At 43.4% G+C, this 72,089-nt stretch overlaps 1 protein-coding gene across 1 annotated transcript; it reads right to left on the reverse strand.

Moving 5' to 3' along the window:
- Nucleotides 1-26,244: 26,244 nt before the first annotated feature.
- On the reverse strand, nt 26,245-53,629 carry LOC145408686 (organic cation transporter protein-like). Its single transcript, XM_080279362.1, has 13 exons — nt 53,620-53,629; nt 52,957-53,271; nt 50,413-50,551; nt 44,863-44,974; nt 35,078-35,181; nt 34,683-34,837; nt 32,342-32,510; nt 30,534-30,681; nt 30,295-30,392; nt 29,557-29,816; nt 28,843-29,027; nt 26,463-26,611; nt 26,245-26,335 (listed from the first exon to the last, which is right to left on the reverse strand). Exons 1-13 carry the CDS (start codon nt 53,627-53,629, stop codon nt 26,245-26,247), a joined length of 1,935 nt encoding a protein of 644 aa, XP_080135488.1.
- Nucleotides 53,630-72,089: the final 18,460 nt, after the last annotated feature.

The raw sequence follows: 72,089 nt of genomic DNA on the forward strand, positions 1-72,089 counted from the left end.
CGGTTAATTGTGTTTACGTAAGTATCGAGTTACTTTTGTTGGCTGGCTGATTTAGTTTGTGTCCAAAGAGAGGCGAGAAATGGTATTTTTTCACTCTAACCATGTAAATGTCCTTTGTGTGTACATGTTGAACTGCAATGGCCTAGTTAGAGCTGGCCATCGTCGCCTACCGGTTTGTATGATTCGTATTTATCCATCAATATTATACTAGTCAGATCTTGAAATGCTACAGTTTTTTCTTAATTGGCTATGGATACTTAAAAATGAAAAAAAGCAAGCTATAAACCTGAGATGGCCCGGACTGTATAATCTCCTCCAGACTTTACACTTACTTGTATTTACAAAGTGGTACCGAGTAGTTCGTGAATGCCTGGTAATGGGACGATGCCTACGAGACGCTATGCCTGGACCACACAACCTCCCTCTCTCTGGCACAAGCCCCTCCACCGCAACCCACTGCATCCAGAGTTAAGTTGGTTTGTTGTGGTCTTATGTAATCTGCTATAGATTACCAGTTACCTTATTTGCAGTGGCTTTATGTTCATCATATTTACTTGTTTTAGTGATTTCTGCATTAGTTTTATGTTCATCTTATTTACTAATTCTAGTGTTTTTCAGTGGCTTTATATTAAGCTCATTCACTTATTTAATGTTTTTTGCGGTGCCTTTCTATTTGTCTCATCATTCGATGTTTTTCATGGCTTTTGAAATGGCTTATGTCCTTTACTCTCTGCAGTGGCATTACATTCACCTTATTCATTGATTTTGATGGCTTTTGCAGTGGCTTTATACCCCACTCGTTCATTCAGTGGTTTCTAAGGCTGTCTGTGTTGTTGCCTTACATAGTCTGGCAGAAATTCCTCATAGTTACTGCTCTATTGGTGCTCTACTTGCATACTCAAAATTTAGGATTCATAAAAAATACTCGCTTTATTAGAGGAGTTAGTGGTAGGTGGTGGCGACTATCATCCACTCACTTGATGTAGCGCTGCCTACTTCTTCCTTAGCCTTACCATTCTTTTTCTGTGCCTGCCCTCCTCTCTTCCTATTTCTCCCATCTTTACTGTCACTACTTAATGCTTTTCTTTCCGTTACACGTGGCTTTACATTGAGTGACAAGCCAAATGGTTTCCTGTAAGCCAAGAAACCATTTACAACGCTGCGTGGTAACCATATAACCAAACCATACGTGCTCCCTACGTGTCAAGTGGGTTGGTGGAGGGTTAGTGTCCTTCCCTGTAAAACAAATAACTCAGAGTCAAATGGCCACCCCGTACGGGATTATGGCGTCTGTCAATAGATAGATAGATAGATAGATAGATTAGAGAAGTGATATCAATGTTTACGACATACAGTATTCAGAAACCTGATTAGCCCATTGTATACATGCAGTCATGTTTTATCTTTCGTCAGATAGCTTAGTGACACCTGGCTGATGTTGATATGCTGTCTCATCTCTTGTATGAAACAGATAAGGACGCTGGTTTCTAGGAGATGCTATATCATGTGTGTGTGTGTGTGTGTGTGTGTGTGTGTGTGTGTGTGTGTGTGTGTGTGTGTGTGTGTGTGTGTGTGTGTGTGTGTGTGTGTGTGTGTGTGTGTGTGTGTGTGTGTGTGTGTGTGTGTGTGTGTGTGTGTGTGTGTGTGTAAAAATATCTGACTTGGCAGTCATGACACATTGGAAAGAAAAACGAGATTATTCATTCTGTTTAATACGTCAGTGCCAATGATTTTCTAAACAATATAACAGGCTTCTGCAGTACTTATAAGGATTCATTTACAGAGTAATCGCCATTTGTCAGCTGTGAGATCAGTGCCACCTGCGGTGCCAACCAAGCAAGCCTGTAGGTCATTCACCTTAACAAGGAGGAGGTTTTCGTCTCTTTGCAGCCTTTTCCTCGTGGCTCTGTGGCAGAATAAATCAGTCCTTTCCATAGCACTTCTTCGTGTATAGCTTCATATTTTTGTCCTCATGTCCTGTTACAGCACAGCATTCAAGATAGAAAGGCTATAGTTTCACGCCTAGTCATAGTGAACAGAGTATAGACACAGTGGTGGATGGAATGGGGTGTTGGAGAGGGGTCTAATGAGTTCACACATCTTTTTGTCATTTTTTTAGATCGTCAGAAGGAAAATCTTTGGCTTTTGCTAATACAGAGACGCTACAGGTATATAACGCAATTAATTAAACAAATGGGTTAACTTAAGATTTAAAAAAGAAATGTCGTCACTCTAGGGGCACAGTTTAGCTCTTTTGCTTATTACCTACAGATTTTTCTTACTAATTTTTAAACGTAAGATGAGAGTTGTGGATTTGTCATATATTGAAATCTACTCTGTTCTAAAATAAATGGATCTTTATACAATATTTTTTATGAACATTAACTGTATATACTCATCTTTAGAACGAAAATATTTAACGTTGTTTATCTCCACAACTTTAGACGATAATATGTGACACAATTATCCACACAGCTTCAAACTGAGGATACTTAACATTAATTATCCACACAGCTTTAAGCCCGTGTCCAAATATTCAAGTTCATCTTCGAGAACGGCCCTGGTCACCACGATATTACCCTCGAGGTATGATCTTGGTGAAATGCCACGATCATACCTCAACCGGTACCTAAACGGCCATTTCACGACATAGTCACATTAGTTCTAAGACACACAAAGACATTGCTACGACATCCCACGACACCCTAAGGAAGCGTCACGTTATCCTGATAACACACTACGACCAGCCCTCATTTAAAAAACAACTCTCATTTTGACTCCATGTCACAACATGACATCGCCACGACACGCTACGACAAGCTACAACACGTTACAGAAACGCTAAGTTACCGCTAAGTCACCGCTATGATTATCGGGACATATGACCATACACGACGATGGCCGGGATCTTCAGTGCGAGGCTTTATATATGAGGGTGAAGTATAGGCAGGTGTCAGTTGCCAAGTGCTAGTGTTGCGTGAGGATGTATCTCATGGCTTTAGCAGACGTGATGGATTACTGTCTGACTCCTGAAGAGGAATCCTTGTTCATGCAGAGCTTCCTGGAAGACCAGCAGTTGCTATTGAACCTCGCCATTTATGTGCAACAACAAAGAAAAAAAAGAAGGCAGAGAAGATGAGGGCCTGCTGGACAGCATCATGGCTACTGAGGTGACCAAGTTTCGGGCAGTACGAGAATCTTCTGATAGAGCTGGGTGCCGAGGATGTGAAGGTCTTCGGGATCCGATCTCCAAGTTATTCCTACGACACATCAAATCACACCTATGACAAGCTAGGACAACTTACGACAAGCTAAAACATGCTAAGACACGCTAAGTCACAGCTAAGACAAATGACGTTACTGTCACGACATGTCACGTTCTCCTCCTCGTCGGCTCCCATGCCGACAATTGAACATTCCAAAAATTGTCATAGTGCACCAAGAACAGGGAAGAATGACTAAGTTCTCCACGTCAGCACCACGTCATCGTTAAGATGTGCCACGTTACTCATGACATGCTGCGACACACGAAGACATGAAAATCGTGGCTTGTCGTGGGAAACTTCCTGACAGTGGGACATAGGCCTTAGAGTGAGATTGTTAAACATTAATTATTCATACAGCTTTAGAGTGAGAATATTGAACATTAATTATCCACACAGCTTCAGACTAAAAATATTTAACATTTATTATCTACACAGCTTTAGACTGAAAATATTTAATGCTAATTTGTTACAAAACTTTAGACAGAGATGATTGAACTTTTACAATTTTGCCTTTTAAACCCTTCATCATTGGGAGGTCTGAAGGGTAACAGGTGAGTACTAATTAACAAATAAGGTATCAGGCAACTATAATTCTTTCACTATAACTTGACCCAAAATTCCCTTCTCCTGTAGTTTATTTAACGTAGTTCAGTGTCAGAAAAAAAAAAAAAAAAAAAAAGAAAGGGAAAGACAATGCCACACCCTTACATCATATCCATGGCTCATTCTTATGACTGGGATCACATTCCAGTGTTCATTTATTTTTTACAACTCAGCATTCCAGTATTTTTTTTCTTTCTCTTTCCTTTTTTTTCACTTTCCTTTCTTTTTATTATCAAGAACATGAGAGTTTTTCCAATATACTTGAGCATTCACCATTAAAATAAAAGTCAGAGGACAGTACACAATATAACATGAAAAACAACCGGTATAAAATGCTGGTTATTATGCCAAAATTTTCAACAATTTTCCTTTACAAATCAAGTTGTTATAAATTATTGTAGGTGGCGCTGGTCTCACATTCAGGGTCATAAGTGGAATAGGAATGTTCGTAGCACCTCTTCCTAAGCGATTTAATTTGCGTCCTACATCTTAATATTCTCTGGTCAATATGTCTATCTATTTGGAGCAGCAATATATAAGAGGAAATTGAGGTGTAAAGGGATAAAATAAATCACAAAGAATGAGGTATTATGCAGTCTACAAAATCATTTAATACGACTATTAGGCTGTTTTGTTTTATTCTAACTTGGTCTGAATTTTCATCCTTTTGCAGCATATTTCATGAAGCTTAGTGGCAAAACAAAACAAAAGAAAGAAAAAAGAAAAACTAAGGCTCTACATCCTTTACACAGCACTTCCTTGTGACCAGCATCATAATTTAGTGTTAATCCATGGCTGTAGCTCACATCCAAGGTGGAGAGATGACAATTTTAGGCCAAGTTAGAGTAAATAAAGAACAGAAAAAATAAAGCCCCCCAAAACACACACACACACACACACACACACACACACACACACCGCTCGCTGGTGCAGTGGTAACGTTCTCGCTTGCCAACTGGTGGACGGGAGTTCGCGCCTCGCTCAGGTTGCGAAAAGTTTCACTGACGAAATGGGTGGTTACTGTCCCCCTTGAGCAAGGGGACGGGTGTGTGCGTGTGTGAAGGTCACAGCCTTGCCCTTAGATCGGACTATATGAGCTCTCAGCTCCCTTCCGGGAGGGTAAAAGCTGACGATCACGACCATCAAGTGATCCTGACCGACCTGGTGAATTACACACACACACACACACACACGCACACTGGGTAAATACAGTATGTCAGTAAGTACAACGAGTGTAATAACGAACTTGTATAGTACAAGATATAATGTACTATGAGAGGTGCAAATATAGGACATATACCGATATATACAAACAACAGGCTGGTTCATATACAACTATCCCTTTCCAATCTGCAGGGTGTTTTCTTGTGTGTTGGGGGGACGGCTCAGCTTTATCAGTGTCTACCCTACGTCCTCTATTCTTCACCTGCCTCTCGTTGGACCCCCAGTCCCTATCAATGTCTACTCTGTGTCCTCTAGTCTTCATCTGCCCCTGCTGTACACCCAATCCCTATTAATGTTTACTCTGTGTCCTCTAGTCTTCACCTGGCCCCCACTGTACACCCAATCCCTATCAATGTCTACTCTGTGTCCCTCCAGTCTTCACCTGCCCCGACTGGACACCTGATCCCCATCAATGTCTACCCTGCCTCGTCTTCACCTGCCCTCACTGTACACCTAATCCCTATCAATTTCTACTCTGTGTCATCTAGTCTTCACCTGCCCCAACTGTACACCAAATCCTTATCAGTATCTACCCTGCATCTTCTATTCTTCACCTCCCACTCACCGTGCACTCAGTCTCTTTCAATGTCCACTCTGTGTCATCTAGTCTTCATATCGAACTTCTATCTATCTATCTATTGCCAGACGCCTCAATCCCGTTTGGGGTGGCCACAAACAAATCGCCTCCAAGTCGCCCTGTCCCCCGCCATTTCACTACCCTGCTCCCAACTCACACCCCCCTCTCTCATATACCTCTCCACCCCATCCCTCCATCTCATCCTCGGTCTCCCCCTCCCTCTTCCACCCTCCACCTCGCTCACATACACTCTCTTCGTCAGTCTTTCACCCTCCATCCTCTCCACATGGCCAAACCACCTCAGTGTGTTCCTCACAACGCTTCCTATCACATCCACATCAACACCACAACGCTCCTTTATATCCTCATTCGTCGTAGCTGGCGTTAACAGTGAGTTGATTTGTAGGAGATAATGTTAGATGTACTTGTTGTCAATGAGAGGAGAAAGATAAAGCTGAGTACTGGAGTTTGATTGTAGTTTATTGCTTCAAAGGGAATATCTCAGAATTAATACAGAGTATGTCTCACAAGAGCATACTAAGGTGAGAGCATTTTATACTTGCTAAATTTGCGCACCTGCCCTTTTCCCTACCGTGCCTCTCTCTAGGCCCCCTTCTCACTCTCTCTCCTAACTCCTTCTGCCTGCTATCTTCTTCTCTCCTGTATAGGAGAGGTTGTCATTTGTAAGGCATGGTTGAGTGGAACTCTCTCGGTCCTGGGGACCTTATGATCAGGCATCACGAGGTGCTGTATATGGCATTCCTGAGACAGAGAATGTGTGAACACCATTTCCTTCAGCCCTAGGCATGTCTTTGACTTAACCTCTAGGTTACATCTGTATGCTACCAGCTATTACATATTGTACTATGATATTTTAGAGTCCTGACATCGCTTGGTCATGCCCTGCTGGCGAACCTACAACAGCATGTAGCTACTAATTACATTCTAATCTATTAATACATGGTATTCATAATAATGTTGTAGTTACATAATATTGATAACAGTATTGTAGAGACATAATATTGTAGAAATATAATAACTGTAGTAATGTATTGTATGTATAATGGAGTAAAGACATGGTAGTAAAACTGAACACGGAATATTGTATAACATATTGTAGTAATTTATTGGCACAAATGTGTATGTACAAACATATGCATATATTTATGCAATGGTTATATTACTTGGTCATTACATCGTATGAATATATACGTTACTAGCTGTTCTCTAGTAAAATTGAACATAGAATATTGTATAACATATTGTAGTGACATAGTAGCACAGACGTGTATGTTTAACAGACATACGCATATACTTATGCGGTGGTAAAATTTCTAGGTCATTACCATACATGTGGTATTATGCCTATAGTAGTTCCTAATATTACCTTAACCAGTACCATCTTAAGCATTTTTGCAAGTTTATACCCACCCAATCCCGGACCAAAAACGGAAAAAAAAATTTATTGCATAAAACAATCCAAAAGGACATAAATCAAGGAAAAGCCAAAAAAAAAGTACTCCTTATAGGAGAAATGAGACCAAGATGGCCGTCCGTCATGTTTTTAGCCCAGTTTCCCAAGCCGTGAGCAATGTTTTCCCACCCAGTTGGGCAGGATGAAAGAGAATGGGGAAGGTGAGAGGGGGATACCCCTTTCTCAGGTTCCTCCACTGGCTCATATTCCTCCCCAGAATAGTTATCCAGGTCTTTCTCTTCTAAATGAAGGGACAGAAGGGTCCATGTGACAATTTCAACAGCCTCCTCCAGCCCAATGAGGCGGAAAAATGACGTGATTTTCGCGACATCCTGACGCTCTGACGGACAGTGACACACTGATGTTACCCACCCATGCAGAACCAAACTCAGTACCACAACTGCTTGGACACAGTGTTGCCAATACATTAAGCTACTCCTTAGCAAAAATAAGCTAGATTAAAGCAGTTTGAGACGTGCTACAGTGCTCGAATTTTGCTGTCGGCACCATGATGTCGCTGGGATTAATCGAGACGTTTTGTATTGTCGGCACCATGCTGACGGCGGGATTGTACGGGTTAATTTGTATGATGATTAAGTGTAATACATAATTCTGGTAACACAGAATTGTAGGAACATTGTAGTTACATTGTATGAAAGTAATTGCTAGTGAAATACCCACACCAAAGGGAGACCACATGGAAGCGTGGAAAGGGCCCAAGCATGACAGGCATACGTTCCACGCCACCATGCGTCTCTCTTCCCCTCAACGGAGCCTGTGGGAGGTACGCCACCCCCCTGCACTACTTTCTACCCAGACCAGCACTCACCAGGATCAGAGTGGGACTCATGTAACCACAGTCCCAACTAGGACCAAAGCGACCATCCTCATTGGGGAAAGGACGTCCACTGTACTCCTTTCGCCTACTGCCCCCTGTAGGACTGCGACAATGTCCACCATGCTTGTCAGGGAGGGAACGTCCACCATACTTCCCTTACCTACAGTCCCAAGCAGGACCTCGACAACGCCCACTGTGCTCATTGGGGAGGGAACATCCAACGTACTTCCCTCACCTGCAGCCCCCACTGGGAGCAGGACAGCAGCAATGCCTTCCGTGCTTGCTGGGAAGAGGAAGGCCACTGTACTTCTCTCACCTGTAGTGCCAGGGCAAAGCAGAACCACAGTGGCGCCCAACATGCCCATCAGGGAGGGAACGTCCACTGTACTTCCTTCATCTGCAACCCCTGCTCGGAGTAGGATCTCGGCGACGCCTACCGTGCTTGCCAGGGAGAGGATGGCCACCACACTCCTCTCACCTGCAGTCCCAGGGTCTAGTGGAACCCCAGTGGCACTCACCATACTCTCTGGGGAAGGAACATCCACCAACGTCCACCGTACTTCCCTCATCTGCTACCCCTGTGACACCCATTGAGGGCAACTCCCCTTCCTTGCCTCACTCCTCCTGAGGCCAAGTGGGACACCCCTCTCACTTTTACCACACCCCAAGGGGCAGAGATAGCTCCCTAGTGGAGTCGCAGCTGGAGAGGGTCTGAAGCAACCCCATAGTGGGCCTGGGGATACACTTACTGCAGACAGCACCCCTACGACACCCGTCGCTGCTGAACTCCCAGAGGAAGCGATGTCACAGGCAGCCCCTGACGCCTCTCAACAAAGGCGAGGCCGCAGCCCCCAGTCACCGAGGGACGCCCCCAGGACTCCTGGCTGAGACCTTCACAGATCAGCCGGCAAGCTGTCCTCCACCAAGGGTAGGCGCAAGGCAGTGAGCCTCCTCGCCCTGTTCGGCCCTAGTCCCGAGGGTCGACACACTCACCGAGGCCCCTTCAGTGAAAGGCCTCCCTCTACACAGCCCCTACAGCCCACAACGGACGATCTGGCAGTGGTCCCGCACCCCTTCAGAAAACTCACATCTGATGGGACCCCTCCCACACCTGGGCGACACCTACAGCAACCCTGGCACCTGTAGTCACAACTCTTGTCCTTGTCCATCGAATCTGCCCCATTGTATTGTGCCCAGTGCTGTATGTTTGTATGGTAATATATGTTTAAGATTGATTGGCCTGTGTTTTTGAGCCCCGTTCCTCTTGTTGCATGCTCTAGACCCGGTCTTGAGAAGAATCCCAGATCAGTTCCTCGTACTCAGGGAGCAAGAGGTTGAGCTCTGAGTACGTAGCATAACACTGGTGGTTAGCGGTGGTTCTAGATTCGATCAGAAGAGAGTAACTAGGAACGAAAGGGAAAATCTAACAAAATGGTGGCCAAATCACATGTGCAATTGCAAAAATTCGATCCTGAACAGTGTGACATGACCACGTACATGTGCATGATTAAACCACAATTGGACATCAGATTCGAGCACGACAGGGAGCAGATAGCAATAACTCTACCCCACCTTGGAAAAGCAGTCTCAAGCATCGCCATGAAGATCATCCCTGAGCTGAAATGGGCACAGGTCACACAAATTGTGACTCAAGCAGTCACGCCATCACTAGGAAAAGTTGTTGCTTTATCCCAGCTGGACACCCTCACCTACAATGGCAACCTGGACAACACGCACAACCACGCCAGGCAACTCATGGCTGCCTCTTACCCGGAGGCCAACGCAGCCACCCGGGAACAACACATCTTCAACACCCTGTTGAGGATCCTCTCCAGCGTCATAAGAGAACATTTTACAATCTATGACCAAATGGGAGACCTCGACTGGGAGGTCCAGCTTGTCAGGTGCCTTCTTGCCGCTTACACCACCCCATAACACATCTGCGCAGTAAACAGAGTCCCGACTCACAAGGCACCACACCCCAAACCACGGACACCACCCACCCACACAGTTCCTTCAACACCACCCACTATGCCCAGGGTACTCCCCACCAAGAGGTGCCCCGCCCCTAAGGAGAATACCAACCTCATCTTCATAAACCTGTGGGAATTCTCTGCCTGTAGTCACTGGTGCCCTATTCATGACATACATGAACAGCTGAAAGCTTCCTGGTGCAGACCAACTACCACGGGGCACTGCAAGGTCTCCTTCATAGAAGCTGAGTGCACCAAGGACAGAGCACCATCCACCAACTACGCTGATCCTGGGGAAGTAGAGCTCTATGAAGTAGACACCCCACAACAGCTGGATTTTTAGGACCACCCCCGCACCTCCCCACAGTGGTGGGGGAGACGTCACAAAAATATCTTGTCTACGACAAGATGAGACTGAACGGGGTGAAAGCAAGGCTACTGGTCGACATGGAAGTGGCCAGATCCTGCCTCTGCCATCATTTCTACTCTCACCATGCCTCAGCTTTCAGCCAGCTTCTCCCCTCTTCAGCTCACCTCGTAGATGTGGGGGATGGCCCCCTCCCTATCCTTAGGGAAACCTGGGCCTCGCATGCTGATACTCAACAGAAAGTATCAGCCCACCACTAATTCATCATCTTTGGCTCAACCTGCTGTGCTTGTGATGACTACCTAGGGCTGGACCTCCTGCAGAAGTTACACACCAACATCGACTGTCACAAGCAATGCCTCCACTTCCAGAAGTCTTCAGATCCCCCCCCTCCCAGCCACACTGCACACACACACCCACACCTTCTCTCTCTGTCCACTCTCCCCCCGCCATGTCCTCTACAGTACATTACCCCCTGTTGTCCCTACCCTTCCCGCTCTTCCACACACCACTTTTCCCGCAACCATCGCCTCCTCCTTTACTATCCCCCCACAGCACGAGGCCTGACTCCACCTGAAGAGGCCCAGTGAACCTCCAACCTCCTCTCTCCGAACTTGCCTTCTGGAACCATCTCCTCCTGTCTTCTATCTCCCACCTTCCTTCCCCCCCATCTTGAGGCAGTATGCATCACCAACATCACCACCCCTCTCACCTCCCCAGAGGATTAGTGGTCTGTGACATAGAAGAAGCTGACCTGTGCACACCCTCTTCTCCTTCCCTGCCACCCTTCCCCCATACCAGAACACCTCTTACCACACCAGGCTGCCAGCCTCTGATACCTCCTGGACTTCCAAGACTTCTTGTCAGGACCAACGGACAGGCAAGCAAGATCCACACCACAGGGCCGTCTATTCGCCAACCATCTCAAAGGAAAAACCCTAAACAATGGGGTGAGGAAGACCGGCAGGTCCAGGAAATGCTCGATGCCAGCATTATATCCCCATCCACCAGCTCTTGGTCCTCTCCAGTCATCCTAGTTAAAAAGACAGATGGCACCATGCGCTTCTGTGTGGATTACTGACAACTGAATGACGTGACCATAAAGGATGCCACCCCCCTACCCAGAATAGATGACTCCCTCAACTCTGTATGGATGCTCCTGGTTTTCCACCTTGGATTTCCAATCACGATATTGGCAAGTCCCTGCACACCTGAAGGACAGGGAAAAAACAGCTTTCTCGACCAGCATTGGGAAATATTATGAATTCAGTGTCCTCCCCTTTGCACTCTGCAATGCCCCCACTACATTTTCCCAGCTAATGGAGTCAGCTCTCAGTGGCCTCACCTGGGAAATCTACCTGGCATACCTTGATGATGTCATCATCTTCAGCCAGACATAGGCCGACCACCTCCAGTGCCTTAAACAAGTCTTCATCTGAATCCAACAGGCAGGGCTTATCCCCTTTGTGCGTGGATAAGGTAATAAGTTTTGTGGGACATGACACACCAACTTTTCTCCCCTCCCCCCCTGCCCATCGCACACTTCAAAAATGTGTATACTCAGCTTATTTTCACCACCCAAATATATTTATTTTGCCACAAAATCCACATATTCCTATTTGTCGATGTTTGTTCTACACAATAAGCATAAAATAACACAAATAAACAAATTATACTTACATTAGGGCCATGTGAATAAGCATTCAAGAGCATACATTTCACTTCCCAACATCATAAGTCGAATGTTTACTATTCTATCTCTACATTTTATATATCATTGGAAAGAGAATTTTATTAGCTTTCGAATGTCAGAGGTCCTATTTTCAAACGAGGTATGGTGTTCGAGTAATAAGCAAAAAAATAAAACCCATTTCTGACAGACAACATATTTTTTCATTTGGGGAGCTCTAGTGAAAAACTTTTCCCACCACTGTTATGCTTTTGTTTTTATCATCCTATGCAGAATTTAACTGGCTTTCTTTTGAGCCCAAAACAGTGATTCTAGGCATCATAGTTTTTGAAAAAAATATGAAAAACTATGGTGTACCCATGCCGTGTTGTGACTGTAGAGCAGTTTCCTGCCTTCCTTTAACCTGCCCCGTGCCAATGCCGTTTTAAAACGGTCTGACATAATTGCACGCTCAGTGCCAGTGCCGTTTTAAAACGGTCTTGATTTCAAAAAATCATTGTGACTGCAATTTTCAAACTTGGCGCGCAAAAATTGGTGTGCTTGTAGGGCAACCCTTCCTTTATCTGCCCTCAGGTGGCCTGACCCATACACCCACGCACTTCCACCACACGCTTGCTCTGCCTCAATCTGCTTGTGTCAGTCATACAGTGCAGTGATGTCTCACCGCGGTCTTTCTGATGAGGAGATTCAGGACCTCCTGAGGGTTCCCTACACTGGGAAAAGTGATCTGGATGATGACGACACGCAGGATAAGGACTGCATCCTCCAGGAGGAGGAAAGTATTAGGAATGACGAAATTCCCTCACCTAGGAAATCCAGGTATGTGGGCTACACTAGGGCAACACGTGGTAGGAGGCCACCTGCACGTTGTTGCCTTTCACATCACAACGATGAGGAGGAAAGCGAGGAGGAAGATAGTCCTGCAGTTGAGGGTTGGGGAGGCAAAGAATTTCACCACATGGGGAGGAAAGTGTGAGGAGGAAGTGTGGAAGATTTGGGAAAGTTCCATTGTTGGGGGAGTGACTCATCTCGCCCATGCTCTCCCTTGCCTCCCTGTGACCCAGCTCAGCCCAGCACCTCAGGACAAAGTCTTCCCGCCTTCCCTACACCCAGTACCTCATGTGAAACTCTCCCCCCATTCCCTACACTTCCCCATGCTTCCTCACAGCCCGAGGAACACATAGGCGATGATGATGATGATGAGGAGGAAACGACATGGGAGTGGGAGGATGGTAGCGACTTTGTCCCCCACATTCACCTGTTCACCCACGAAAATGAGGCTGAGTGTAGTGTCCCTGAACTTCATACCTCCAGTAGGCTTGACTTTTTCCAGAACTACTTTCCTGTGGAGTTTGTTTTGAAGACTGTGGCCCTGACCAACGCCTTTGCTGCATTTGAATATGGGGGAATAACACAGACACGACACACCCGATTGTTTGAAACTGACGTGACCCTGGGTGAAATGTATGTGTTCCTAGCACTTGTGCTTTTGATGGGAATATTGAAAAAAAATCAGCTTCCCTCGTATTGGACTGTGGATCCAGTAGTGGTGACACCATTTTTTTGTAAAGTGATGGGAAGGAATCGTTTTCAGTACATCCTGAGCCATCTTAATTTTTTTGACACCCTTGACCCTGCTAATGCAAACAACACAGACAGGATGAGGAGGATACGTTTGTGTTTTTATCACCTTCGAGAGAAATTCTGTACCTCCTTCTCTCCATACCGAGACCTCATCATAGAAGAGAGTCTAGTGCTATGGAGTGGTAATATTGCTTTTCGTCAGTATATCCCCAGCAAAAGACCAAGGTTCGGCTTCAAAATCTTCGTGATGTGCGACTGTAAGACTGGGTATGTGCAGGACAAAGTCCTGTACACAGGTGTTCAGACAGACATCACAGAAGAAAGAAGTTTGGGACTCTCAGGGGCTGTGGTAAAAACGATGATTGGGGAATACCTTCATCGTGGGCACGTCTTATACCTCAATAATTAGTACACAAGCCCCTTTCTCGCCAGGTACCTTCACCTGCACGAAACTGGTCTGTGCGGCACTGTAAAGAAGAATCGTCAGCACATGGTGAAGGTGGGGAGGAAGCTTCAGAAAAATGAGGTTGTTTTTTACAAAGCACATAATATCCTTGCAACAGCATGGCACCACAACCGTGAAGTATTCCTCCTCTCGTCTGTTCATCGGCCCCTTGTACACCACATAGACAGTATAGATTACAGGGCAGAAGGGCAGTGCCACATCTGGAAACCAGATCCTGTCTTGGTGTACAACATGAATATGCGACAGGTGGATCAATCACACGCCATGATTTCTAGCGTTGACTGGGTCAGGCCCACGATGAAGTGGTATAAAAAATTATTCATCCATCTCCTCAACATCACCTTCCTCAATGCTCACTATCTCCATGCACAGACCACTGGCATCAACGAGACATTCGAGGGCTATAATCGCAAGCTGGTGCGGGAGATAGTGCAAGAATATGGTGAAGATAGAAGTGCCGCTCGCCACAGCCACACCGCCGCCACACCTCTCCGCCTCACCTCTAGACACTTCCCCAAAATCGTCCCTCCAAGTGCAACACGTCAGAATCCCCAGCGGAGGTGTCATGTGTGTGCAAACAGCACTGTAAGGCCACATACTCAGAGGAAGGACTCAAGGTATATGTGTGCAGTGTGATGTAGGACTGTGCGTATACCCATGCTTCGAGGAGTACCACACTCTCGCTAACTATTGAGAAACAATAGTGTGGTAATGATTAGAGAAAAAAAGATGCTCAAAAAGTGTTGTAAATACGAAAAAAGATGCTCAGGAAGTGTTATTATAAGTACTGCATACAGTGATGACATGTAAATATTTTCTCGTAAGTGTAAGGACTGAACGTGGTGGAGTAAAGTTTTACCTATGTTCTCGTAAGTGTTAGACGATATATTCACAGTGAGAGGATCAAAAATACTCTGGTAATGTCTGTGTATACTGAATGCATATTGTTAATAATTTACTGTAAGTGAAAGGGCTGTACATTGTGAAGTCAAGTTATGCATATTTTCTCGTAACTGTAAGACAATGCATTTCCAGTGATACGTATAGTGTTGCATGAGTAAGTGATTTTTTTCCCCAAAAAAACACGATTTTTTAATGAAATAAGATTTTTTTTTTTTTTGTGGGTGAGAAGTGGACAGAATAGTGTTAAGACCATTCCTATACCTTCCCTGAGTCACATTGGCAAGAATACCTGAGTTTACCTTGCATAGAAAACAGGTTTTCTCTCCCCCCCGCAGGAGATTCCCCACCCGCTCACACCTGCGGGCGGCCTGAGAGACTACAAAAAACGCACTTCAAGCCTCCAGTGAGTTTTTTATGGTCATGTTCGTTTTTTTCACATCAAAATCTATCATTTTAGCCAAAAAATAAAAATAAAAAATTGGCCAGCACAGGGGTGACACTTAGGGCTGGGAGTGACCGGCACGCGGCGGGTTAAGCTACTGCACGTAATTCACCAATTCTTTGTACACTAGATATGCACACTATATTCACATGATTCATTGATGCTATTATTATAGCTGGATACTCACATTTGGTGCAGGGTACACGCAGTGTAGTTGATTAGAAACAGTAGCACAATCTTTGTTGGGTTAATGGCTAATAATGGCCAGGATTGCTTCACAAACACCATTTTCCTATTGCAAACATCAAATCTAATCACAACAGTGCCCAAACACTATACACAAGCACAACTTGTATAGTGAAATATGTTGCACAGCTGGGATGGGGGTAAGAGTAGAAATTTAAAGGGACAGAAATGCGCAGTACCTTCTCCACTCATAGCTCATTTGGTACTGAATAACCTGTCTGCTCTCTTCCTGGTATCGGGATCTACAGTTGCCAACTCATTACTTTTGATGAGGAGCAGGGAAGCTATGATGCCTCCAAAAATGATGCTGATCGGCCAAAAACTTCTCCTCTGACGAAAGTTTTTATGCTTTAATGACACCAAAAGCATCAACAAGTATAGTCGCAGCCACACCCATATGACGACAAATGCGGCATTGTGTGCAGAGGGGTTAAGCTCAGGCTGTCAAAATGTGTCCTGGCTGAACGGTCCATCTCCTTCCTAGGACACGTCATTTCCAAGGAAGGCATGGCACCCGACCCTGACAAACTGCATGCTATCGCAGACTTCCCCCTACCACGAGATGTCCACGAAGTCCACACCTTTATCGGGCTTGCATCCTACTACTGGCGCTTTGTAAAAAGGGTTCGCCAACATCACGAAACCCCTCCACAACATGACAAAAGAGGGCAAACCTTTCACCTGGACAGACAACCGCATTGCAGCTTTGCACACCCTCAAGACCAAGCTCATCACCACCCCGATCGTCACATTCCCCGACTACACCCTGCCCTTCAGCCTGTACACTGACATATCCCTAGTGGCAGTCAGTGCCATCATTGACCAGGTCCAAGAGGGACGAGAACACATCATTGCCTGCACTAGTTGTACCCTCAATCAGGCAGAGAAAAACTACACTGCCACGAAATGAGAATGCCTAGGCATCATCTGGGCCTTTGACCACTTCTGAACCTATCTGTTGGGCACCGATGTCACTATAATAACAGACCACAAGTCCTTGCAATGGTTACGCCAGTCCCAGACCCACAACGCCCAGTTAATCAAGTGGAGAGAAACTCTTGCCAGCCCGGCAAATTACATACAAATGCCCATCCCGGCTGCCCATCAACACCATCAGTGCCTTCACCAGCCTCCTACAACAATGGCAAAACAAAGATTGCTTTGACTGGATACCACCCCAAGTATTCTCTAAGCTCCAATGACACAGCAACCACCTGTTCACCCATATCGGGCATATAGTGCTTGACCCAGACACCACCCTTGACATGGTGATCCACTTACACTCGAACAACAGCACACATCTTGGGACCAAGAAACTACCGCAGGTATTTAACAACATGTATTGGACAATTGGCCCCTCAAACTTGGCCAAACAAGTCATTCAGGCCTGCTGGGCTTGTGCACTAGGCAAGGATGTCACACAGATGCCTGGCCCTTCTGTGGACATAGTCGGACCCCTACTACCTAAAGCAGGCTACAAATACGTCATAACCTTCGTAGACACATATTTGAAAATCCTGATTTCCTGCCCAGCCAAAGAACACCAAGCCGTTGCCGCGTCCGCCACATTTTCCCCTACTTCGGCATCCCCCAAGCCCCTCACTCAGACAACACTCCAGAATTTACCAGCAAGATATGGAAGGAGCTCGCCACCATCTTTGAGTACAAACTTTCTCACTCCTCCCCATACTGGCCACAGGAGAATGGGATATGCAAGAGAAATCACCGCACCCTTTTCAACCAGGTGCAAGCCAGAATAGAAGAAACACAAAACAGGGACAGGCCAGCCCACTTAAAAATTGTGCAGTGGGGAATGAAAACTTGTCCCTGAGGAGACGACGTTACCCCTTACGAATGAGTTTTCAGAGAAACCTCACTTCTTGTACTGCTCTGACACCACCTACAGCCCCGCTTCACGTCCCCTACGTCCAACCACTTTCACCACCTCAGGAGGTGGCTGCATCACCTACAAAACCACCAGGACTTTCAACTTGACATTGCCCCCGCCAGTCCCTACAAACTGGGCAACTCAGTTGTGGTGGCCCAGTTACCAGTCCCTAACAAACTATTACCCTAATAGGACCATATACAGTTATCAATGTTCCCAATGCCTACCAAGTAACCAACCACTACCACAACATCTCGTGTACCTACTGCAATCGCCACGTGCATCTCTTCCATCCCCCACCCTCCACCTCTCAAACACGCTGCACTCACTACCCCACCCAGCACGTCGCACCACCACCCACCTCCCCGACCATGTAACTAACTCGTACACCTGCTACCTTACATCGTCACACTCATCACCCTCACTCCCCCCTCCACAATGATGTATCCCCATTTATCCTCCACCAGCTCCACACCCTCCCCACAGACCCCCCCATGCACCCCCGGTGACCTCACCTCCCACCTGAACAACCACCGCTGCACCACCACCATCAGACACAAAGGCCTTGACATCCAACCAGGGAACCCCCCCACCCACCCCTGGCCACCTCACCATGTGACCCATGCTCCACGCTGTCTACACCTACCCTGACCCCCGCCACCCCTAGGACCAGCCACCTCACACTCACAAGCTCCTCACCCTCACCCACCCCTCATTTCACACCTACGTCCTACACCAGACCCCACACAAGCGCCCCATCCTCGCCCACCACAACACCGCTGCCACCTAACACAAAAACTCCACCACCTAAATCAAGAACCCCCCACCTCCACCTGGCCGTCTCACCATGTGTTCCAGGCTCCTCGCCACCTACTCCCATGCTCACCACCACCACTACCAAAGCCAGCCATCTCTCTTGCCCACCAGCAATATACGCACCCACACCCTCATCCCCACCCCCACCACCTCCAACACCACCCAAACCATCCACCTCCAGCCCCTCCACACCAAACACCTCCCACATAATCCTCAAACTACATAAGGCAGGATGGAAAATTCTAGTGGCCAAGCCCACCAGGGCAATTAAGGCATGTCCCCCACAACCTCATAAAACCCAGGTCTCCTCACCCATCTCCAGCGTGCAGCCGAGTCACTGGCCAGTCACTGCCCTCAGTGCCTCCAGAAATGAAGATCAAATGTGTGCTCTGGGCCTCTGCCCAGGGGAACAAACATCACCTCCAAGGGACATCACAACTCTACGTCTTCTGCAAAGAACTACACAGACCTCCACTCTCGAGATAATATACCAACCCCACCAGGAGCCAAACCTACCCATGCATCACTGGACCTCACTCCAACACTTCATGCCAACCCACAAGACTACTACCTCTGACACCTATCACCTTCAACCACAGGGACGTGACTTTTCCAGCTGTGATGGTGATGAAATACCCACACCAAGGGGAGACCACAGGAAGGTGCGGAAAGGGCTGGAGCAAGACGGGAGTACATCTCCTGCCACCATGCGCCCCTCTTTCCCTCAATGGAGCCCGTGGGAGGCATGCAACTCCATTGCGCTACTCTCTATGCAGACCAGCACTTGCCAGGATCGGGGTGGGACTAGTGTAGTCACAGTACAAAGTAGGGCTGCGACAACGCCCACCGTGCTCGTTGGGCAGAGGATGTCCACCGTACTCGTTTTGGCTACTGCCCCCTCTAGGACTGTGAAGATGTCCACTGTGCTTGTTGGGGAGGGAACGTCAACCATACTTCCCTCACCTGCAGGCCCCACTGGGAGCAGGACCGTGGCTGGGGAAGGAATGTCCACCATACTTCCCTCGTCTGCTACCTCTGTGACACCCACCGAGGGCAACACCTCTTTCTCGCCTCACTCCTCCAGAGGCCGAGTGGGATGCCCCTCTCGTTCTCCCCACACCCAAAGGGGCAGAGATAGCTCCCTAGTGGAGTCGCAGCTGGAGAGGGTCTGGAGTGGCCCCATTATAAGCCTGGGGATTTGCTCACTGCAACCACTACCCCTATGACACCTGTCGCTGCTGGACTCCCAGAGGAAGTGACGCCACAGGCAACCCCTGACGGCCTCTCAACAAAGGCGAGGCCAAAGCCCCCAGCCACCGAGAGATGACCCTAGGACTCCTGGCTGATACTTTCACAGACCAGCCAGCAAGCCATCCTCCACCAAGGGTAGGTGCAAGGCAGTGAGCCTACTTGCCCTAGTCCCAAGGGCTGACACACTCACTGAGGCCCCTCCAGGGAAAGGCCTCCCTCTACGCCACCCTGCAGCCCTTACCGGACAATCTGGCCTATGACAATAGTCCTGCACCCCTTCAGAGAGCGCACACCTGAACCCACACCTAGACAACACCTACAGCTACCCTGGCACCTGTAGTCATAACTCTTGTCCTTGTCCATCATAGTATGTATAATCTGCTCCGCTGTATTGTGCCCAGTACTGTATGTTTGTATGGTAATATACGTGTAAGATTAATTGGCCCATGTTTTTGAACCCTGTTCCTCTGGTTGCATGCCCTAGACCCGGTCTAGTAAAGAGCCCCAGATCAGTTACTCGTACTCAGGGAGCAAGAGGTTGAGCTCTGAGTATGTAGCGTAATAGTTACATAATTGTATTGTTACATAATTGTACTTTTACTTGAAGTAATATTGTAAATTTTACATAACTGTATTTTTAATTGAAGTAATATTGTAATTGTTATGATACATAATTGCAGTAATATTGCAGTTAATTGTAGTAACTGTAGTAATATCGTAGGTTTTGTAGTATTTGCAATAGTAACTGCAGTAATACTGTAGGTAACTGTAGTAACTTCAGTAATATTGTACAGTTACATTGTATGTTACATTGTAAGTTGCAGAATAATTCTGAGCACATGCATAGGATTTCCCAATAGTAACACAATAGCAAGATACAGCAGTGAACAGTACTATGAATCAGTCATATATAACACTTGCTGCAGTAATATTACACAGTATGAATTATAAGTCCCCCCTCATCATTTCCCTAAAAGGAAAAAAAATAAATAATAATAATTAGTCAATCCAGTCATGCTGTGTCGATGATAGTGATGATGCGCATTACAACTGGCTCTTGGAGAACAATAACTTTGCTCGTTGTCTCATTTATAGGAGTTTATGTTGTATTGTGGCATTTGTAGCAACAGTTGCACCTATATATCTTTGTTTGTTATGCGATCGTAATTTATTTTTTTATGTATTGATTTCCTCTAGTTTGTTTTCATCGTCTGTGTTAGTTTTTTTCTGTGGTGTCCAAGATTGCATAATTGCTACATAATCCTTGGGACCCTTTTTAAGGCTTTGTTATGTTGCACAGTTATTATTGGAAATGATATTATATTACCCCATATTTTTTTATTTTACTTGAAAATAAATTTACAATATATACAACATTAACTATATACACTCACTTGGCATTCGTTTCTACCTACGGTGGACAATGTATGTGTCAGCACTGTGTGGAAATCTTTGTCCTCACGGTTGTGTGAAAGAGGTTGTTCATTCTTCCTAATGTCATTCGTGCTGGCCACTTTCTCTCTCTCTCTCTCTCTCTCTCTCTCTCTCTCACTGATTTTCCTTGTAATTCATATGTCTGGTCCTACTAGATAGCTTTAATTAATAACTGTTTATTACAGTTTTTAAATTGCTCAGTGGATTAATGTGATAGTATATTTTATATATCATTCTGCAGATGGATTGTTGCTTAGTTCTGTGCATGAAACACATATTTTATATATATGCCAAATGTTTAAATGGTAACAATCGTTAGGAATTAATGAATGCTATAGTAAATGAATGAATATAATAATTGTTATTTTTGGTCCAAGTACTTAGCGATTGACAATGTAGGTAACTGAAGTAGGTATACGTACGTAAGTTGTAACTATAAAGCACGTTTTCTATGTTTGTGCAGAATGTTTTGTCTATCACTGTGTCTATAATTGTGTATTGTATAAATGAAGTAACGATTCAACTCACTGATTCTTACTGTGGTGGGAACGGTGTGAATGGCGGTGAGTGTTGTCAGAGACTGGTTGATTGACGTGTTGTGGTTTTCTCGGCAAATGCTAGCTCAGCACAAAGTTGACTTCTCGCTGTGGTAAATTTGGTGAGTAAATGAGTAACGATGAGTAATGTTGAGTGAGTAACGATGAGTGAGACGAGTGGTGAGTGAGGGCTTTTGTAATTGCTGCGTCGTCTGCTCCGTCATCCCTACATCAGCATGGTGGCAGTGGTGATGGAGGGTGGTTGGGTAGAAGGGTGGGGTCATGTAGGGGTTGATGTGGTTGCGAGTCAGCGCTCTCAAAGCTCCGTATGTGATTACTTGATCGTAGATTTCTATGTGATTTCTTGTACAACGTTTAATTGTAGTTTCTTGCTGTAAGGTGTTAACTCGAAGATAATGTTGGTTATTGTCTCACCTGCTTACTCCATAGCAGTCATAGATACTTGAAGTTCGTTTATTCGCTGATTGTAGGCTGACATAGAATTGTGAAAATTGGTTGTAACAATATATTGTCAAATCACTGCCAGTGTAAAGTTGTGAGGCGCCAAATAGCTCGAACTTGTAGTATTTTTTGTTTTCTATCATGATAATGTAGAGTCAACTGTAGACTAGTAGACTCGTAAACGTGGTTCATGCCACCACTGCCACAAAAAAAATAAATAAATAAAAATTATATATATATATATATATAGACATATATATATATATATATATATATATATATATATATATATATATATATATATATATATATATATATATATATATATATATATATATATATATATATATATATATATATATATATATATATATATATATATATTGATCTTGTAGTTAATTATATTCTAGTCGTAGACAAGCTGCAGTTAACAGTGAGTTGATTTGTAGGAGATACTGTCAGTTGTGCTTGTTGTCGGTGGCAGGAGAAAGATAAAGATGAGTGTTTGGGTTTGACTGTAGTTTATTTCTTCAAAGGGAATATCTCAAAGGGAATATTGAGAATGTCTCACAAGAGCATATTGAGGTGTGAGCATTATATGTTTGCCAACTTTGCGTGCCTGCCCTTTTTCCCACCGTGCCTCTCTCTAGACCCCCCTTCTCTCTCTCTCTCTCTCTCTCTCTCTCTCTCTCTCTCTCTCTCTCTAACTCCTTCTGCTTGCTAACTTCTTCTTTCCCATATAGGAGAGATTGTGTCACTTCCAAGGTACGGTTCGGTGGAACTCTCTCGATCCTGGGGACTTTCCAATCAGGCATCAAGGGGTGCTGTATATGGCATTCCTGAGAGAGAATGTGCAAACGTCATTTCCTTCAGCCCTAGCCATGATTTTCACTTAACCTGTAGATTACATGTGTACGCTACCAGCTATTATGTATTGTATTATGATATTTTAGACTTCTGACATCCACCTGCCCCACTGTACAGTCTCAGTCCCTATCAGTGTCTACTCTGTTTCGTCTAGTCTTCACCTGCCCCCATTGTACACCCAGTCTCTATCAGTGTCAACTCCCTGCATCATCTATTTTTCACTTGCCCTCACTGACCCACACCAGCAGACTGAGCCATCCCCGCAACACGCCAGTTACTCTCAGGCGAGTGTCTAGTGGATCGCCATTTACGGACCTCCCCATATATCACAACGCTTTCACTGATATGCATAAAATGACGCTTCAAAATATATATAACTTAGTAGGATGGAAGTTGTGGAAGCACTGAAGTAAGTCAAAATGGGGAAAGCCCCAGAAATTGATGGAGTGTGTGGTGAAATGCTGAAGCATGGGGAAGAGATAGTAGTAGAATGGATGTGGAAGATGTGCAGATTGGCCTGGGAGGAAGGTAGAGTCCCAGAGGATTGGAAGTCATGTATAATTATTCCCTTGTACAAAAGGGACGGGGGAAAAAGAAGTGCGTGGTAATCATAGGGGTATTTGTCTTCTTAGTGTAATAGGAAAAGTTTACGGCAGGATACTTGTTGACAAAGTTAGGGAAATAACAGAGGAATTAGTTGGAGAAGAAAAGGGAGGCTTTAGGAAGGGAAGAGGTTGTGTAGAGCAGATATTCATTCTTAGATCTTTAGAGAACAAGTGTCTACAGAAGGAGAAAAAGTGTCTACAGAAGGAAAAGAAGTTGTTTGAGGCCTTCATGGATTTGGAGAAAGCATATGACAGGGTGGATAGACAAGGATTGTGGAAAGTATTACGAATATATGGAGTAGATGGGAAGTTGCTGAAAGCTGCGAAGAGTATGTATGAGCGTGCTAAGGCTGCAGTGCGTGTGGACAGTGAACTGAGTGAGTTTTTCCATTTGACGGTTGGGTTGAAACAAGGATGTGTCACGTCCCCAAGGTTGTTCAATCTGTATATGGAGGGGATTATAAAAGAGATACAAGGTAGGGCAGTGGATGCTGGAGTGGCCCTAATGAGAGAGAGCAGTGTTTGGAAACTCCTTGTGCTGTTGTTTGCAGATGATACTGTGTTGTTAAGTGAAGACGAAGGGGAGCTGCAAGGCTTGGTGAATGAGTTTGGCAGTGTGTGTAAGAAACTGAATTTAAAGGTGAATGTAGGGAAGAGTAAAGTTAATGTCTTTGAGAGAGGTGAAGTCAGTGAATGTTCAGTGAGGTTGGATGATGAGGAAATGGAAAATGTGGGTATGTTTAAGTACTTGGGTGGTGAGATGAGTAAGGATGGAAGTTTTGAGGGTGAAGTGCTTGAAAGGGTACAACAAGGAAGAAAGGTTGCTGGTTCCTTGAAGGTAGTGATAAGAAACAGGGAAGTGAACGTGGAAGGTGAAAAAATTATTACATGACAGTTTTGTGATATAAACTCTGACGTATGGAAGTGAAGCTTGACGTTGTGAGAGTGAGAGCAGTGGAAATGAGATATTTGAGAGGATCCTGTGGAGTCACATGGAGAGACAGACTGACAAATGAGGATGTGAGGGAGCGCTGTGGTGTGGATGTGGACGTGATAGGGAGCATTAGGAGAAACACACTGAGGTGGTTTGGCCATGTGGAGAGGATGGAGTGAGAGAGACTGACGAGGAGAGTGTATATGAATGAGGTGGAGTGGGAGAGAGGGAGAGGAAGGTCAAGAATGAGATGGAGGGATGGGGTGGAGAGGTATATGGGAGAGGGTGGTGTGAATTGGGAGTAGGGCAGTGAAATCGTGGGGGACAGGGTGACGTGGATGCGATTTGTTTGTGGCCACCCCGTATGAGGGATTAAGGCATCTGGCAATAGATAGATAAATAGATAGTACATAGTTTGGCTTGAAGGAGGTGAAGGACACTAGGTATGTAATAATTATTCTCAACTCATTTCCATTGACCACTTGTTTTTAATAATAGTAATAATAATAATCATTCAATTCATTGCCAAAATGATTAATGATAATAATATAATATAGTAATAATAATAATATAAATGCTCAGCAACATTACTTAACCCCTTCAGTCCAGTGATGTATATATAATTTTCAAGCTTCCGGCCTGCCTTCAGACGAATTTCATCAGCTTAACCCCTATGCGCCAGTCCACATCACATTATGTGTTGGTAGGGCCTACGGTCCACGTCATATGACGTTTTAATATTTTGCGGGCATGTTTGAACTTCGTGGCGCACCACATGGACTCAGAGTATTGTTCCAGCATGGCTGGTGCGCGGGGTCATGCTGGCTGGCCGGGGGAGGGGGCGGGGGGTGTGGGAGGGCAGCTGAGCAGGGAAGAGGGCTGTGGTGGAGGTTGGTGGGAGGCCGGCGTAGGTAGAGTGTGGCCTTGGATCCAGCGGATACTGGTTCGGGGTAGGGGTCGTGAGGTGTAGGGTGGGGTGGGGTATAAAGGAGGGCTACTAGGGGGCCATGAGGGGTGTGGACGAGAGTGTACGGGTGCTTGAACACTTGTACTGACCATAGCCAGCCTTTAGGGAGTATCACATTGTCAAAAAGTACTAAAAACAGTGAAATAATGTGTAAATAGTGTGTAAATAACTGTGAATACCTAAATATACATAAGTTTGTTAAAAAATAAATATAATGGAGGACATAAAATAAACCGATCTTTATTAGTTACTTTCTTGTGTTTTTTTGCTATTATAGTTGTAATATTGTGTTCATACTGCACTGTGAATTAGAGGGAGAAACAAAGACACACTCAACACTTATCCTGGCTTGAGATGTCACCCTCCTCCCTCCACCAAACACCGCCATCACACCACCGCGACCTTGAACACGCTCAGCCCAGCCGTCACACATGTGCTCCCTCACACCACACCACCACCTCCAAATCGCCAACAGAGAGTAGGTACGTGCTTTTTATCTGTGTGCTTTTTTTTTTTTTGTCATTTCTATTTGATTTGAAATGAAAAAAAAAAAATTATTTGGGGGAAAACCGATTATCCTAAAAATAGCCCCGTTCTGGGATGAGCATAGGTCTACCCATGCCCGGTGTCTAGGGGTTAAGGAGCGATTTCTTTTTTAAAAAAGGGGAGACTCAGATTTAGCCTTCATTTATGCCTTCAGTATAAAATATAAATAAAAAGTCATCAGACTGAAGACGTTAAGGGCAGATAGAGAGAGAGAGAGAGAGAGAGAGAGAGAGAGGGAGAGGGAGAGAAAGAGAGAGAGAGATGGAGAGAGAAGCTCCTCCTGCCCTACGCCCACAACTTGGCCAATTTGGATTCCTCGTCCTCCATCACCTCCTCCCCTTCCTCCTCCAGTTTCTCCGTTCCACAGTTCTCCAGCCTGCAAATACATAAATAAATAAACCAATAAATACATCAATAGATATGTCACTTTCATCTCTATAATCTTTTTTTTCTTTTCATTTCCATTTTCTTTCTTTTTTCTTCTTTTTTTTTTTTTGGCTTACCTTATGAGCTCCGAGGATTTATTTTCGAGATCAGCGATGGTGTCTGGCAGTTTCCTGTTTAGGGTCTCCGGGAGTGGCAATGTGGCCAGCCCAGCAACCAGGGCACCCAGACCGAAAACCAGAGAGGGAGCAGAGGGGTTGATTGGGCCCTGGGGAGAGAGGGGAGAGATCTGTTGAGCCTTTGTCACTATTCGTTGTGGTATCAGAGGCTTCGTAGCACTGTTGACTAAGTAATTTGTCTTGTCTATAATTATTGGTATTTTACCTTACTTAGAGAGTTTGAGTAACATCATCATCCTCATAAAAATTATAAAAGCAGATGTTGTTGTGTTATGTGCAAAATGAATCCCTGTATCAGAAGTGTTACCAAAGAACCCAAAACCACTTTCAATATGAACCTTAGGTTCAAGTACTCCGTAGTGTGTAACTGGAAGTGTTGTCAATTTGGGAGGGAAATCCCAATTTCTAGCACACTGAAACATCATTTAGTGTATTTTACACATATGTGAAACTGCGGCTAGCATGTTATCTTGCCCAATTTTTAAAACTAATACCTGCGTTTCAGTGGGCTGAATGCTCAACAAAACAAAACTGCCGTACTGCACGCCGTTTTCTTGCTACATAATTAAGGGAAAAATGCAATAAGTTCGTATCTACAGCCTATGTTCATTCATTTGATCTCGTGGCATTTTAATAATTTTGTTGGTTATTTCCTTGATCTTAATGGCATAATTAATAGATGGCTCATCATATTTTCCAGTACATTTCTTCATGGCTAATACCATACTGTTGTGATGATTTCTTGTCATAGCTTTTACATTAACCTGCCACATGCCAGTTATTTTTAGCCCTAAGGGGTCACCTCCATGCCGACCATTTTTTGACCTTGTTTTGGGGGCTAAAATGATAGATTTTGATGTGGAAACGATGAATTGCACCATTAAAATACTCACCGAAGCTCGGAAATGGGTTTATTGAGTCCTGCATACTCATATATAGGTATTCCCACTCTCTCACGCTCGCCACGTAGGTGAGAAAAAGCCGTTTTCTATGTAAGGTAGACTCAGGTATTTATGCTGCTAAGGTATAGCAATGTTCAGTACACTTTTCTCATTACTTATTACTTTAACATGTCACAATTTGCATGTCTCTCTCACTGTGAATGTATTGTCTTACACTTACTTGAAGCTTGGTACACCTGACTTCACTGTGTACAGTCCTGGCACTTACAAGAAGGTATTTACAACTTGACTTTAGTATGTACGGTACTTACACTTACAAGAAAATTTTTACAACTTGATTTCACTATGTATAGTCCCTACACTTACATGAATATATTAACAACATGCCTTCACTATGTACAGCACAGGGTGAGGCACAGGCAGAGCGAGCATGAGGAGGGAAGCGGGTGGGTGTATGGCCTTTACGCCTGGGGCATGATAGAGGAACAGTTAACATACATGCCTGCCAATTTTTACCCGCAAATCTAGAAAATTACCGTCACAGTGAATGTTTTAATTTTAAGCCGTTTTAAAATGGTACTGGTACTGACCACGGAGTTTTGTCAGTCCATTTTAAAACAGCACTGGCACGCGGAAGGTTAATGGTTGAGAGATGGCCAATCTCTGCCAGGTTAATGTAATGGCGCAGTATAATGGGCTAATAAAAACTTAGTGCTACAATAGGGTGTGATGCAGGATCATCATAGTAAATGAGAGTAAAAGACAGGCCGTATAAAAAACTTGGCTTTAGTCACAGACTTTCAATAAAAATAGGATACTATCATAGAGCAGAAAACGACAGAATATTAAAAGAGAATGGATTTTAAACACTGGTACTAAGGAGAGAATAATAAATTCGTAAATGGGAAGGCTGTAGATGTAGGAAAGCACATGAGGCAGGTCAGAGATATAACACTGCAGTATAGTTCTTTGGAAATGGACGTGTTTAGTTGAGTTTGCCATCAACTCGTTCTTTAAATGCTAATGGTGGTTGTCACTGTATGAAAGTGTGTCAGAAAATCGTAAGGTGGTAACCTTGGATACGATGGAAGCTAAACAGAATCATAGCACTTTGATTTCTGTATTATCTAGTGTACAATGCTTTGAGACTTTCCTTTAAGCATTATGGACATTGCTATGAATTACTCATTATACACGACATGAAACTATAGAAGTTATACTATATATGGAGAGAGAGAGAGAGAGAGAGAGAGAGAGAGGAGAATCAGGTGTACTAACCCATACAGCATATTCACAGCTTCTGTGTCAGTGATAGTTACAAAGCGTATCGAAGCATTGTGTGTTGATAATTATTTTAGTGTGTGTACGTGCGTGAGGTATTTGTGAATGAGCCAAGATGTGCATGGAAGTATACCAACCAGCAGCTCTGTGATGAAAGGTGAGATAATGGAGCCGGTGCGGGAGAAGATGGTGCAGTACCCGAGGCCCTGAAGGCGCACCTCAGTGGGGTAGAGCTCCACGCAGTACAGGTACAGGATCACGTAGGCTGCGGTGATGCACATACGCCCCATTAGTGCCAACACCAGCACCAGTACTTTCATATCTGCCAGGGAATAGATTGGGTGAATAGGAACGTTTGTTATCTGTCTGTCTGTCTGTCTGTCTGTTTATCTGTTTACCTGTCTGTCTGTCTGTAAAGGGTTACAAAGGATAACAAACAGCAACAGACCTATTGGTTCTTTCGTAAGTGTTTGTTTCAGAGAAGACTATGACTGTGACAGCTAATTCTGTGAGCTAAAGATCAATCATTTCCTGTGGCACTACACGGGATGCATAGGGCCTCAATGAACTCTCTCCACCAATATTTGTCTCTTGCCATCTCCTTCAGGTCCCACCAACACTCCTCTCCTGCTTCTTTTTTCATTGTCCTCAACCAGGTATAAGGATAATAATGAAAGAAGGCTCTGCCCTTGCCCATCAAACCCTCCAGCCAACTGAAGTCGACAGGAAAAACTGAGAAGGACCCCATGCAGTTTAGAAAAATTGCCACGACAGAAGCTAAAAATCTATATGCCACCAAGCTAAAGAGGTTAACAAATGCTTGATCCCCTCTCACCCTTTCCCAACCATACCTGAAGGAATAAATGCCACAGCCACAATGACCACTCCACTTATAAAGTAGAAGACGATGCTGGGCCATTTCCTCCCACAACGGGCCACGATGGGCACCGAGACCACATAGGCAGGCACCTCAGCCACACCCGAGAGAATCATGTAGAGGAAGGGGTTGGCGCTGAAGTTGACTGCATTGAGGGCAATCCCGTAGAAGATGAGGGAGTCCAGGAAGAACTTGAGGCACAAGATGCAAGTGATGGTGCGTAGTTTGTGTGTTCTGTGGAGACAAGGAAGGAGTTTCTTGAATTATAGATCCTAGAGAATGACATTTTCACTCTGTGACACTGATATAACAGACTGGCTGTACTGCCTGGTTCTACAAATGTCCTTCAAGTTCAACCTTATTCCTCTGAACGGAAGGTGGTGGACTGCTGGAGGAGGTCAGTGTCAGGCTGCAGTTCACTGGGTGAACATTTGAGATGAACCTGGGGCTACTACTATTATTACTACTGCTGCTGCTGCTGTTACTACTGCTACTACTACTACTACTACTACTACTACTACTACTACTACTTTTGCTGCTGCTGCTGCTGCTTGAATTATGACACATTACACAAAGTTTTTGCGTTCTCTGCAGTTAATAGAAGAAATTTTGTCCCTGACTGTACAGCAAGAAATATTCAGAAGTACAAATAATGCACAAGTATTTGCTCATGTTTCATTTGCTTTTCTTGTTTCTCACTCCTGAAACTTACCTGAAGAGGATGAGCAGATGCAGAAGGAAGTGCGTCACCTTCTCCCTGTATGCTCTCTTCACCTTCTGTTTCTCCATCCCGGATTTTCCGATGTTGGCCTGCCAGGAAAGAAATTTATATCTATTTTACTGTGTTTTCGAATGGGGATCAAAAGGGAATTTAATAACGTTTAGGTACTCTTCCATGCATATACTTTACTGTGCGTGTGTGTATTTTATTAATATACCCCTGGCAATCACCTCTTGTCTAATGGCATGCATAAGTGAGTGTAGCTCCTCCTGGGTTGGAAGGGTGACATGGTTCCAGCGAGCCGCCTTGTCCAGCGTCTTCCTCGCCTTCTCAAATCTCCCTCGCACGATGAGCCAACGGGGAGACTCATCCAGAATCCTGTGTGTGGCAAGAAAAGGTAAGTGATAGACCTTTTTTCCCTTTAATTACGAGGAGGAAGGGGGAGACTGAGGCTGTGATGGAGGGATCGAGTGGAGAGATGTATGAGAGAGGGGTGGTGTGTGTTGGGGGAAAGTCATCCAATCGTCGAAAGACAAGATACATGCAGGAGAATTGTTTATTGCAAAAAGGGTCAAATGACATTTTTTATTTTTTTCACTATGAGAGGAGGAAGGGAGTAGGGGAGATCAAAAATGAGATGGAGTGATGGGATGGAGAGATTAACTACTGTATATGAGAGAGATGGGGTGTGTGAGTCGCAGGAAGGGGGACCTATTGCCAGAGGACAGAGTGGATGAGGTGGAGAAATATATGATGTATGGTGCAATCAGAGATGTAGGATATAACCAGGGTTTTCAACTACCTAGTTATACAAACGTGTTTCAGTTACTTCACTATCCCCCGAAATGATGATGGTGGACTGCAGAAAAAGAACTTAAGACTGCAGTCCACCGGTTCACATTCAGCTTTGCCTGGGGTTGCAGCTACTACTACTACTACTACTACCACCACTACTACTACTACTACTGTCTACAACACAAGAAAATACTTATGAAATCAGTGAATGGCAGGTCAAATTTATCAAGGAATGTAGAGTACTGAACTAGGCAGAAAATTCTAGGGAGGAAGAACCTACTCAACTGCAAAGATATTTCCTGGCTAACTGGCACTGCTGTGGAAAACCACAGGAACTAAGTGTTGGTCAAAAGCTAAACCACAATTGAATCTAAAATAAAATTATGTCAAAGCTAAAGAAATGTCAAAGCTCAACTATAACTGATTGTGCAATAAAATTATTCCTCCCTGTATTCTTACCAAAACTAAACTATAACTGCCCATAATTTAGCTATACCTTTTTTTTAAATAACAGAACAGAGGTAGGAAAAATAAATGAATTAAAAAAAAAATCCATACACAAGATAAATGGCATCCTTCATTCATAAAATATCTGTAACAGTTGGACTTGAACAGCTGCAAGTTGAAGGTTGGGGGGAAACAACTCCGGGGAAGCGAGTTCCAGAGAGATTCAGTTCGGGGAATAAAAGAATTCTGATAGGCAGAAGTTCTGCTATATGGCTGTGTGACATACTAAAACAAAATGGATGCCAGAGCTAAACCGAAATTGAGTCTAAAATCAAATAGAAACTAAATACATGTCAAAGGCTAAAATTTAACTAAATCTGAAATATATTTACGCCCACCTAGGCAATATACGAGTATGCCAAGAGCTAAAACCTAACTAGTTCTGAAATATGTATGCTCAGCTAAAACTAAATAGGTGCCACGAGTATGCCAAGAGCTAAAACCTAACTAGTTCTGAAATATGTATGCTCAGCTAAAACAAAATACGTGCCAAACGCTAAACCAAGGCCGAATCTAAAGCATATTTATACCCAGACTAAATACGTTGCCAAAAGCTTAACCGAATCAAGAAAAAAAAATAAGGAAAAAAACTAAAAGCGTGTCAAAAGCTAATTGTTAATTGCATCTTGGACTAAATCGAGTATTGGACGATGAGAAGACGAGGAACTAAATACATGGCGAAGCCTAAACCCTAGAGGAAAACTTGACCCAAAAAAGAAAGATAAAAAAAACTTACAAGAGAATGGGAACGATGAGAAGGCCGGGTATGTTGACTGCCAGTTGGAGCCATCGCCAGGCCCTGATGAGGTAGGCCACTCCGCCCCAAATCATAGTGCCGATCGCCCACGGGAAAGACGCCAGCACGCCCACGATAGATCGGTACTTGGGTTCGCATACCTCAAGCGCTGTATAAAAGTACGAGGGGTTTCGATGCAGCCAGGAGCAAATATGCTGCTACACTCCTCTGCCAGCATTGTCTCCTGCCTTCCATATCTTTCATTCCTCCCCAAACAACAGAGAACATCTTTCCTTCTTCCATTCTTTCTCTGTTTCAATTTGCTCTCACTTCAAAATAATTCATGTAACACCTTCCCTTGCCTCACACGTCAGAGAAGTGTCAACGAACTTTTGCTCATGGCTGTACGTATTGCTAAAATTGAGTGCGTGGAAGTGTAGATAACCCCTGTCATTATTATTATTATTATTATTATTAATTATATCAATTTTTTCCCATAATTTGTAAAGCACATAATGATGATGGAATATGTCTCACCTTTTTGGATCTGCAATTTGGGATCTGTAGGCTACTTGGACTTGCACATACCTCTAGTGCTATACAGAGCACTAGTTTTCAAGAATCACATTACTATAATTTTATTAGTTGAAAAGAACATAATGATCTGAGCAAGGCTGTTAATTCAGTGTAAGTAATTTACAAGCGTGAACTGTTTAGCAACTTGACTCTGATGATCTTGTGTATTTTTTTTATTAAAATGTTCAACTTCAGATAGACTCCTCGTTGTGTAGACGTTATTGGATTCTACTTGTTCTTACCTAATTGTTCTTACCTAATTGTATCTTTACAGGAATGAGTCAAGCTCGTACTGTCCCGTGTCTTAAATCATATTTATCGTACATATCCTTAAATTTGTGAATTGTTTTGGCACACACTATTTCATTCGGTAGTGCATTCCATTGATCAATTGCTCTGTTTGGGAAACTGAGTTTCCTTACGTCTTTATCACCTCTCTGCTTATGCAGTTTTTTGCAGTGTGCTCTTGCTGATGCTTCTCCATATGTTAAGTAATCATTTATGTCTATTTTCTCCTTCCCTGATATGCACTTATATAGCATTATCATGTCACCTCTTTTCCTTCTCTCCTGTAGTGTTGGTAGATTCAGTTTATTTAGTCATTCTTCGTAGCTTAGGTCCCTTAAGCTTGGTATCCATCTTGTAGCGGCCCTTTGAACTTTTTCAATCTTGTCTATGTGCTTTTTGAGATGAGGACTCCAGACTACTGATGCATATTCCAGGGTTGGTCTAATGAATGATGTTATTATCCTTCTTAGCATGTCTTCGTTTATGTATGTGAATGCTATTCTCATATTTGCAAGCAGTGTATACATGTTCCGTACCTTCTCGCTGATGTGGTCAGCCGCAGATAGTCTGTTATTGATAATCACACCTAGGTCTTTCTCTCTTTCTGATGTGTATAGGGTTTTATTTCCTAACTTATAATCCCAATCAGGTCTTTTTCCACTTTTACCAAACTTGATTACATGACACTTGTCCACAATGAATTCCATTTGCCATGTACTACTCCATTCATGAAGTTTATTTAATTCTTCTTGTAGCTCTTTACAAGAGTCTGTGTTAGTAATTCTCCTTTGTATTTTTACATCATCTGCAAACATATTCAGATAGCTCTCATTTCCAGTGTTACTGTTTATATCATTTATATACACTAAAAACATGATTGGTGCCAGCACTGAACCCTGTGGTACTCCACTAGTCACTTCTTTCCATGATGAGTAGTTTCCTCTTAGTACTGTTCTCATTTCTCTTTTTATGAGAAAGTCTTGCATCCAACAAAACAGTTTGCCTCGAATTCCTCCTTGATGGTACAGTTTCCATAAAAGTCTTTGGTGTGGTACTGTGTCAAAAGCTTTCTTGAAATCTAAATAGATACTGTCCACCCATCCTTCCCTTTCCTGTATTGTGTTTGTTACTCTGTCATAGAAGCTCAACAGATTAGTAACACATGATTTTCCTTTTCTGAAACCAAACTTCTTTCTGTTATCATACTGTGTTCTTCTAGATGATTTAACCAAGCTTTTCTTATAAGCTTTTCTAATACCTTGCTTACAACACTGGTCAGTGTGTGTGTGTGTGTGTGTGTGTGTGTGTGTGTGTGTGTGTGTTTCAGTTCCAAAAGTCTCCTCCAAGTCTAGTAAATTTGTCTGGAGATAGAATTAAAAAAAATCAAATACGTCAAATCAGTGAAGGGGTTATGATGACAATATACTGGTTCTAGGATTTCTAACAGATAAATAACGTAATGGAGATACGGACTAACCGAGGCTATAGCCAGTCTGAAGGATGGAAGGATGGAAAAAACCGAGGATGAAACGGAAGGTGAGGATGGCCGGGAGGGAGGTGAGCCAACAGCTGGATATGGCAATGAAGAAATATGTCAGTACCCCCAGGCTTAGCGTTGTTTTCCGCCCGAACCTGTGTGTAAAGAAGACGAATAGGATTTTTTTTCCTCCATAGCCACAAGGAGGAGATAAAGAGAAAAAATGAAGAAGATCTGCATTCTTACCTGTCTGAAACAACGTGTGCATGGGCGTACTGGATCACCACTTTTTATTTTTATTTTTTTTTGCAATATTTAAGTCTGCCAATGAAAACACAGAAACACTGCTGGACGCATGTAAATAAGTAAAGCTTCACGTGGAACTGTGAGCTAACCTGTCTGACGTGAGGCCGTTGATGGGCGCCCCGACAAAGGTGCCAAACATGTAGAGGCTGTGGTAGGTGGGTCGGATGTACTCCCTGGAGCACACCAGATCGAACTGACGGTAGAGGGGGACATAAATCACCTATAATATTAGTAGCTGCAACCTGCAACCTCAGGTCAGCATTATTCCTGTCTACCTTGGGTCATTTATTCATATCCTTCTCCCTCTGTCACACCCACGCTCACACTAACATAAGATACCGCCAGTTGAGTCTTTATGGAGTGCCACTTATGGACCACTCTGTATGTACATTTTTACCCTCCATCTGATGAAGTCAGAGGAGGCTATTGTTATCACTGAGATCAACAACGATAGGTGGCATGGAAATTTCGTTTCCAGGCCAGAACTCAGAAGTATTCACCTTAGTCATAGAATTTCATATATTTATGTGTCATTTTTGATAGGTAGAATGCTGGGTCTTAAGTAGTTTTTTTTTTCTTTTACGAAAAAGTAAAAAAAAAAAAAAAATCTTGGAGATTTCACTGTGACTTGTGCAAGAAACCTGAAAGGCCCAACGAATTTTTACCCTCCACTTGACGAAGGAGGGTACTGTTATCACTGGGTTAACAAAAATAGATGGTGTAGAGATTTTGATTCTGGGCCAGAACTTAGAAAGTATTTGCTACAGAGTCATGAAATTTCACATATTTATTTGTCTTATAGTGAACTTGTGCCTTTTAATAGATATTTTTTATGTTAGGAAGAAGGAACCAAAGGTAGGAGCCAACAAAACGGTTCCTTCCAAGAAAAAAAAAAAAAAAGCAAAAGAGCCAAATTCAAGATCCGTTCATTTCAAGATGCCTGGGCACATTGCATTTGAAACACTGGAGATCATACGAAGTAGGAAATACAGACAGAGGGAGACAGTTCCAGAGTTGATGTGTTGCATAAATGAAGGTCTGGGAGTAATGGTTAACTCTTGCATTAGAGAGCTGGACAGGAAAGGGATGAGTGTTTGTTGCTAGACGGGTGCTACGCGCCCGTCATAGAGGTAGAGGGATGCAAGCAGAGAGTTCAGAGGAGCTGTGACCATTGAAGTAGCGACAGAAAAGAGATAAAGAGGCAACAGTGCGATGAAGAGACAGAGGTTGGAGGGAGCCAGTAAGAGGAGAGTTAGTGAGACGAAAAGCCTTTAACTCCACCCTATTGAGCTGAGCTGTATGTGGGGAGCCTCTCCACACATGAGAGTTGACTCTACACAGGGGCGAATAAAACCCACATAAAAAGTCAACAACTGTGCAGGGGTAAAGAAGATATGGCATCAGCTTAGCACAGCTAATCTCTTGGAAGCAGATTTTACAAGAGATACAGTATGATATTTCCAAGATAAATCTCGAGTGAATGAAACATCAAGCATGTTGAAGGATGATGCAGGATTGAGCTAGATAGTATTAAACACTAGTGGGTACTCCTTTGGAAGAATTTGCCTGGTTGATATGTGTAAAACTGAGTCTGTGATGCATTAAAAACAAGAATAATTTTACCCCAGTCAGAGATATAAGCCAAGCAAGACATTAGGTGTACAACAGCCTCATCCCTTGTTTGTTGAAGTAACTGCTAAGATGGACACTGCGGGAACTGAATGGAAAGGTTAAGAGTGGAATCACCAACGTACGAGTGAATAGGGTTAGATCTACAGCTTAGAAGATCATTGCTTAATAAAAGGAAGAGAGTCGGTGATAGGCCAGAGCTCTGAGGAACACCAGTGTTGATAAATCTAGGAAAAGAACGATGGCCGTCTACAACAGCGGCTATAGAACGACCAGAAAGATGAAGGCACAGATAGAAGGATAGAAACCGTAAGAGGGCAGTTTGGAAATTAAAGATTTATGCCAGACTCGATCGAAAGTCTTTGAGATGTGAAGTGCAATGGCAAGCTTTCGCCAAAGTCCTGAAAGGAGGATGACCAGGAGACTGAAAGGTAGGTGAGAAGATCACCAGTGGAGCGCCCCTGATGGACCCAGTACTGACAGTCAGAAAGAACGTTGTGATAGGAAAGATGCTTTAAAATTTTTCTGTTAAGAATAGACTTGAAAACTTTTCACAGGATGATAAGTCACTTGGACGATAGTTAGAGGGTTGGGAATGGTCACCCTTCTTTGGGACTGGCTGAATGAGGCAAACTTCCAGCAAGAGGGATTGGTACAAGTTGATAGACAAAGGCGAAAGAGTTTAACTAGGGAGGATGTAAACACAGAAGCACAATTCTTGAGGACAACAGAAGGGACTCCATCAGGCCCATATGACTTGTTAGCACTGAGGCCAGTGACGGCAGAAAATACATCAGCTGAAGAAATTTTAATGTCAGCCATGAGGAAGTCAGAGGGGGGAAGTGATGGGGGAACAGCACTGGAATCATCTACGGTGGAATTGCAGGAGAAAGTCTGAGCAAAATGATCTGCTTTATCAATAAAAGAAATAGCTACATAGCCATCACAGTAGACGAAAGAAGGGGAGGATGATGAGGTAAAGTTGTTAGAAAGGTTTTTGGCAAGGTGCCAGAAGGAGCGGGAAGAATTCAAGTTGGAGAGTTGAGAGCATTTAGTATGGATGAAATTATTTTTAGCAGAGCAAAGAACAGACTTAGAAGATTCTGGGCAGAAACATAAGAAAGATGTGATTCAAGGGTGGGTTGGCTTGTGTACCTTTTATAGGCCCTCTCTTTGTTGCGGACAGCATTAGAACAAACGTGATTAAACCAAGGCTTTCTTACATTAGTCAGAGGCTATGAGAGAGGAATGTATGCTTCCATGCCCAAGAGAATAACGTCCGTAATGAGCAAGGCACACTCAGATGGCTCCCGGCCACAGAAGCAATAATCCTAGGGAAAATCAAAGAAGTACTGCCTGAGGGCCTCCCAATCCTCAGCTCCAAAGCACCACAGTTAACGTTTCTTTGGAGGGTCCACAGGCTGTACCAGAGCGATAGGACATGTTAAGGTAATAAGCTTGTAATTAGAGGAGCCCAACAGAGAGAAAAGATTAACAGTGAAATCAGAAGGATCAGTTGGAAGGAAGAGGTCAAGTATGTTGGAGCTCTCTCCAAGGTGGTCAGGGATATGGGTAGGGTGTTGTACAAGCTGCTCTAGGTCATTAACGATAGAAAATATGTAGGCTTGTTCACCAGGTGAATCAGTGAATGGAAAGGAGAGCCAAAGGTGGCGGTGAACATTGAAATTTCCTCAAATGGAGATTTCAGAGAAAGAACTAAGGATAGAATGCTGCGTCTTAAGTATTTTTTTTTTTTTATGAAAAAAAAAAAAAAAATTTAATTCTGAGAAATTTCAATGTGGCCTGTGCAAGGAATCTGAAGGGCCCAATGATTTTTCCATTAAAATTTTGCAACTATTAAACCTAGGAGGCAGAAATTATACATGATAAGTGATTATATAAATACCCAAATATGTATGAAGTTTCATGACTGTACCTATTACGTAACCATAAAAAATGGCTGCCTAATGAAAAAAAGCACGAGTCATGATTTCTTCATATCTTCTCATAACTTTATTAATATGGATAAACTTCTGAAATTTTTAAGTTATAATTCCTATTTGTTATACCGAAGTGGCGGGAGGTAAGGGTAGTTATGCGCTTAGTTAGGTGTGCATGGAGATGGGCGGGGGGGGGGGTATGTGCTTCGTCAGGTGGAATGTTGCAACAGCATAGTGCTGCGCATATATATATATATATATATATATATATATATATATATATATATATATATATCCGTGGTAAGTGGGGGCGCCCATCATCCACCCACTTGGTGTAGTTATACCCTGTTTTGGGAGGTAGCTCCACATTGAGTGGCAAGCCAAATGATTTCCTGTAAACCAGAAAAGCATTTACAACGTAGGGTGGTAACTTATAAGCAACTAACACGTGTTCCAAACGCGACAACAAATGGGTTGGCGAAGGGTTAGTGCCCCTCACCGTAAAACAACTAACTAAAATTACGAACATGAAGCCTCAGACAAGGACTGACCAAAAGACGACAACTAAGGACCGAACAAAGGACTTGGTACGGATAGCTACATGGAATGTAAGGGGTGTGAATGATGAGGTGAAAGAGAAAGAGATTGTACAGGTGCAAAAGTGGATGTATCTTGATTAACTGAGACTAAATGGGGAGGTGAGAGTGTGAGAGAATGGGAGTAAGGAGGTGGTATATTGTATGTGCAGGAGTAGGTGAGAATGAGAAGGCAAAGGAAGGAGTGTGTATTGTTGTGAGTAACAGATGGAAGAAAAATATAAGAGAGTATGGATCAGTTGGCTCAAGGATTGTGTGGGTAAGAGTGAAAGTTGGACTACAAATGTGCGAAAGTGGATGTACCTGGATTAACTGAGACTAAATGGAGAGGTGAAGAGTGTGAGAGAATGGGAGAATGGATGTGGTATACTGTATGTGCAGGAGTAGGTGAGAATGAGAGGGCAAAGGAAGGAGTGTGTATTGTTGTGAGTAACAGATGGAAGAAAAATATAAGAGAGTATGGATCAGTTGGCTCTAGGATTGTGTGGGTAAGAGTGAAAGTTGAACTACAAATGTGGGCAATTGTGTGCGTGTATGCGCCAATGCAAGATCGTGTAAGCAGAGTGAGAGAAGAGTTCTGGACAAATGTGGAAGCATGCTTGGAAAAGTTTGAAAGGAATGAAAGAGTGTTTTTGATTGCAGATATGAATGGAAACCTAGGGAATGTGAAGGTAGATGGAATAGTTGGTGAGTGGGGTGTGCCTGCAGAGATGGATGAGATTGGAAGTGCTTTAGTGGACATTTGTGCCGGGGGGTGGGGGGAGTTGGTGATAGCTAATACCCTCTTCGGGCACAAAATGATCCACAGGTATACATGGTGAGTGAATAGAAGGGTGGATGATGAACTGAATGAATAGAAGGCAATAATTGACTATGTGTGTGTAGGTGAAAGGATGAGAAGGTGTGTTCATGGATGCAAGAGTATATAGAGGTCGGGGGAGTGGACTTTCAGACCACCACTTGCTGGTGGTCAGAATCAAAGTCCAAACAAAATGGAGAAATAGAAGGGAAGGACAGGAGAAAGTATTTCTTACAAGGAGGGTAGAAAAGTTACAAGATGATGGAATAAGGGCAGAATATAAGAAGGAAATGAAGGGGCAATTAGATAAATATAGATTGGAGCAGATGGGGGACGTGGAAGGTGTGTGTTAGATATTCACAGAAGAAATCTGTACAGCATGTGAGGTGGTGTGTGAGGTGAAGAGAAGACGAAAGGGGATGCAGGGAACAGCATGGTGGACTGAAGAGGTGAGAAAGGCTGTGGCACAGAATATGAAAGTATACAGTGAGTGGATGAGAAACAGAGGCGTTGAAGAAGTTGAGAGACGGAAGAGAGAGTTATATGTAGAAAGGAAGGGAGAGGTGAAGAGTTTAGTGAGAGTAAGAAGAGAGTGGATGAGGAATTTGGAAGGAATTTGAGTGTAAAATGGAGGGAATGTAAGATGTTTTGGAAAGAGGTAAAGAGTTAGACAGGGTGAACTGACACCTCTGCTGTCCAGACTTTTACGTGGTCAAAAGGGGCAGAAATTAAATCACTAGTGATGACCACTGTGTGCTGGAATGGTGGGGAACTCAGATTGACGGAGACTCTCTCCCACGACCGGTCTCTTCGGTTGCGTTTATTACTTTTCAGGTGGTCAAGTTAAGAGTGTTAGCATGCCAAAATGATGGGGTCAGTCTCCAACTCGGCTAACCCAAGCCCAACTTTCGCGATTTCCCCCAAATGCTTCTAAGGTTACACATTAACAAGCTACTATGTAAGCTCTATACCACTAGTTCTCAAGGATTATATAAACAGTAAAGTTCGAGTGGAAGTATGTATTAACAAACCTCCCCAAAAGGGCAGAAATCTTCCCATCTACAAGCCTTGCAGAATAATCCTGAATCAGTTGGTATGTTACTCAACATCATATGGCCCTAATATCAAAATCCAAAAAACTTAGCTCCTTTGTCCCAAGTTCAGTGCAATGTGGCACTCCATAATAGTCCTTCTCAGCCCATAGTTCACTGGTCCAGTCTTCTAATATTCTTGTCTTCCACACAGGACCTTAACCTCCACACCGGGACTCTGACTCACTCACTGAGACTGACCCCCACACTTAGACCCGCTAGAAATTAATATGTATAATGAATAACTACTCTCCCTAATGCAAGTAATCCACATAAGCAAGAAATTCTCATAATAAAGAAACATGAGTTACAACACTCGACATTTCAGTTAGAAACGGAATAACACATGGCACTGCAGACACATAGGTCTGCTCAAAATAATACTTATTGTAGGGATAATATAGAAATACTATAACAAATAAGCATGAATAACTCTAACCATGAAAAACATCACTGCATCGAAATCATTGTGCCTCACAAAGTAACTACGTGAACATTAACTCACAACACAGCCCTAAAAAGTACTGAATTGCAAATCATCCCAACACGTATTAATAAACAATTTACAGTTCCAGGGCACCTGATATTTTGCCCACAAAAATCACACATTCATCTGAGGCTCAGACAGAACTCTGCAGCTAGTATTTTCGTATTCCAGTTACACACTAAATAATAATGTAAAGTACAGTACACAAATATATGGGAAATACCTCACTATCCAGCTCAAGAGATACAAGGAAGGTGAGTGGGAACACAGGCTCGCTTCTCCAAAGGCTAGTGGCGTCACCTCGCGTGATTGTTATACACTTCTGAATTCCTTGGGGGGGGAGGAGGATAACGACAGTTCCGACCATCTCCCACGTTTCACGGCCGGTGAGCGAGTGATCAGTGAAACACGTCTGTCTTGCGTGGTGGGAAGGGGGAGGGGGGGGGATGAGGGCTTACTCAATATAAAATTTTCGTTATTAGAGACTCGTGATAGACTCAGTGTGATGCCTTTCCCCCGACAATCGCCTACCCGAAAAAAATTACATTCCGTAGTTACAATAATTATTTTACAACAATCTCTACACTTGCATCGAAAAAAAAGAAGAATCATCGTGCCTTAAATCCCTTTGCGCATGCGTACCTTATGCTGGATTACGTGACAAGAGGCACATATTCACTCGAGTTTTTATATTATAAAGAGACTTAATACTAGTAAATTACAGTAGGAAAAAAAATGACTTAGCAACTAGGTAACTTAATCTACGTTCTGATCACGTTCGCATGGAAACAGCTATACCTCGGCCCTCCTCTCTCACTTAACCGAACTTTTGGTCGTAAAATAAACTACATACAACTCATTATCACTTCTGGGCACTACAAGGATGCCAAAGAAGTTAACTGTGGAGTGAAGGATAAAAATGGTAGATTACTAGAGGAGAAGGGAGACAAAGTGGGCAGATGGAGAGAACACTTCAATAATTGTTGTATAGAGAATGAAAGTAATGCAAGTATTTGCGGCTGTGGAATGGCTGGGAGAAGGAGGGATGTGAGAAGAGAGAAAGAAATCAGTAGGATGGAAGTTGTGGAAGCAATGAAGAAAGTTAAAATGGGGAAAGCCCCAGGAACTGATGGACTGTGTGGTGAAATGCTGAAGCATGGGGGAGAGATAGTAGTAGAATGGATGTGAAAGATGTGCAGATTGGCCTGGGAGGAAGGTAGAGTCCCGGAGGATTGGAAGTCAGGTATAATTGTTCCCCTGTACAATGGAAAGGAGGAAAAAAGAAGTGTGTGGTAATCATAGGGGCATTTGCCTTCTTAGTGTAAAAGGAAACGCGTATGGTACGATACTTACTGACAGAGTTAGGGAAATAACAGAGGAATTAGTTGGAGAACAACAGGGAGGTTTAGGAAGGGAAGAGGTTGTGTAGAGCAGATATTCATTTTAAGATCTTTAGTGGAAAAGTTTCTAGAGAAGGTAACGGAGTTGTGTGCAGCCTTCATGGATCTGGAGAAAGCATATGATAGGGTGGATAGACAAGGATTGTGGAAAGTATTAAGAATATATGGAGTAGATGGAAAGCTGTTCAATGCTGTGAAGAGTATGTATGAGGGTGCAAAGCTGCAGTGCATATAGATGGTGAACTGAGTGATTTTTTATATTTGAAGGCTGGATTCAAACAAGGATGTGTCATGTCTCCATGGTTGTTCAATCTACAGTATATGGATGGGGTTATAAAAGAGATAAAGGCAGGGCAGTGGAAGGTGGACTGCTCCTAGTGAGAGAGGGCAGTGTTTGGAAACTCCCTGTGCTGTTGTTTGCAGATGATACTGTGTTGTTAACTGAAGAAGAAGGGGAACTGCAAGGCTTGGTGGATGAATTTGGGAGAGTGTGTAAGAAACGGAATCTAAAGGTGAATGTAGGAAAGAGTAAAGTTATGGTCTTCGAGAGAAGTGAAGCTAGTGAATGTACAGTGAGATTGGATGATGAGGAAATGGAGAATGTGAGTAAGTTTCAGTACTTAGGTAGTGTGATGGGTAAGGATGGAAGTTTAGAGGGTGAAGTCCTTAAAAGGGTGCAGCAGGGAAGAAAGGTTGTTGGTTCCTTGAAAGCAGTAATAAGAAACAGGGAAGTGAGCATGGAAGTAAAAAAGCTACTACCTGACGGTATTGTGATACCAACTCTAACGTATGGAAGTGAAGCTTGGACCTTGCTAGAGGGACAGAAGTCAAGAGTAAGGGCAGTGAAAATGAGTTATTTGAGTGGAGCATGTGGAGTCACATGTAGAGACAGACTGACAAATGAGGAAGTGAAGCAGCGATGTGGTGTGGATGTGGATGTGATAGGAAGCGTTAGAGGAAACACATTAATGTGGTTTGGCCATGTGGAGAGGATGGAGAGTGAGAGACTGATGAGGAGAGTGTATCTGAGGTGGAGGGGGGGAGAGGGAGGGGAAGGCCAAGGATGAGATGGAGGGATGGAGTGGAGAGGTATATGAAAGTGGGGGGTATAAGCTGGGAGCACGGCAGTGAAATGGCGGGGGATAGAGCGACATGGAGGCGATTTGTTTGTGTCCACCCCTTACGGGATCAAGGCGTCAGGCAATATATACATATATATATATATATATAGAGAGAGAGAGAGAGAGAGAGAGAGAGAGAGAATCTATATCTATATCTATCTATCTATCTATATCTATCTATCTATCTATCTATCTATCTATATATATGTGTATATATATATATATATATATATATATATATATATATATATATATATATATATATATATATATATATGAACATGCAGCACTGTTACTACATAAATTCAGAGACATTTCCAAGAAAAGTATCTGGAAGTAGCTAATAGTGAAACATTATGCGTTATCCTTTACAGCAGTATGCATCTGTCATATTAATATTTATTATGTATATCAGGTACAAAAGATCGCCGAAGATTTCACCTCTGCTGCTGCTAACTTACCTTTGTTGGCTAATATTCCTTAAGTTGAGGAAGGATTGGTATGTTTTTCTGCCCATAGGTGATTCTCTAGTACGATGAATCAAGGGAACCAAGGAGAAAGTAATGGGCACTCCTCATGTATAAAGCAGACATAGTGGAACCGTAGAACAGTGAATGAACTTTGTCCTTGACTGTACTACAGTAACAAGTTGCAAATGAAATAAGTTTTGTCAAGGTCTGTCATATATGTATACGCCTGCATTAGTACAAGGAAGAAAACTCTCGGCTACTGAATCACAAAAACTATATGCAGTATACACGGAGATTATCCTGGACCTGTTTCATGTGTTATGCAGAAGAGTGTGTAGTACCTGGGAGGTGAGGGTGAGGGTGTAGGTGGAGTTGTCATATAGCCAGTCACTGCAGGCCTTCTCCTCAAACCCGCCTCCTTCAGTGTCATTCGTGTAGTAGCGGCAGTTGTTTCTGAAATGGCAGAGTTGCATTTAGGCTATCTGTACTGCCATAAGCTTTAGCAGAATTTAACAAGAAGTATTTATCAAGGTATTTACGAGATGCAGAGGGTGCGTGTTTGTCTGGTGGAGGAAGGAGAAAAAGTGGGATTGGTAATAAATTGTGGAAAGACTGAAATTATTAATATGAACGTGGAGAACCAAATCGATTGTGTAATTGGGAATAATGTGGTGAAGAATGTAGAAAACTTTAAATATCTGGGAACAATTGTATCATCTAATGGATCATTAAACAATGGAATTGAGCAGAGGATTAGACAGGCTTGGCGAGCTGTTGGAATGTTGAAATCTGTTTGGAATAATAATAATATGCTTTCGGTACATACTAAAGTGATAATTTACAAGGCCATGGTTAGACCAATTTTAATTTACGGGCATGAGTCATGGTACAGTACAATTGCAACAGATCAGAAAGTATTAGGATTTGAGAATAAAATACTGAGAAGGATTCTTGGGGTAAAGTGGCAAAGACAGAGTTACAAATGCAAGAGTAAGAGATATTACGAGAGTGGAACCAGTTAATGAATATTTGAGACTGTCTCGCTGGAAGTGGCTGGGGCACATATACAGAAAAGAAGGTAGTTTAATACAGGATGTGCCAGAGTGGACTGCTAGAGGAAGAAGAGGTAGAGGTAGGCCGAGGGAAATCTGGTTGAGGACAATGAAAAAAGAAGCAGGAGAGGACTGTTGGTGCGACCTGAAGGAGATGGCAAGAGACAAATATTGGTGGAGAGAGTTCATTGAGGCCCTATGCATCCCGTGGGGTGCCACAGGAAGTGATTGATTGATTGATTGATTGATTGATTTATCAAGGTGAACCAAAGGGCTATACAACCTTCATTCACCATGGAAGAAGTTAGATAGTCCCTAAATAAGCCAACTACAACCTTTAGTGTTTCGGCAGCGACAGGAGATAGGTGAAGGGTTCACAGAGGACTGTCACTTATTTGATCCCTTAAATACGACGACTTTTTTCTTTTTCTTTTTGGTTGCTCTTCTTTTTCTGAGACATACCATCAACACTCAAGCTATTATTGAAGAATTCTGGATGTTGTGAAGTACTCTCATGTTTGTATACATTACGAGAAATAGCCATAAATCCCCTTCTTGCCCAAATCCTTTAATGGGAGAAACAGACGAAAGGGGGGCATTAGAAAAAAATATATTCCAATTACTACAGTGACGCTTCATTAAGGTAATTCTAAGCTTCATGTCGATTATATTCAGCTGTGGAGTGGCTTATGAAAACATACAACCACCACTAATCCCACCAAGACTAATGTGTTCTCTGAAGCGATACAGAATTTCCTAGTAGCTGCAGATATTCAAAAAAAGTCATCGGCATGAAGGAATCAGAAGTTGAAAACAAAGGAAATGTTATTCGATTTTGAGAGGAACAAGAAAGTGGAATGTTAGAGACAGAGAAAAGAAACTGGGGGGGGGGGGAGGCGGAGGAATGTTTGGAACAGCATGTCAGGGAAATATATACCAAGAAAATACGTTGATGACAGAGAATGATATAATGACATAAGCGGAAGAGAAAGAAGAGGATGTATAAAAGAAGGAAAACAAGATGCAGGAAAAATGGACAGAGATATCGTACACTGTACATGTACGATAAGCTTCAAGGGGAGAGAGAGAGAGAGAGAGAGAGAGAGAGAGAGGAAGCAATATGGTTATCAAAGGTATAAAAGAAAATCTAAAAAAAAAAAAAAAATTAGGGAACTGAGAGGACAGCCTTAAGAGATAAAGAGGTGTATGTGGGAACAAGGAGGTAGACTTTTTAAAGCCTTATACAACCCGATCTGTATTAATAATTCACACGTTTGCACTCGCCTTCACAAAACAGAAAACATACAAGAATTTTTATTGTTGGCAGGTCAACGGTGAATGAGTTACTGTAATGTACATACATCGAAGTTGAAATGATGTAAGTGATGTATGTATGTATATATGTATATTACCTAGGGATCTGTTAGCTGAATGGTTATATGGAATCATAAAGTAGGTAAACAGATTTTTAGAAAAGGACTTAATCGAGATTCAGCTGTATAATGTGTAGCTTTAGGTTAGTCTTTGGGATTTTCATACTATAGTCAAGTGACACACGAAGCTGGCCGCCATTACACACCTTCAAATTATGAAACTATTTAATGAGCCAGCTTACTAGAGCATCATTTTTTACGAATGGTACGACTATATTTTCATGATAAGTTCGTTTACAATATTTATTAAAGCATCCCTGACTTTGCCAGCGACTTCATCAACTCTTCCTATCTGCATATACAGTATAACTATCCTTCATGTTAGACCCTGTGACCGGAGAGGAGTGGAGGTGTGGGTGGGGTGGAGTGAGGGTCAGGGTTGGGTTCAGTTGGGGTAGGGTGGAATGGGAATCGGGTAAGGCGGAGTGGGGATGGGGGTGGGGATGGAGTTGGGATAGGTATAGGGTGAAGTGGGGATGGGGTGGGGATGGAGTTGGGGTAGGTGTAGGGTGAAGTGGGGATGGGGGTGGGGAAGGAGTTGGGGAAGGTGTAGGGTGAAGTTGGGATGGGGTAGAGTAGAATGGAATTTGAGGTGGTGTGGAGTGGGGGATGGGGATGCAGTGGGAGTGGGTGATGGGATGGCAGTGGGAGTTGGGAAGGGGGTGCAGTGGAAGCGGGGAAGGGGGAAGAGGTGTTGAATAAAGCCGAGGCAGAGGTCAAATAAGGTAACGTTAGGACCCCGTAACCCATATCGGGGAGGAGTTAACCCTTTGAATCCAGGAACATCTTGCTTAGTTCTTCTTACTATTTCCACCCAACCTTACGGGAGACTTTTCGACTGGAAGCGTTAGATACAGCCTTCATTAGCCCCTTCACTGCTAGATGTCTCCCCTTCATTAAAGATTATTATCTAGTGGTAGGAATAATGATGGAAATAATACAACCTCGAAGTGAAAGGGTTAATCTAAGTATCTCTGTCTTATCTCTTACATCACTAGGTTAAAATATGCATTTCTCTGTCTGTCCCTACCTCTATTATCCTATCGTCATATCAGTAAGCTAAAATTCTCATTCCTTTGTCTATCCGTCCTATTATTAACCTACTTGTGTCTTATCTGTGAGGAATCTATGGAGAAATACCCTTCCATTGTCTGTCTCTCCCTTTTTACCGCATCTGTGTCTTATCTGTCACATATGTAGGTTCAAATACTTATTCCGTTTCTTTGCCTCGGTGTTTGCAGTTGGCTGTAGTTGAGGTGTGTATCTTCTGTCTATCTATCTTCTTTTTTATACAAGAAAGAAGGAACCAAAGGCCAGGATCCTGCAAACCATCTCTTCCAAGAAAAAAACAAAAAAATTACAAAAGAGAGCGAAATTCAAGATCCGTTCATTTCGAGATGCCTGGACACACTGCGTTTGAAAGACTGGAGATCATAGGAAGTAGGAAATAGAAACAAAGAGAGACAGTTCCAGAGTTGACCTGTTGCATAAATGAAGGATTGGGAGTAACGGTTAACTCATGCATTAGAGCTGGACAGAAAAGGGATGAGAGTTTGTTGCTAGACTGGTGCTACGCACCCATCGTAGAGGTGGAGGGATGCAAGCAGACAGTTCAGAGGAGCAGTGACCATTGAAGTAGCGATAGAAAAGAGATAAAGATGAAACCGTGCGGTGAAGAGACATAGGTTGAAGGGAACCAGTAAGAGGAGGAGAGTTGATGAGACGAAGCCTTTGACTCCACCCTATTGAGAAGAGCTGCATGTGGGAAGCCTCCCCACACATGAGATTTGTACTCTAAACATTGGCGAATAAAACCCATGTATAAAATCAACAATTGTGCAGGGGTAAAGAAGGTACGGAGTCGGCTCAGCACACCTAATCTGTTGGAAGCAGATTTTACAAGAGACGTAATATGATCTTTCCAAGCTAAGTCCCGAGTGAATGAAACCCAAAGCATGTTCAAGGATGATGCACGATTGAGCTGGATATTATTAAACATTAGAGGGTGCTCCTGTGGAAGCTTGTGCCGGGTTGATAGGTGTTAAAACTGAGTTTTTGATGCATTAAAAACAACCAAATTATTTTTACCCCAGTCAGAGATACGAGCCAAGTCAGACATTAGGTGTGCCATAGCCTCATCCCTTGTTTGTTGAAGTAATGAGAAGGACGTTGTGGGAACCGAATGGAAAGATGAAGGGTGGAATCATCAGAGTACGAGTGGATGGGGTTGTACAGCTTAGTACGTCATTGATGAATAAAAGGAAGAGAGTTGGTGATAGGACTGAGCCCTGAGGAACACCACTATTGTTAGGTCTAGGAGAAGAACGCTGGCCGTCTACAACAGACCAGAAAGAAAGCTATAGATGACGGCACAATTAGAAGGATAGAAACCATGAGGGCAGTTTGAAAATTAATTTATGCCAGACTCGATCGAAACCCTTTGAGATGTCAAGTGAAATGGCAAGCTTTCGCCAAAGTCCCGAAAGGAGGATGACCAGTAGTCTGAGACGTAGGTGAGAAGGTCGCCAGTGGAGCGTCCATAACGGAACCCATACTGACGATCAGAAAGAAGGTTGTGATAGGAAAGATGCTTTAAAATTATTCTGTTAAGCATTCATTAGAAAACTTCTGAGACACAGGATGTTAAAGCAACTGGACAATAGTTAGAGGGTTGGGAACGGTCACCCTTCTTTGGGACTGGCTGAATGAGAGCAAATTTCCAGCAAGAAGGAGAGGTACAAATTGACAGACAAAGGCGAAAAAGTTTACCTAGGCAGCGTGTAAGCACTGAAGAACAGTTCTTGAGGACAACAGGAGGGACTCCATCAGGCCCATATGTCTTGTTAGCAATGAGGCCAGTGATGGAAGAAAATACATCAGCTGAAGAAATTTTAATGTCAGCCATGAGGATGTCCGAGGGGAGAAGTGATGGAGGAACAGCACCGGAATCGTCTAATATATCTATTGATCTATCTATCTATCTATCTATCTATATATATATATATATATATATATATATATTATATATATATATATATATATATATAGTTATCGGTCTGTCTATCCGTTTATCTATTTATCTATCTCTTGCACGAACATAGGTACACGGTGGTAATATTGGTGCTAGTGGTGTTGAAAGTGGTTCTGGTGACCGAGTATCCTCATTCTTATCTCATATTTGTCTGTCTACCTGTCGACCTACCTACTGCTTAACTATCTACTTGTCTATCTACTCATACCCGGAAAATTCAGTGTATGTATGTGTGTAATGGTGGTAATGTTTATGCCAGAAAGGTTGACGGTGGAAAAGGTGAGTGTGTCCCCTTATTTTCCTTATCTATCAGTCAATCTATCCTTCTATCTATCTACCTATCTGTCTTATCTACTCATGCCTGGGAGTACATACACGGTGGTGGTATTGCTGTCGATGGGGTTAAAGGTGGTAGAGGTGAGTGTGTATTCATTATCGGGCGGTACGCAGGTGTGGTTGAGGGCAGGGGCTACGAAGGGCATGGACAGGACATTGGAGACGAGGATCATGTGCCCTGGGAGTAAAGACCATGGATAATATGTAAATGATTAGGGAATGCATGGAGAAATAAGGTAAAAAAAAAAAAGTAAATAACGATATGATAAGTAGGTACAGTACAGTTAAGAGCAAGTGCTAGGAATGTCATTTGTTTGTTCCTTTGGAGTAGGCGTAACATATATATATATATATATATATATATATATATATATATATATATATATATATATATACAGAGAGAGAGAGAGAGAGAGAGAGAGAGAAATATTAACCCCTTCGCCCACATTGAGACGTTCGTCACCATATGTGTATGGCTGCAACTATACTCATTGACGCATTTGCCATCATTTAAGCATAAAAACATTCATCAGAGAAAAAGCTTTAGGCCAATCTGTGTCATTTTTCGAGGCGTCATAGTTTCCATGTCGCTCGTCAAAAGGAAGGAGTCAGCAACTGTGGGACCTCAGATGCGTGGCAGCCTGGACAGGTTGATTAGTTCCACACTGGCTGTCGAGGGAGAAGGTGAGCAAGCAGCGGGCCCTTTAAATCATACTGTATTTACCCCCACCCTGGGTGCGCATCATATTCCATTATACCAATAGTGTTTGTGTTTAGTTTTTGGACACTCTTTTGATTAGAGTTGGTGTTTGCAATAGGGAATTAGGTTTTTGTGAATCATTTCTGGCCGTTATCAGCCATTGGCCCAACAAAGATTGTGCTAGGCCTGCCCTGTTATTTGCCATGTCCCAACAACTACACTGCCTCTACCCTGCACCAAATGTGAGTATTCAACCATTGAACAATAGTGACAGTGAATATAGTGTGCAACAGCTAGTGAACAAGGACATGGTGAAATGTTTAGCAGGGGGAGGCGGGAAACTGTCTTAAGACACGGCATTGTCTTGAACGGAATATTTGCCAAGGTATTGATGAAGTCCTTGTTATATGCTGATATATGGTGGATAGTGTTATTGTGCAATAGATAGGAGTATAGCGCAACGAGTGTACGTGATATAATATTGGCTAGGGCATGAGTTACGTACGCCTTACAGCCACGGCATGCTGTTGTCAGGATGGGATGAATAGAGGAGGTTTATAGGGATATTTGAATTTATCATATTGTTATATTTATTCCATATGCTTTTTGTGTGAAATAAAGCATGAGTGTTATAGTGATATGTTTATCATATGCTTGTGTCGATGAATGTAAACACTACACCACGTGCTCGTCAGAAGATATCGTCTGTGATACTTAGGTATTGCAAATGTGACATACAGAACACATTCATGTACTATTATGGTGAAATATACCGTATTTCTCATAAAATGATGGATTTGGTTATGAGTATTGTGAAATAAAAGTGTACACACTGCAGCATCATCTAGTAAGGGAAAGATCATCTGCTACACCCTAGTGCACAGGTAAGGGCCACATAATTGACCTACAGAGGAGATGCATGTACTTGTAATGGTGAATTATACTGTGTATCTCGTGTATTGATCATTTTGGTTATGTTTTATATGAAAATGACGTGAAAGACTGAACCACGTGCTGGTAAGAAAGAGTGCGTGTCATACACCTGAGTTAGCACAAATGTAACGAAATGCAACGTGAGACACATAATTTTAGATGATGTAATATACTGTGTATCTCATAAAATGATAGATTTGGTTATGTGTAATGTGAAAAGAAAGTGAAAGTGAACCACGTGATCATCAGAAAATCGTCTGCTACACCTTACCGCCCAGGTAGGGGCCATGTAATTGACCTACGGAAGACGTGCATGTACTTGAAGTGGTAGTGGTGAAATATACTGTGTATCTCATATATTGATAAATTTGGTTATGTTTTATGTGAAAAGACAATGAAAGACTGACCCACATGCTCATAAGAAAGAGTGTGTGTCATACACCAGAGTTAGCACAAAGGTAATGAAATGCAATGCGAGATAAGGAACGCATGGATTTACATTTTATTGGTGAAATATACTGTGTATCTCATAAAGTGATAGATTTGGTTATGTGTAATGTGAAAAGGAAATGAAAGACTGAATCACGTGCTCGTGGCCCCTACCTGTACTCTAAGTCAGATGTAGGAGACAATGTTTTTCAAGGACATACACACATATCATGAATCCTAAAGTTGTGCCAATGTTGAGCAAAGTTCTTGGTTGGCAGTGAATAAAATATCTTGACTCCTTTATTTCAGCTCACACCCCTAGCACAGCATAGGACTACCTAGCCTAAGGTACCAGTCCCTTTGACACCAATTCATTCTCCATTTGGCTTGCAATGACATCAGTCTTGCAGAGATGAAATGCGGGTTGCCACTAGACCAGTGGAGGAAGCTCGTCAACGAGATTGAGTGGGAGAGCGACATCGAAAGCAAAAGTTCTGGGGTGGAGGAAGTTGAGCTGACACCAGCAAGTGGAGCTGCCCCGCTGCCTTTGATGATGGGAGACGACACCACCAACATCAGCTGATCCCACTGGAGAACACTCCCCACCTCTAGGACCCAATCTCCAGGCCCCTCTGCCCCCTTTGGCGAGCCAGTGTTACCGGAAGCCAGGCCATCATTCATTGTGATGGTCCCTCCACCCGTGTCTGCCATGCAGGATGCTAAGGTGACATCCTCGCTGGCCAGGCCGAGGAGACTGGTGTCCCCAGAGCCCTCCGTCTTGTCCCCGTCCTCATCTGAGGCACCCCCTCCTAGATAATGGCGCTGTGGTCCACTGCCTGGACAGGGGGACGTCCAAGGGGTCAGAGGGCAGGCTAAAGGGTGTCAGCAGGCCAACCCACTGTCACTGCCACTGAAGAGGATCCTGGGTGGAGCAGTGGCCTGTTTACATCGAACCACGGGCCGTTCACTGGCTACCCAGGGATCAAGGTGGATATTCCAACAACTCCCCTGCAGTTCTTCCAGCTCTTTTTCGTGCGGGAGTTGTTGTCATATCTCACCGTGGAAACCAACCAGTACGCCACATTCCTGGGGACTCAGCTGGATGCCTGGTTCTCTTGCAATGAAGAGGAGATAGCCAGGTTCCTGGAGTTATACCTTTTCATGGGGGTCGTGCACATGCCGACCATCAGGCATTATTGAAGAAGCTCTGAGCTGCACGACTACCCTAGGGTCCAGTGGGCGATGAGTCGAAGGCGCTTCACTGCCATCCTCAAGCACTTCCACACCTTCAACTCACTCGCCATACCCCGGGACAACCAAGATCACCTTATCCACGTTTGCATGGTCATGGAGTACCTCCTTCAGAGGTTCCAGACAGCATACCAACCTAAGGAGCAGCTCAGACTGGATGAGGGCTCTCTGGGGTGGAAGGGCCGGCTGTCTTTCCACGTGTACAACTCCCAGAAGCCCACCAAGTACTCCATCAAGCTTAACATGTTGGCTGAGTCGTCCTCGGGCTACATCTGGAACCTCGAGGTCTACATGAAGGTGCAGCAGACCCTCGAGCATACTGTGTGAGGCCTCATGGAACCATTGAAGGACCAGGGCTACAAGTTGTTCATGAACAACTACTACAATTCTGTAACCCTGTGCAAATGACTCTTCACTGCAGGGCTTTACGTGTGTGGGGCCCTGTGGCTGCCTAGAGGAGCACCACATCAGCTGCAGGCCATTGCCAGGGCTAACAGCCTGCTCGAGAGAGGCATGGCATACAGGCAGAAGGACAATGTGCTAGTCCTGCTGTGGAAGGACAAACACACTGTGAACATGGTGTGGAAGGACAAGCACATTGTGAACATGGTGTCCACCTTCCACACTGCCGACCCCTTTCCAAAGATGGTTAAAAGGAAGGTGCAAGGTTATGATGGGCAGACAACCTATGTGGAGAAGGTCGTTAACAAGCCCTTTGTTGTGGAGCACTACAACAGGTACATGGATGGAATGGATCATTTCAATCAGATGGTCCAGTACTACCCCATCCAATGACGAACTGTCAAGTGGACAAAGGAGATCACCTTCTGCTTCGTCAACAAGGCACTCTTCAATGCATTTTGCTTGTACAAAAAGTACAGATGCAGGACATTAACTCTCCATGAATTTGTGGACCAGATCATCTACGATCCGCTGCATTTCTATGAAGAGGAGTGGCCTGCTTCTGGACACGTACTCCACCACACCCCAGACCTACCTACCCAATGGCCAGCATCAGCAACACCTGGCACCCAGCAGGCACAGGCACCAGCGCCAGGATGGGCCCAGCTACCACCAGCACCAGCACTGCATGCAGCAGGAGTATCACAGGTTCCAGCACCGCATGCAGGAGGCCCATCAGGGGTGCCAGCACCGCCACCACCTTCTGTTGCTGGTTAGTCAGGAGAACCCATGTCTGGGTCTGCAGCTCCCCCATGACCGGACCACAAAGCACGATGGTATCCAAGCAAGCATCGCCAGGTCATCGACGACGACGTGAGGTTGGATCGCACTCTAGGCCACCACCAGGCGAGGATCGCTGACAAGAAGAGGCTCAGGTGTGCCTTGTGCTTCAAGTTGGGGAGGAGGAAAGACACAAGGAACATGTGTCCTGTATGTGATGTGCTGCTTTGCATGGGTGATTGTTTCGACTGGTACCATAACGAGAGATACCTTCACTAGTGGAGCACACACACACACACACACACACACACACACACACACACACACACACACACACACACACACAGTACAAAACTCCTCACCTCCCAACCCATCTGGTCCTGCAGGAAGACTTATCGCCACTGGAGAAGTACATGATTTTCTTATTTATCTATTTACCTATCTCTATGTCGGTATATTTACACATGCATATATACCGACACCCCCTGTGGCAGGGGGGACACAACCTGGCCGCACTATGGGGTGGTACTACTACTCTGCGGCCAGGTTGTGTTAGGAAGAATACTGCCACCGTATTCCATGCGTGTCGTAAAAGGCGACTAAAAGGGGCGGGGTGAGGGGACTAGGGACCCCCTCTTCTGTTTTTTAGTTCCTAAAAATAGACAGGCCAGAGAAAGGGATGGGGGATGGAGTTATCCCCATACCCTGAAGATTGGGTCTATGAATGTGCGTGGATGTAGTACGATTGAGGCTAAAAGGGAGGAGACTGGGAGAATGTTTGTGAGAAGAAAGTTGGATGTGTTAGCTTTGAGTGAAACGAAGATGAAAGGGAAGGGGGAATCTATGTTTGGAAGTGTGAATGGAAGATTGTCAGGTGTTGATAGAGGAAGGGCAAGAGAAGGTGTGGCCTTGTTAGTGAGTCTGGAAGTACAGCAATGTGTGATTGAATGGAAGGAGGTGTCATCGAGACTGATGTGGGTGAAAGCGAAATTTGAACGTGAGTTGTGGGTGTTTGTGGGTGCATATGGGCCTGATAGTGAAAGGGATGAAGAAGAGAGGGAGTCTTTCTGGAATGATGTTGATGAGTGTCTGCAGAGTTTTGGAGCGAATGTGAATGTGGTAATGATGGGAGATCTGAATGCTAGAGTGGGAAATGTAGCAGTTGAAGGCGTAGTTGGTATGCATGGTGTGCCTGCAAGAAATGAAAATGGAGAACAAATGATAGCGATGTGTGTTGAGCGAGAGATGGTGATTGGGAATACGCTGTTTGAGAAGAAAGATATTTATAAGTATACATGGGTGAGACAGGAGGGTGGAAGGGTTGTTGATAGAGCTTTGATGGACTATGTGGTTGTGTCTAGGAATGTGATAGGAAGATTGTTGGATGTGAGAGTTCTGAGAGGGGAGGGTGGAGGTATGTCTGACCACTACCTGGTGGAGGGAAAGTTAAGAGTAGATAAGAGATGGGTGAGAGCTAGGAGGGTTAGGTGTGGCAGGGAGGTTTTGAAAGTGAGTGAGTTGGATAAAAGAGAGAAAAAGATAGAGTATCAGGAGAAATTGAAAGATGAGTGGAACGCAGTGAAAGATCGGGAAAATGGCAGCGTGGAGGAGGAATGGCAGTTGTTTAAGAGTTTTTTTTTTTTTTTATGCGAGGAAGAAGGAACCAAAGGCCATCAGCCCGCAGTAACAGTTCCCTCCAAGAGAAAAACAAAATATAACAGAGAGCCAAATTCAAGATCCAATCATTTTGAGATGCCTAGACACACTACGTTTGAAAGACTGGAGATCATAGGCAGCAGGAAATACAGACAGAGGGAGACAGTTCCAGAGCTGACCTGTTGCATAAATGAAAGGCTGGGAGTAACGGTTAACTCTTGCATTAGAGAGTTGGACAGAAAAGGGATGAGAGTTTGCTGCCAGACGGGTGCTACGCGCCCGTCGTAGAGGTGGAGGAATGCAAGCAGACAGTTCAGAGGAGCTGTGACCATTAAAGTAGCGATAGAAAAGAGATAAAGATGCAACAGTGCGGCGAAGAGACAGAGGTTGAAGGGAGTCAGTAAGAGGAGGAGAGTTAATGAGACGAAAAGCCTTTGACTCCACCCTATTGAGAAGAGCTGTATGTGGGGAGCCTCCCCACACATGAGAGTTGTACTCCACACAGGGGCAGATAAAACCCCTGTATAGAGTCAACAATTGTGCAGGGGTAAAGAAAGAGCGGAGTCGGCTTAGCACACCCAATCTCTTGGAAGCAGATTTTACAAGAGATGTAATATGATCTTTCCAAGATAAGTCCCGGGTAAATGAAACCCCAAGAATGTTCAAGGATGATGCAGGATTTAGCTGAATATTATTAAACATTAGTGGGTATACCTTTGGAAGATTTTGTCGGGTTGATAGGTGTAAGAACTGAGTCTTCGATGCATTAAAGACAACCATAATATTTTTACCCCAGTCAGAGATATGAGCCAAGTCAGACATTAGGTGTGCCATAGCCTCATCCCTTGTTTCTTGAAGTAACTGTTGAGATGGGCGTTGCGGGAACCGAATGGAAAGGTGAAGGGTGGAGTCATCAGCATATGAGTGGATAGGGTTAGATGTACAGCTTAGATCATCATTGATGAATAAAAGGAAGAGAGTTGGTGATAGGACAGAGCCCTGAGGAACACCACTGTTGATAGATCTAGGAGAAGAACGATGGCCGTCTACAACAGCGGCTATAGAACGACCAGAAAGGAAGCTAGCGATGAAGGCACAGATAGAAGGATAGAAACCGTAGGAGGGCAGTTTGGAAATTAAAGATTTATGCCAGACTCGATCGAAAGCCTTTGAGATGTCAAGTGCAATGGCAAAGCTTTCGCCAAAGTCCCGAAAGAAGGATGACCAGGAGTCTGAAAGGTAGATGAGAAGATCGCCAGTGGAGCGTCCCTGACGGAACCCATACTGACGATCGGAAAGAAGGTTGTGATAGGAAAGATGCCTTAAAATTTTTCTATTAAGAATTGACTCGAAAACTTTTGAAATACAGGACGTTAAAGCAATTGGACTATAGTTGGAGGGTTGGGAGTGGTCACCCTTCTTTGGGACTGGCTGAATGAGAGCAAACTTCCAGCAAGAAGGAAAGGTACAAGTTGACAGACAAAGGCGAAATAGTTTGCCTAGGCAGGGTGTAAGCACAGAAGCACAGTTCTTGAGAACAACAGGAGGGACCCCATCAGGCCCATATGCCTTGTTAGTACTGAGGCCAGTGATGGCAGAAAATACATCAACTGAAGAAATTTTAATGACAGCCATGAGGAAGTCAGAGGGGGGAAGTGATGGAGGAACAGCACCGGAATCGTCTAAGGTGGAATTGGAGGAGAAAGTCTGTGCGAAGAGATCTGCTTTATCAGTAGAAGAAATAGCTACAGAACCATCAGAGTAGAAAAGAGGAGGGAAGGATGATGAGGTAAAGTTGTTAGATAGATTTTTGGCAAGGTGCCAGAAGGAGCGGGAAGAATTCGAGTTGGAGAGTTGAGAGCATTTAGTATGGATGAAATTATTTTTAGTAGAGCGAAGAACAGACTTAGCACGATTCCGGGCAGAAACATAAAGATTATGTGATTCAGGGGTGGGTTGGCTCCGGTACCCTTTGTAGGCCTTCTCCTTGTTGCGGACAGCATTAGAACAAGCGTGATTAAACTAAGGCTTTCTTGCGTTAGTCAAAGGATATGAGAAAGGAATGTATGCTTCCATGCCCGAGAGAATAACCTCCGTAATGCGCAAGGCACACTCAGATGGCTCACGGCCATGGAAGCAATAATCATTCCAGGGAAAATCAAAGAAGTACTGCCTGAAGGCCTCCCAGTCCGCAGCTCCAAAATGCCACAGACGACGTTTCCCTGGAGGGTCCACAGGCCGTACCGGAGTGCTGTGGTGGGGCATGCAGAAGAGGTGTGTGGTGTGAGATGTGTGGGTGGTGGTGTAAGAAAAGGAAGTGAATGGTGGTGCGAGGAAGTAAGTATGGCTGTGGCTGAGAAGAGACATGCATATGAAGTGTGGCTGCAGAGGAAGGATGAGATGTCATATGAAAGGTATAAGGAAAAGAGGAATAGAGCGAGAAGGGCTGTGCGTGATGCTAAAGTGGCAGCAGATGAGAGGTGGGGTAGGCGGCTGACAGAGAATTTTCAACAGAATAAGAAAATGTTTTGGAAGGAGGTGAAAAGGGTGCGAAAGGGAGAGTCTGGGAAGGAAGAACGAGTAAAATCAGAGGATGGAAGGATGTTACTTGAAATGGATGCAGTAAGGAAGAGATGGGCAGAGTATTTTGAAAGATTGTTAAATGTAGAGGAGGAAAGGGTGGCTGAGATTGTGGTGGATGGAAGGGTGCAAGGAATAAATGTGTTGGGAGAGTCAAATGATTCTTTGATCACGAAGGAGGAAGTGGAGAAGGCAGTAAAGGAGATGAAAACAGGGAAAGCTGCAAGTATGGATGGGTGTGCTGTGGAATGCCTGAAGGGTGGTGGAGTGACTATTGTTGACTGGTTAGTAAGATTGTTGAGTGTGTGCTTTGAGAAAGGTATGGTGCCAACTGACTGGGCAAGTGCTTGTGTGGTCCCGCTGTATAAAGGCAAGAGTGATAAGTATGAATGTACTAGCTTTAGGGGTATAAGTCTGTTGAGTGTTGTAGGTAAGGTGTATGGTAGAGTGTTAATTATGAGAGTTAGAGAGGGTACAGAGGGAGTGATTGGTGATGAGCAGTGTGGCTTTAGGAGAGGGAGGGGATGTGTTAATCAGGTGTTTGCTGTGAGACAAGTGTGTGAAAAGTATTTAACGAAAGGCAAGGATGTGTTTTGAGCATTTATGGATTTAGAGAAAGTGTATGATAGAATTGATAGGGAGGCTTTGTGGACTGTTTTAAGATTGTATGGACTTGATGGTAGGTTACTAATTGGGGGGAAAAGTTTTATATAAATAGTAGAGCGTGTGTAAGAGTGGGAAATGCTGTGAGTGATTGGTTTCCCGTGAGAGTGGGTCGGCGACAGGGATGTGTGATGTCGCCTTGGTTGTTTAATATTTACATGGATGGTGTTGTAAGGGAGGTGAATGCAAGAGTTTTAGGTGGAGGTCTGAATCTGGTGAATGTTGATGGTGGAGAGTGGAATCTGAAGCAGCTGCTGTTTGCAGATGATACTGCATTGGTGACTGATTCAGAGGAGAGATTGAGACAGTTAGTAGAGGAGTTTGGAAGGGTGTGTGAAAGGAGGAAATTGAAAGTAAATGAGAATAAGAGTAAAGTGATGAAGTGTATGAGGTTGATAGATGGTAGGGGGATGAATATAGTTTTGAATGGTGAGTTGCTTGAGGAGGTAGATTGTTTTAAATATCTAGGGTCACATGTTGCTGTGGATGGAAGAATAGATGCAGAAGAGAAATTTAGAATAAATGAAGTAGGAAAAGTGCTGGAAGGAATGAAAAAAGTGTTTAAATGTCGTTCGTTTAGAATGGATGTAAAGAGGAGACTGTATGAGGGTGTTGTGGTACCGACTGCGTTATATGGGGCTGAAACATGGAATATGGGTGTAGCAGAGAGGAAAAGTTTGAATGTAATGGAGATGAGGTGTCTGAGGAGTATGTGTGGAGTGACGTGTACTGTATGGATCGGGTGCCAAATGATAAAGTGCGAAGGAGAACTGGAGTTGTTCGGGAGATGGCTGGTAGAGTTGAGCAGAGGGTGTTGCGATGGTTTGGGCATATGGAGAGAATGGATAATGAGCGATTTGTGAAAAAGATAACTAGATCTGATGTGAGAGGTGTAAGGCTGAGAGGAAGACCACGAATAGGATGGATGGACAGTGTGAAGAGAGCGTTGGATGCGAGAGAGATGTCTGTTGAGCAAGGAAGAGTGGCTGTGCATGACAGAAATAAATGGAGAGAAATTGTGAATGAATAAGTGATGACGCAGCCCAGAGGGGATATTCTCCCGCATTTGGTCTGATCAGCTAGTCAGGTCAGGTGCGGGTAAGGGGATGGGTCTGTTATGATGTGGCAGGGGTAAACCAGTTCTGCTGTCGGGCCCTGCTGCGGATGTCACTGATTGCATTGTGCAGTTGACCCTTGTGCAGTGTGGTGCGGTGAGGATCTGTTCGTTCTCCCCTTTGGGGCTAAGATGCGAATGAATGTGTTTGAATGGATGAGTAAATGGGGAGTGTGTTGTCCTGTCTCGGCTACCTCCCTTTCCTTGGGGGAAGCAGCCTAGGTATATATGATATATATATACCGTTATTTACCTTAACACAAATGACAGGGAAATAAGTACAGCTTCAGTTTCAGTTGCTAGAAACAGGTTTAGTGTTCATTTTTGGTTCCTGAGAGGCCTAAAAGCAAAACAGAAGTAATTATATGAAATAGTTGTTGGTATAAAACCAAAGAAGGCGTAGCTAGCATGAATAAAAATGCACGCTTTGGGAAAATAACGTGAGTGCGAGTGACGGCGTTTCAGCACGCGGGAAAATACGCTGTAGTTTTTCTAATTTTTCTTGAAAACTATGAGGCCTAGGATCACTGTTGTTGGCTCAAATGAAAGCTTATTACTTGAACACTATACTTCGTATCAAACTGCGACCTCCGGCATTCGAAAGCTATAAAATTCTCTTTCCAATGATTGTATAACATGTATAGACTGATTTGTAACAATTCGACTTATGATGTCTGGAAGTGAGATCTGTGTTTCCGAATGTTTATTCCCACGGCCCTAACGTATGTATAATGTTTTTTTTTTTTTTTCGTGTAGAACAAACATCGATGAATAGGAAAATGTGGGTTTTGTGGCAAAATAAATATGTTTGGGTGGTGAAAATAAGCCGAGAATGCACTTTTTTGGAGCACGTGGTGGCCGTGGGGCAGGGGAGAAACACCGATGTGTCGTAGAACACAGAAATTAAAAACTTATCAGCGTGCGAAAGGGTATATATATATATATATATATATATATATATATATATATATATATATATATATATATATATATAGATAGATAGATAGATAGATAGATAGATAGACAGACAGATAGATAGATAGATACTGTATATATACATATACATATACAAATACATTTCTAGGCAAAGAAATAAGTAATAAGTTACATAATGCATGGATTAATAAGGAAAATATAAGTTAAGAAGGATATAATATGTGACTGGATAGGCAGATAGATAGACAGATAGATAAATAGATAGATAGCCAGATACAGTTGAATGATTTATTGATTGATTAACTGTCTGACTGATCTACTGATTGACTGACTGATATACAGATAGACAGAGATACAGACAGAAGGCTAAACAAACAGATATATAGATTACCAAACAGATCAACAGAAAGACAGATCAACAAATATATACTGTATATATATATATAATACTCACAGTACCCCGCAGCGAAGAACACAGCATTCCACCATCCCGTGCCCAGTTTGGTGAGGAGATCATCGAATTTGTCTGTGGTCACCATGTTGCCCACTTCTGCGTCACCCTCTAAGTCACGGGGTCACCACCTGAGGTCATGAAAGGTCAGCAGCATGATCGCCAAAACAACAAGAATGATCATTGAATAAAGAGAAATACGTAAACACGAACAATGATAAAAACATTTACAAAGATTAAACATAAATAACAACCATCGAAACAAGAACAGACACCAAAACAACAGAAAGTCACCTAAATAACAAAAACAACCACGAAAACAACAGTAGCCACCAAAACAACAAGAACAACCACAAAAACAAGAACAACCACAAAAGCAGCAAGAACAACCACGATAACAACAATAACAGTAAAAAACAACAGCAATAACACCGATAACAACAACCAAAAAAAAAAAACAGACAACAAAAACAACCATCAAAACAACAAGAACAACCACCAAAAAACAAAAACCACAATAACAACAACCAAAACAGCAGCAAAACCACTATAGCAACAATAAAAGGAGCCAAAACAACAATAACAACCACTAGTTCAACAATAACAAAAACCAAAACAACAATAACAACCACCAAAACAAGAATATCCACCAACACAACAACCACCAAAACAAAAAGAACAAACCAAAAGGAATAACCACAATAACAACAAAAGCAACAGAAATATCCACCAAAACAATAAAAACCAACAAAACAACAAAACAATCACCAAAACAAAACAATCACCAAAACAAAATAACCACAAAGAATAATAATAACCATAGACAATAATAACCACCAAAAACACGAAAACAACAATAACCGCCAAAACAAAAAACTATCAAAACAACAAGAATAACCACCAAGACAATAACAACCTCCAAAACAAAACAACCACTAAGACAATAATAACAACCAAAACAGCAAAAAAATACCAAAACAACGAGAATAACCACCAAGACAGAAATAACCACCACCACCACCACAACAACAAAAACTAGAGGCCCTCCCAAGGGGGAACTAACATCATCCGCGAGCCGATACCTAGCGCGGCTCGGGATATGACCTTGACCGTGATCTACTGTACTTTCACCAATTTCGAACTCGTAGGAGACTTTCATCCCTCCTTCACACCTGTAAAATTTTGTGATGACACCTTGAGCGGTTGCAAAGTTATTGTGGTAACAGACACAGAGACCTTGACCTACTTCCACCAATTTCGATAGCGTAAGAGATTTTCATCCTTACTTCACACCTGTAAAACTTTGCAATGACATCTTGAACTGTTGCAAAGTTATCGTGCTAAACGACACACAGGCGGACAAACTGAAACCAATACTCGTTGGAGATTTTTATCCCTACTACACGTCTGTACAAAGTTGTGATGATATCATGAGTGGTTGAATAGTTATCTTGGTAATAGACAGACAGACCTTGATCTTCTTCCCAGAATGCTGACCTCGTGACCACTTTTTTTCCTTGCTACACACCTGTAAAATTTAGTGATGATATCTTGAATGGTTGCAAAGTTATCATGCTAAAGCACACACACACACACACACACACACACACACACACACACACACACACACACACACACACACACACGCACACACACACACGCACACACACACACACACTCTGAAGACAATACCAGCATTGCTATCACGGGTAGTTACTAGAGGCCTCCACAAGGGGGGCAACACACCAGCCACAAACCGATACATATTTAGAGCATCACGAAATATGACCTTGACCTTCATCTACTGTCACCAATTTTAAACTCGTAGGAGATTTTCTTCCCTACACACCTGTAAAATTTTGGTTGATATAAGCGGTTGCGAAGTTATTGTGGTAACAGTCACACAAACCTCCTACTTTGCCCAATCTGGAACTCATAGATTATAATCCCTACTACACACCTGTAAAAGTTTGTGATGATATCTGGAGTGCTTGCGAGGTTATCGTGGCAACTGACACACAGACCTTGACCTACTTTCACCAAGTTCAAACTCATGATCGCATTTTTTCGCTACTACACATCTGTAAAGTTTTGTGATGATATCTTGAGTCACTGCAAAGTTATCATCCACAAACACACACACACACACACACACACACACACACACACACACACACACACGCACGCAACCTGAAAATAATACCAGCTTCGCTATCGTGGCTGGTAACAACAATAACAACCATCAACCCCTAAAGGTCCTAACTTGGCCGTGGTAATTGTGTTCTGCCTGGTGATCGTGAAGGGGATTTCCTAGCTCTTCTTCTGCGATTTATTCTTGGATATGGGTGGTTCATATCCTTTTGCATGTTGTTTATGCAGAGTATGAAGATGCTGGAATGATTTAAATAATACAAAATAGGAATGCATGGTGTAATAAGCACAATAAATCGCTTAGGAAAAGGTATTAGGGGCTTCCTTAACCGACGAGGAAATGGGCCTTGGCGTATTGCTCTTCCCTCAGATCAGTGGTTCCCGGTCTTTTTCGTCCTGTCGCTTCCCATCACAAGATATGTGAGATAAAATAACCCCCGTGGCCTCCCGTCTTCACCTTCCTTTGTAGAACCAGGTGGACTGTGGGCTTAAGCTGACCTTCTCCTGCAGTCCACCATTTTTCTTTCGGGGGATAGGGATCTAGTTGAGTGACGTTTGTATAACCAGGCAGCTGAGCAACCTCGTAATATCGGTGCCACCACATAAAGGCGTTCCTCCCCAGCACCATTGCTGAAGCACGCAGCGCATTATCGATCGAATCAGTAAGTTAGATGTGAAAGTTATCAAGCCAGGTGATTAAAACAAAATGAGCACTAAAAAGTATAATTAAAAGTAGGGTGAAAATCTCAGTGGCAAAGTTGAAAGTCTATTTTTGTTTACTGTTTGGGTATCACTGGTTGAGTCACAGCAAGGGCATAATAGAGGTTATTATTATTATTATTATTATTATTATTATCATCATTATTATTTTGTGAAACTGACTACGTTGGTGTGACTTTCAGTTCAGTATCGTGAAAAACTCAGCCTACCAGTGACAGGCAAACGAGACTGATAGGATCAATGGGGCAGCTATTTTGTTCCAAGTGTGAATCAAATACTCTGGAACAGTACGGTAGTCAAATTTTTGTTTCTGACTACACTCTCCATAACTGGTGTATCAGAAACATTGTGTTGAATCTGTCTATCTGCCTGTTTGTTTATTTGTTTTTCTGTCTGTCTTTTATTTGTCAATCCATCAATCCGTCCATCTATCAGTCAACCTACTAACCTACCTACCTATCTACCTATCTATCTTTCAGTCTATCTGTCTCCATCCATCCCTCTGTCTATCTGTCTATTCACATACATACATACATACACACAGTAACAGCATTTACATACCACTTCTACGATGGAATACATTCTATCCATTTCTCCTTTCTCTGAAATCTCCATTTTGGGAGATTTCAATGTTCACCACCTCTCCATTTTAGGAGATTTCAATGTTCATCACCACCTTTGGATCTCCTCTCCTTTCACTGATCCACCTGGTGAACAAGCCTACATCTTTTCTATCCTTAATGACCTAGAGCAGCTTGTACAGCACCCTACCCGTATCCCAGACCGCCTTGGAGAGAGCTCCAACAACTAATCCTTCTGCTTACACTGTTAATCTTTTCTCTCCATTGGACTCCTCCGATCACAACCTTATCACCTTAACCTGTCCTTCCCTCCAGGGAAATGTCGTCTATGACATTTTGGAGCCGCGGATTGGGAGGCACTCAGGCAGTACTTCTTTGATTTTCCCTGGAATGATTATTGCTTCCATGGCCAGAAGCCATCTGAGTGTGCCTTGCATATTACGGAGGTTATTCTCTCGGGCATGGAAGCATACATTCCTTTCTCATATCCTTTGTCTAACGCAAGGAAGCCTTGGTTTAATCACGCTTGTTCTAATGCAGCCCGGAACAAGGAGAGGGCCTACAAAAGGTACCAGAGCCAACCCACCCTTGAATCACATCATCTTTACATTTCTGCCCGGAATCGTGCTAAGTCTGTTCTTTGCTCTGCTAAAAAATAATTTCATCCATACTAAATGCTCTCAACTCTCCAACTCGAATTCTTCCTGTTCCTTCTGGCACCTTGCCAAAAACCTTTCTAACAACTTTACCTCATCATCCTTCCCTCCTCTTTTCTACTCTGATGGCTCTGTAGCTATTTCTTCTACTGATAAAGCAGATCTCTTCACACAGACTTTCTCCTCAAATTCCATGTTAGATGATCCCAGTGCTGCTCCTCCATCACTTCCCCCCTCTGACTTCCTCATGGCTGACATTAAAATTTCTTCAGGTGATGTATTCTCTGCCATCACTGGCCTTAATACTAACAAGGCATATGGGCCTGATGGAGTCCCTCCTGTTGTTCTCAAGAACTGTGCTTCTGTGCTTACACCCTGCCTAGGCAAACTCTTTCGCCTTTGTCTGTCGACTTGTACCTTTCCTTCTTGCTGGAAGGTTGCTCTCATTCAACCAGTCCCAAAGAAGGGTGACCACTGCCAATCCTCCAACTATTGTCCAATTGCTTTAACGTCCTGTATTTCAAAAGTTTTCGAGTCAAATATCAATAGAAAAATTTTAAGGCATCTTTCCTATCACAACCATCTTTCTGATCGTCAGTATGGGTTCCGTCAGGGACACTCCACTGGTGATCATCTCACCTACCTTTCAGACTCCTGGTCATCCTCCTTTCGGGACTTTGGTGAAAGCTTTGCCATTGCACTGGACATCTCTAAGGCTTTCGATCGAGTCTGGCATTAATCTTTAATTTCCAAATTGCCCTCTTACGGTTTCTATCCTTCTATCTCTGCCTTCATCGTTAGCTTCCTTTCTTGTCATTCTATAGCTGCTGTTGTAGACGGCCATCGTTCTTCTAGATTTATCAACAGTGGTGTTCCTCAGGGCTCCGTCCTGTCAACAACTCTCTTCCTTTCATTCATCAATGACTTTCTAAGCTGTACATCTAACCCTATCCACTCATAAGTTGATGACTCCACCCTTCACCTTTCCATTCGGTTCCCACAACGCCCATCTCAGCAGTTACTTCAACAAACAAGGGATGAGGCTATGACACACCTAATGTCTGACTTGGCTCGTATCTCTGACTGGGGTAAAAATAATCTGGTTGTTTTTAATGCATCTAAGACTCAGTTCATACACCTATCAACCCGACAAAATCTTCCACAGGTATACCCACTAATGTTTAATAATATTTAGCTTAATCCTGCATCATCCTTGAACATGCTTGGGGTTTCATTTACTCGGGGCTTATTTTGGAAAGATCATATTACATCTCTTGTAAAATCAGCTTCCAAGAGATTAGGTGTGCTAAACCGACTCCGTTCTTTCTTTACCCCTGCACAATTGTTGACTCTATACAGGGGTTTTATCTGCCCCTGTGTGGAGTACAACTCTCATGTGTGGGGAGGCTCCCCACATACAGCTCTTCTCAATGGGGTGGAGTCAAAGGCTTTTTGTCTCATTAACTCTCCTCCTCTTACTGACTCCCTTCAACCTCTGTCTCTTCGCCGCACTGTTGCATCTTTATCTCTTTTCTATCGCTACTTTAATGGTCACTGCTCCTCTGAACTGTCTGCATGCATTCCTCCACCTCTACGACGGGAGCGTAGCACCCGTCTAGCAGCAAACTTTCATCCCTTTTGTGTCCAACTCTCTAATGCAAGAGTTAACCGTTACTCCCAGTCCTTCATTTATGCAACATGTCAACTCTGGAACTGTCTCCCTCTGTCTGCATTTCCAGCTGCCTATGATCTCCAGTCTCTCAAACGCAGTGTGTCCAGGCATCTCGAAATGATCGGATCTTGAATTTGGCTCTCTATTGTATTTTGTTTTTCTCTTGGAGGGAACTGTATTATTGCGGACTCATGGCCTTTGGTTCCTTCTTCCTCGCATAAAAAAAAAAATTATACCTAATCATATACTATCAGCACAAAACATACTGGAATTACAACCCAAACACACCAGTGAGCATTATTATCTTTATGTCAACACACATAATCATGGACGTGGTTACGGAAAATACAGAGAGAGAAAGAGAGAGAGAGAGAGAGCATCCCGTATCACCAAAATATCACAAACACACAACCACCACACCACATTCTCATTCCATAAATCGGGCTAAGAGGTCAGAGTGGAGAAAGTTTGGAGATAGACCAGGCAGTTAGATAGACAGAAGTATAGAATATTGATAACTCCTCCAATAGGTAAATAGGCAGATAGATAGGTAGGTAGATTGGAAAGCGGATAGACATATAGAGATAAGTAGGTAGGTAAGTATGTAGGATTGGAAGGTAGATAGGTAGGAGGGTATGTAGGTAGGTAGATATAAACGTAGGTAGGCAGGAAGGCAGGTAGGTAGGTGGACAGCAATCATAAGATATCACACACACACACACACACACACACACACACACACACACACACACACACACACAAAACGCGTAACAATAAGAAAAACAACGTAAAATCATGATTAAAACGAAAATCGGGATTATCGATATTGCGAAAGTAGTTTTGATCCATCCTGGCACTTGATCCGAAGTTTTATGGATCCGGAGCTTAACCCCTTCACTCCGACGTGTGCGTGTGTGTGTGTGTGTGTGTGTGTGTGTGTGTGTGTGTGTGTGTGTGTGTGTGTTCCTACAACCTCTAGACGGTCTTACGCTACTTAGGAGAAAATTTTCGAACTGAAGGTGTTAGGTATAACCTTAGTTAATCCTTTTAATAATACGGTTCCTTCCCAGGTGGAAAAAAATCGTATGCAGGTAATAGAAAAAAAAAAAACACGCCACCGAAGTGAAATGGTTAAGCAATTCACTGTGATACACGTATTCAGGAAGACAGCGCTTTGCCTCCTCTCATTTCATGATGCAATTTTAACATTATTTTTGATGCTGATGGGCGACTATATTCAGCTTAGGAGCAGGGATCTAGTAGCTGTTTCTAACACTTTCAGTATGAAAGGTTTTCCTAAACTTTTTTATATCATCTGGAAATAAGTATAAAACTAAAATTAAGCACACGTTTCAACGCACTCACCCAACTTACTGACCACGTTAACTAAATTGATCTTGGCACCAGCAGACCTCTCTCTCTCTTTCTCTTTCTTTATCAAATGCCTCCTCACCTGAGCAACCAAAACGTTCCCCTCGGCAACACACTCACCCAGATTACTGATCACGTGAACTAACTCACTCCACTGCACCAGCATCTCTCTCTCTCTCTCTCTCTCTCTCTCTCTCTCTCTCTCTCTCTCTCTCTCTCTGTCTCTCTCATATGCTACAGTACTCCACCTGGCCAACCAAAAAGACCCTCTCTGCATTATCCAGCCTCTCATTGGCTCCCCTTCAACACAGACCATAGCCTTACAACACTTACTTAATGTTTATCTTATACGATTTTCGGTGACCTTCTGAAAGTCACTTGTAGAGTCGGTAACACTTGTGGAGTCAAGCACCTATGATTATAAAAAGAACAAAAAAATTAATGATGACCCCTAAGCAGAGGGAATGTTTGGTTGTGGAGAGACGTAAGAATGGAACAGAAAAGAAGTGAAAGGGGTACAGAGAACTGAAGAGGGATAAGCAGATAAAAGAAGTGAAAGGGAATAATAAGTATATCAGAGGAGCGCAAAATGAACGGAAAGTATAAGTTAAATAATACTAAAAAGCCACTGGGAGGAACTAAGCTATTGTTTATATGGGTCATGTGTGCTCTCAGCTGGAATATTGCTCACCCTTGTGGAATGGATGTGGAGAGGTTGCACCAAAACGACTAGACAATATTCAGAACAAAGCTTTTAAAGTTATTAATAACACTGCAATCATAAATAAACTACCTTCCCGACAGGTAAGAAGGAATGTTGACTCCCTTGCAATATTTTACAGATACTTTAATGGCAAATGCTCAGACGAAGTTGCATCCATTGTGCCACCTCTCCATGCCTTCCCCTGTGCTACACGGGCATCTTGTATTGCTCATGACTGGACTCTCGCACAGTTATATTGCAGAACTTACTGCTATCAGAAATCTTTTATTACTCGAACTGCATCTCATTGGAATTCGCTTCCCAAGATCGTTGTTTCCCAAAAAACTTTAACCTACGGCTGTTCAAGTCAGAATGTTACAGATTTTTTGTGAATGAAGGACACCAGTAACGTGGTGTATAAATTATTTTCTTTTATTCAATTGTTTTCCCTTCCTTTGTTCTGTTAATAAAAAAAGTTAGAGGCTCAGCGGAGCAATGAGGATGAAGTGGGTAATGAATAGAACACTTGTGACGCTTAAAGCCAGATATTGGGCAGGGACGTGCAGTGAGTGGAAAGACTGCTGGCAAGAGGTATAGAAGGGGCAGGAAGAGGCGTCTGGACAGGGGTAGGTATGATAAATAGAGAAGGGGGTAGGAACAGTGTTAGGGATGGAGCAGTGGAAACGACTGACAAACAACACAAAGGATACCTCTGATAACCACACCCACCCGAACGGAGTCATCCACCCCAGCACATCCCAAAAGGTGTCCTGTCTTTGGACTCTCCCCTCAAACATACCCCAAACAAACTCCAGAGACATTCCAAACAAACCCCAGACACACCCCAAACAAACCCCAGACACACCCCAAACAAACCCCAGACACACCCCAAACAAACTCCAGACATCCCACACACCCCAAAACAATCTCTAAATACACCCAAGACACACAGCAGATGCACAGCAAACACAGCTCTGAAAAACCCCAAACACACACAAGACACACCACAGATGCATACCACACTCACACCTCAAAACATATATAAAGCACACCCCCAGCACACCCAAGACACACCCCAAAAAACATCTCAGACACACCATAATCACACCTTAAAACATATCCAAAACACACCCGAACACACCCCAGACACACCCCAGACAAGCCCCAGAAACACCCCAGATGTACACCACTCCCTAGACACATCCCAAAACATAAGCCAGACACATCACATACACTCCCTAGACATACCCCAAACAAACCCTAGACCACCCCAAAGAAACCCCAAACACACTCCAAACACACACCAAACACACCCCAGACACACATCAAACACACCCCAAACAAACCCCAGACACACCCCAAACACACCCCAAACAAACCTCAAAGACACCCCAAATATACATCAAACACACCCCAAATTTTAAAAACACACCTCAAAATTTTAAAAAATTGCGTCGAATAACGTAGTCTCGGAGTCCCCAGGGGAAGGGGTGACCATAAATGCCCCCACCTTCTGCCACTCTCCCGGTGACGACTCAAGATGCCTGGAACCACTGTCTGACTCTCTTCTTCTTCATTTCAGCAACATTCGTGGCCTTTCCTCTAACTTTCGCTCTGTTGAGCACCACCTCTCCTTCTCTAAACCTCACCTTCTTTTTCAAACTGAGACTCAGCTGTCTGAGGCAACTGACAGCAGACCCTTTTCTGAATCCTCCTACTTTATCTATACTCATTTCAAAGCCAAAGATGACTGTTGTGTATATATACGTAACAACTTATCTTGCTCTCGTGTTCCTAAACTTGATTCTTCTGAATTCTCTACACTCTGGCTTCGGCTTTCCTGTCATTCTCTGACTAAATATATTTGTGCTGTTTACTTTTCTCCTAATATTACTGACTATCAAAAATTCTTTGACTATCTTACGTCTATGATGGAACTCATTCTATCCATTTCCCCTTTCTCCGAA

Source organism: Coenobita brevimanus, chromosome 78, assembly GCF_032717465.1.
Source record: "Coenobita brevimanus isolate Jiangsu-jjx chromosome 78, ASM3271746v2, whole genome shotgun sequence".
In the NCBI taxonomy this organism is placed as follows: domain Eukaryota; kingdom Metazoa; phylum Arthropoda; class Malacostraca; order Decapoda; family Coenobitidae; genus Coenobita; species Coenobita brevimanus.

Bases quoted from the DNA above. Each gene is read 5' to 3' on its own strand.
- LOC145408686 (XM_080279362.1), bottom strand. The intron at 29,028-29,556 runs GTATGGTTGGGA...ATTCCCTGGCAG, and splicing joins TGTGGCATTTATTCCTTCAG to ATATGAAAGTACTGGTGCTG. The intron at 26,612-28,842 runs GTTGGTATACTT...CTCTCTCCCCAG, and splicing joins CTTTCATCACAGAGCTGCTG to GGCCCAATCAACCCCTCTGC.